The sequence below is a fragment of the Nicotiana tomentosiformis genome, chromosome 6, assembly GCF_000390325.3.
Source record: "Nicotiana tomentosiformis chromosome 6, ASM39032v3, whole genome shotgun sequence".
NCBI classification, from domain to species: Eukaryota; Viridiplantae; Streptophyta; class Magnoliopsida; order Solanales; family Solanaceae; genus Nicotiana; species Nicotiana tomentosiformis.
In genome coordinates, this window is record NC_090817.1 from 35,904,551 (window position 1) to 35,976,639 (window position 72,089).

Here is a 72,089-nt window from a genome sequence, read left to right on the forward strand (position 1 = left end):
CCCTCACGTTCGCGATGAAGAATTTGGGCATGGGGTTTTGTTCTTCGCGTTCACGATCAAGAGTTTGCATTTGTGAAGGTTTGAAGCCCGAGGTCTTCGCATTCGCGAAGACCCTCTCGCATTCGCATAGAAGAATGGGGCGTGGGAGGGGTCAACTGCTATTACCCTTCGCGTTCGCAAAGGGTTGATCACGTTCGCAAAGCTCAGGCATGGAAAGCCTTCATGATTGCGAGTCTGCATCTTTGCCTCGCGTTAGCAAAGAGGAAATTCTGGGCGATGGCATCTTTACCTTCGCAATCATAGTGAGCTTCCGTGATCACAAAGAAGGGTCAACTAGGCAGAATACATTTTAAAGTCGGGATTTAGGCTTATTTTTCCCATTTCTCATTGGGTTGGCCGAATTTGGAGACTCTTGGAGGGGAATTTTCATCAAGCACTATAATGTGAGTGATTTCTACCTAGTGTAAGTTAAACACACGGATTATGGGTAGATTTTAACATAGGAATTAGTAAAATTATGGGGTTATGTTGATAAACCTAGGATTTGGTAAAAATGGGATTAAATCACGAAAATGATTATGGAATTGAGTAGATATTATATATTTGTGTTCGTTAGGTTATGGGTAACATTTATTTTCGAAAATTTTCGAAATTCGGGTATGGGCCTGGGGTGAATTTTAGGAATCTTCCAAATCCAGTTGGGTAATTAATCTAATAGTTAAATTATGAAATTTTGAGCATATATTGATTAGTTTTCACGACCTTTGGCTAATTTCAGATTTCTTGGCACCGATTTGAGGCTCTTAGTGTGATTTGTGAATCGAAAAGAGGACTTGGAAGCGAGGTCAATCTCTTTCCCAATATTGTAAGAGAGAATTAACCCCATAGGTGTTTAAATTATTATTTGCTAATAATTTGTGGGTGCTACGTACGCACGAGGTGACGAGAGTCCGTACGTAGCTAACAATCATGTTATATCCGGTTAGACATAGGACTTTATTATGCAATACTTGTACTATTTGAACTTAACTTGTTAGTTTAATTACTTGTATTAATAAATAAAACATGATTAAAAATTAAGTTAGACCGAGCCTCATTACTTAGAGATTTGGCGGAATATTTAATTATTGATGGAAAAAATATGTTCCTTTATGGGTTTATCTTGGGGTTGTAAAATTATGTTCCCTAGTCCGAAGAGTTTTCCTTTTCCTGTGGATTGGGCTGAACGCCTAGGCAATATATATATATATATATGAGATGCATCCATGAATCGAGTCGTAAGACCTCGGTAGTGTATGTACATGATTGTTATGGATAGGTCCGTACGACCTCGGCATAACTCGTGTGTGATGTCGCTAGGAGTCCGATTATACTTGATATTTCCTTCATGACTTGAGAAATTATATTTACTTGCTGTCCCTTATTTGTTCAAATTAGCATGTGATATTTGGGGACTTTTAACTTGTTATTTTTGTTAAAGAATCACTTATTTATTGTCTCTTATTCCATTTTTACAGTTGTATCTCATGCCTTTTTTTTATAATTCTTGCACTTTATATATGTTAACTACTAGTAAGTGTCGATGTCGACCCCTCATCACTACTTCTTCGATGTTAGAATAGATACTTACTGGATACACGTTGTTTACGTACTCACGCTACACTTGTGCACAAATTGTGCAGGTTCTGAGGCATGAACATATGGTGTTCGTCCAGGCGTGCATCCTCATTACCCGGAGGCATAGTGGTGAGCTAATTCCCATGCTCTATTCTGCAGCACCCGAAGCCTCCTCTTGTTGTACTTATTATTTGTCTATTCTGTTACAGACAGTAGTTGTACATTTTTTTGTATATTCTACTAGATGCTTGTGCATTTGTGACACCAGATTTTGGGTATTTCTAATAGACGTTCATGGTTTTGTCTATTAATAATACTACTTCACCCTCATATTTTATTTCATGCTTTATATCACTATGTCTTTATACTTGGTTTTCCTTATTTAATACAAATTCATGATTTTAAAACTAATAAAGGGAACAATTAAATGGATAGTTCACCGTTGGCTTGGCTAACAACGACGTTGGGCGCCATCACGACCTATAGTGGGAATTGGGTTGTGACAACTTGGTATCAGAGCACCAGTTCACATAGGTCTCACAAGTCATGTGCAGGCCTAATAGAGTCTTGCTGATCGGTGCAGAGATGTCCGTACTTATCTTCGAGAGGCTATAGGATTTTAGGAAACTTCTTTTTCTTCATCTCCCATCATGTAGTTGATGTTGTGCTAAGTGTCTTTCTCTTATTCTCTCACAGATGGTGAGAACATGCACAACAGATGCGCCCTGGCAGAAGAGGAGTTGCACCCCCTATTGCTAGAGGCCGAGGGAGGGCTCCAGCCCCTATTAGAGGACGAGGGCATCCTAGAGTTTCCCCCGTTGTACCACCAGCGGATCAAATGGAGGATCCTTTCATTGAGGAGCAGGATGAGGCACCTTCAGCTGACCCAGCCCTGGCGGAATTCATGTCAACACCGGGATTTCGGGGAGTCATGGGTCGTATGCTACAGTTTATAGACTCTCTAATGTAGGCTCATTTGTTTTCAGCAGACCCAACCATATCTCAGGTGGGAGGGGTAGTACAGACCCCTATAGCTCAGGCTCCACGGCATGCTGTTGCCGTATATTAGAACCCAGGTGCACTACCTGCGGGCGAGGCTCAACAGTTGCAATGGTTATACTGGAGCCTAGACCAGTCGCGATCATCGAGCAGCAGAAGCGGTTGGATAGGTGGACCATGCTACATCCTTATATCTTAGGCGGTGAGAGACATGAGGACCCACATGACTTTATTGATCATTGAAAGAGACAGACTGCACAATATGGGAGTATTGGATTTCAATGGGTTGGACTTCACCACATTTTAGTTGGAGGGCAAGGCCCGTAGATGGTGGCAATCCTATCTTTATAGTAGGCTAGCAGGATCACCTTCCTTGACTTGGGACCAATTCACAAGCCTCTTATCGGGGAGGTATATTCCACCCTCTCAGAAGGAATAGCAATGATGTCAATTCGAGCGGCTCCAACAGGGTCAGATGATTGTGACTGATTATGAGGTAAGATTCTCTGAGTTGCCTTACCATGCATTTATAATACTCCCCACAGATGCGGAGAGAGTGCGTAGGTTTATTGCGGGCTTGCATTATGGTATTTAGGTTACTGTGGCGCGAGAGGTTGAGATGGGGACTCATTACGAGTAGGTTGTGGAGATATCTTGGAGGATCGAAGGTATCTGAAGCCATGGATGATTGTATACGATGGGAGAGAAGAGGCCTCCATAATTTGGAGGATTTCGCAGTGCCCCGTCTTGGGGCAGAGGTCAGTTCGTGTGGGGTCAGTCCAGCAGGCCCATTTATTGAGCACCACCGCCTGCTCGGGGTTCCCCGGCGCGGCCCTACTTCAGTGCCATTCCACAGACTACCTACTACCATCGGCAATTCAGGGTTCTTCTAGTGGGTGTGCAGGTCACCAGGGCCAGACCCAGGGTCAGTCATCTTCTACACCGAGAGGTTGATATAAGTGTAGGCAGCTTGGTCATATAAGTAGATTTCGCCTCAGGCTTCGGGGCAAGGCAGTACAGTAGGGCCACCAGCCCATGATCATCGCACCAGAAACCACACCGGCCAGCCAAAGGCAGAGGGTAGGTGGGTAGTGGTTGCCCTAGAGGTGGAGGCTATCCAGGTGGTGTTCTAGCTAGGTTCTATGCCTTTCTAGCAAGACCGGATGAAATAACCTTAGACATTATGATCACATGTATTATTTTCTCTGTGGTTCAGTACTATTTGATCCAGGGTCTAGATATTCATATGTGTCTTCTCTATATGTTCTTTATCTGGATGTCTCCCGTGAGTCCTTCAGTGCTCTTGTATATATGTCCATGCCAGTAGGTGATTTTTTTGTCGTGGATCGGGTTTACCGGTGATGTGTTGTGACTTTCTGTGGCTATAAGACTAGAGCAGATCTTTTATTTCTTGATATGACCGACTTTGAAGTCATCCTGTGCATGGACTAGTTTTATCCGTACCATGCCTTTCTTGATTGCCATGCCAAGATTGTTACCTTGGTGATGCCAGAGTTGCCTAGAATGGAGTGGAGTGGTTTATCTATCGATATATCTAGTCAGGTTATCTTTTTCTTGAAGGCTTGACATATGGTAGAGAAGGGTTGTTTGTCCTATATAGCTTATGTCGGGATACTATTGTGAAGACTCCAATGATTGATTCAGTGCCCGTGGTGCAGGAGTTGTCCGATGTATTTCCTTCAAATCTGCCAGGTATGCCACCGGATCCTGATATCGATTTCAGTACTGATTTGGCGCCAGGCACCCAACCTATCTCTATTCCACCATACCACATGGCTCCGAAGGAGTTTAAGTACAACTTGAGAAGTTTCTTGCAAAGGGGTTCATCAGGCCGAGTGTGTCGCCTTGGGGTGCACCGGTATTGCTTGTGTAGAAGAAGGATGGGATTATGCGGATGTGCATTAATTATTGCCAGTGGAACAAGGTTACCATTAAGAAAAGGTACCCATTGCCGTGCATTGATGATATATTTTATCAGTTATATGGTGCTAGGTATTCTCTAAGATCAACTTGAGGTCTGGGTATCATCAGCTAAAGATTCATGCTTCGAATGTTCCGAAGACGGCTTTCCGGACTAGATATAGGCATTATGAGTTCCTAGTGATGTCCTTCGTCTTGACTAACACCCCGACGACATTTATTGATTTGATGAATCAGGTGTTTAGGCCATATCTTGACTCATTTGTCATTGTCTTCATCGATGACATATTGATCTTCTCACGTTGTATGGAGGAACACGAGCAACATTTGAGAGTTGTGCTTCAGACCTTGTGGGAACAAAAGCTATATGCTAAATTCTCCAAGTGTGAGTTCTGGTTAGATTATGTGGCATTCTTGGGGCATGTTGTATCAGGTGAGGGTATTAAGGAAGATCTCAGGAAGATCGAGGCAGTTAAGAGTTGGCCTCGTCCTACCACTGCGACTAAGATCATGAGTTTCTTGGGGTTAGCAAGTTATTATCACCGATTTATGGAGGGATTCTCATCTATTGCAGCACCATCGGCTAGATTGACCTAGAAGGGAGCTCTGTTCAGATGGTCTATTGATTGCGAGGAAAGCTTTCATACTCTCAATACCACACTGAGTACATCACCGAGGTTAGTGTTGCCGTACGGTTCATGGACGTATACCGTGTATTGTGATGCATCACGCATTGTCCTAGGTTGTGTATTGATGTAGGAAGGGTGAGTTATTGCATATGCTTCACGTTAGCTGAAGCCCTACGAGAAGAATTACCCCGTACACTATTTGGAGTTGGTCGCGATAGTTCATGCTCTCACGATCTGGAGGCATTATCTTTATGGGGTGTCCTGTGAGGTTCACACCGATCATTGTAGCTTACGGTATTTTTTTAAGCAGAGGGATCTTAATTTGAGGCAGTGCAGGTGGATTAAGTTGCTAAAGGATCATGATATTACTATCCTATATCATTTGGGCAAGGCGAATGTGGTTGCGGATGCCTTGAATAGAAAGGATGAGAGTAGATGTCATTGGCTTTGGTCATTCAGTCCTTGGTAACATATTTGTGAGGTTAGATATTTCAGAGCCTAGTTGAGTTCTTGCATGTCTTGTGGCTCAGTCTTTATTATTTGAGCAGATCAAGGCTCGTCAGTATGATGATTTGCCCTTGCTGGTTTTTAGAGAGACGGTACTATAGGGTGGTGCCAAGGAGGTTACTATCGGTGAGGATGTTGTTCTGCGACTCCAGGGTAGCTTATGTGTTCCTAATGTTGATGGCCTAAGGTATACGTTTCTAGAGGAGGCACACAGTTCACGGTATTCTATTCTTCCAGGTGTTATGAAGATGTATCACGACCTGAAGCAGTACTAATGGTAGCGGTGGAGGAAGAAGGACATAGTTGAGTATGTGGCGAGATATCTAAATTGCCAGTATTTTAAGTATGAGAACCAAAGACAAGGTGGACTACTTCAGCAGATGGTTATACCGAAGTGGAAGTGGGAGCACATTACTATGGACTTCGTTGTTGGGTTGCCGCGGATGTCGAGGAAATTTCATGCTATTTGGATCATTGTCGACAAGATGACCAGGTCGGCACACTTTATTCCGGTTGTGACCACATACTCTTTAGAGAGGTTGACCCAGATTTATATTCAGGAGATTATCCGGTTGCATGATATGCCTATTTCCATTATTTCAGATAGGGGCCCTCAGTTCACTTAACATTTCTAGAGAGCAGTATAGAGTGAGTTGGGTACGCAGGTATAGCTCGGCACAGCCTTTCATTCATAGGTCGATGGGCAGTCGGAGCGGACAATTCAGATTCTGGAGGATATGCTCATATCATGTGTGATTGACTTCGGAGGGTAGTGGGATCGGTTCTTGCCTTTGGACGAGTTTTCTTATAACAACAGTTATCAATCCAGCATCTTGATGGCTTCATTTGAGGATTTATATGGTTAATAATGTCTTTCTCCCATCGGATGGTTTGAGCCCAACGAGGTTAGGGTGTACGGTACTGATTTGGTAAAAGATGCTTTGGATAAGGTAAAGTTGATTCCGAAGCGACTTCGCACAACACAGTCTAGACAGAAGAGTTACACGGATCAGAAAGCGCGTGATCTATCATTCATGGTGGGTTGTCAGGTAAAGAAAATGATGAGAGATTTTGTCTGAATGAGCAAGGATGAGGTGATTGTGAAAAAAGAGGGTCGAACCCTGGTTCCTCAGTTGCCTACATATCCCCGGTGTTACGAGAATCAGGCCGTGTGTAGTTTTGGATCCAATGGCGAACGAAATCGATGGAATTGTTATAAGAATGGTCATACGTTTCGAAGAAAGATCTTTCTTCTCTAGATAGGGTAGTGCCATAAGTAATGGATCATTTCAAGTGGGGCAATGAATGCACATTTGAACGTTATGGATGTACAAGACAAGTGTTTGAGCAGTTACAGGATAGAAACGATCATTGTTGGTTGTCAGTTACATTGGAGGTAATCAAAGGATGTGAATGTTGTGAATGGAAATCGGAGCGAGAATCGCTCATGTTGTAGAACGGTTACCTCCTGAGTTACCTGCAAAACTTAAAATACGATGCACGCGAATATATGTAGTTATTGCGGAAATTTAAACATGATGCAAATCCCCTTCGGACCATGAGAGTTATCTTCGGAGGATGAGGATGATGTCCTTAGACCATGACGTCCTGGGCCATGAAGCGTATGATAAGGGATTTGTAGGCCATGAAATGGTGTCCTCGGGCCATGAGGATGGTGCTTCTGGACGATGACACCTTTGAATAATGATATGCAGTTTCGAGAGATCCTCCGGCCATGGCATGATATCTTCGGGCTATGAGATGATGCCTTCAGAATATGACGCCTTCAGAAAATGTGGCGATGTTTCAGCCCATGAAATGCACAAATGCATTGATATTGATTGCTTGATAAAGGGAACAGATGATACTTAGTCATATGCGAGAATAAGACAAGGCGATGCTTGGCCTTAAGCAAATAATGGAGACAGTGCTTAGTCTCATACAATGTAATGAGGGTAGTGCTTAGCCCTATGCAAGGGGACGGTAGTGCTTAGCCTTATGCAATAATAGAGGAAGTGCTTAGCCTCATATGATGTAATAAGGTCAGTGTTTAGCCCTATGCAGAGGAAGGTAGCATTTTGCCTTATGCAATAGTGGAGCTAGTGGTTAGCCTCATGCAATGTAAAGGAGACAATGCTTAGTCTCATGCAAAGGAAGGCAGCGTTTAGCCATATGCAATAACAGATATAGTGCTTAGCCTCATGTGAAGACAGAGCCTAGTCTCATGCAAAGGAAGGCAGCGTTTAGCCTTATGCAATAATGGAGACCGTGCTTAGCCCCATGCAATGTAATGGAGACAGTGCTTAGTTTCATGCAATGTAATAGAGACGATGCTTAGTCTCGTGCAAAAGAAGTCAGCGTTTAGCCTTATGAAATGATAAGGGAAGTGCTTAGCCCTATGCAATGTAATAAGGGAAGTTCTTAGACCTATGCAGGAAAATCAACGATTAAATGTGAGAGAGAAAAGTGGTCCTTAGCTTGACATCTTTGTGCTTGGCGACCTATGTCGGTATAAAGGTAGTGATCTTGTTATATGTATATATTTGCGGAAGTTCTTGTTATTTCCATTGTGCCTGCATCCAAAGAAAAATCGTGAGTTGTGGGGAAAAAGGTCAGTTCGTTCTCTCGATTCCTCGTTTTGCCTTCGCTCATGTCTTAACACCTTGTTCGAGTCACCTTGGGTAACATCTGGCTACTATAGAAAATGTGGTTTTTTTAAAATAAGCATTTATGGTAAATCATTTGTACGTAATGCAATTACTTTAAAAATAATGAATAAAAAAGTAAATAGTTTGGTCGAATCATAGACTGTGACATGCTTTGAGACATTGCGACCTTCTTAAATCAAAATTTTGAGGACCCCCTCAAAATTCTACCCTAGTTTAATGCATATTCCTGGTGATGCACTTCTTGGTGATCCTTGACGTAATGAGATTGACGAAAACTCGAAATCTTGCCCCAGTTCCTAACCATGGAGGGGAATGAAGATTTTATTATGATGTGACCGAACCCACAGGGGTGCCTACGTATCCCCTCTTAAATGGGAATCAGTCAAGCATAGTTCATGTTACATCAAAAGAAAGTGCAAATACAATCTCAAACATAATATCTCTTGACGGCGTCCGAATTGATAGGCTTTGGTGATATTTCTCCTTCTATATATGCAAGTATGAGTGCTCTCCTGTCAGTACTCGGTGAACCATGTAAGGGCCTTGCCAGTTAGGTGATAATTTCCCTTTTGCTTCGTCCTAAAGCGGGAAGATCCACTTAAACACCAATAGCCCCGGTGTGAATTGCCCTGGTCTAACCTTCTTGTTAAAAGCCTTTGCCATTCTATTCTGGTATAGTTGACCGTGACACACCGCATTCATCTTATTACCGTCAATGAGAGCCAGTTGCTTATACCGGCTCTGTATCCATTCTGCATCGCTAAGCTCGACCTCCTGTATGATTTTTAAGGAAGAAATCTCCACATCGACGGGTATGAAAGCTTTAGTATCGTAGACCAGTAAATAGGGGGTTGCCCCAGTTGATGTGCGGACCGTGGTGCGGTACCCGAGCAGGGCAAACTATAGCTTCTCATTCCATTACTTGTAGTTATCCACCATCTTCCTTAATATATTCTTGATATTCTTGTTGGCGGCTTCCACAGCTCCATTCATTTGTGGCCTATATGTTGTAGAGTTCCGGTGCTTGATTTTGAAGGTTTCACACATAGTTTTCATCAGATCACTGTTGAGATTGGCAGCATTGTCGGTAATAATTGACTCGGGTACTCAAAATCGGCAAACAGCATGATCTCTGACGAAGTCTGCTATGACCTTCTTAGTCATAGTTTTATAGGAAGAGTCTTCGACCATTTTGTGAAGTAATCTATGGATACCAAGATGAATTCATGTTCGTTGGAAGCAGCGAGTTCAATTGGTCCGATGACATTCATGCCTTAGGTAGAGAAAGGTCAAGGTGAACTTGTTGCATTGAGTTCGTTGGGTTGTACCCATATCATATCAGCATGTACCTAACATTAGTGGCACTTATGTACATATTTGATGTAATCGGTCTCCATAATCATCCAGAAATAACTTGCCCTTAATATCTTCTTGGCTAGAACGAACTTGTTCATGTGACGTCCGCAGGTTCCGGCGTGTATCTCTTCGAGCAACCTAGATGCCTCCTTGGCGTTGACACATCGCAGCAGTCCCAAGTCAGGAGTCCTTCTATACAGAATTCCTCCACTCTGAAAGAAATGATTGGCCAATCTTTGAAGCGTACTTCCGAGTGTGCATAGCATTTTCTAGGTATTCTCCTTTCTCTAGGTATTCCTTGATATCGTGGAACCATGGGTTTCCATCGAACTCTTCTTCAACATGAGCAAAATAAGATGGCTGCTTACGGATCTCTATTGGAATAGGATCAATAAAGTTCTTGTCTAGATGTTGTATCATGGAAGACAAGGTAATCAGTATATCGACGAACGCATTCTGAGTTCTTGGAACATGTTTGAATTCTATCTTTGTAAATCTCTTGATCAAATCTTGCACACATTGCAGGTATGGAAATATCTTATTGTTCTTGGTGGCCCATTCTCTGAGTACTTGATGTACTAGCAGATTTGAATCTCCGATTACCAACAATTCCTGAATATTCATGTCAACAGCCAACTTGAGTCCCAAGATGCAAGCTTCATATTCTGCCATATTATTGGTACACGGGAATTTGAGCTTGGCGGATACCGGGTAATGTTGGCCGGCTTCTGATACCAAAACAGCTCTAATACCCACTCCTTTGAAGTTTTCGACTCCGTCAAAAAACATCCTCCAACCATCATATGCTTCAGCAATATCTTCCCTTATATATGACACTTCCTCATCGGGAAAATACTTCCTTAATGGTTTGTATTCTTCGTCTACGAGGTTCTTTGCTAGGTGATCGGCCAATGCTTGTCCCTTGATTGCCTTTTGAGTCACAAAGATGATGTCGAACTCACTCAGTAGTAGTATTTGCCACTTTGCTAGCTTACTCATAGGCATGGGTTTCTGAAAGATGTATTTTAGCGGATCCATCCTTGATATGAGATATGTAGCCCATGTGCAGAAGTAGTGTCTCAATTTCTGGGCTATTTATGTCAAGGCACAACAGGTACATTCCAACAAAGAGTATCGGGCTTCATAAGGTGTGAACTTCTTACTTAGATAGTATATCGTATGCTCCTTTCTCCTGGTTTCATCATGTTGTCCCAGGACGCACCCAAAGGCTCTGTCTAACACTATTAGGTATAGCAATAGAGGTCTCCCGGGCTCTGGTGGGACCAATACAGGCATCTTGGACAAATACTCCTTGATTTTATCGAAAGCCTTTTGACACTCTTCAGTCCAACTCATCGCAGCATCCTTCCTCGGTATTTTAAAGAATGGCTCACATATTACCATTGCTTGTGCTATAAAGCGGCTGATATAATTGAGGTGGCCTAGAAAACTCATCATATCCTTCTTGGTATTTGCCGGTGGAAGGTCCTGAATAGATTTGATCTTTGATGGGTCTAACTCAATGTCACGGCGACTGACGATTAAACCTGACAACTTTCCAACAAGGGATCTGAAAGCACATTTTGCAGGATTCAACTTCATATTGTACTTTCGTAGTCGGTCGAAAAATTTTCTCAAGTCTGTTATATGATTCGAACTCCTCTTAGACTTGATGATGATTTCATCCACGTATATCTCTACTTATTTGTGTATCATATCTTGTAAAAGAGTAATCATGGCCCTCATGTAGGTTTCCCCGGTGTTCTTTAAGCCAAACGGCAACATTTTGTAGCAGTATATTCCCCATGGCATGATGAAGGCTGTCGTTTTTGCATCCTCTTCATCCATCCAAATATGGTGATATCCTATGAAGAAATCCACAAAGGATTGGAGTGGATTCTTGGCACAGTTGTCGATCAGTATGTGTACGTTGGGCAAGAGGAAATCATCCTTAGGACTTGCTCTTTTCAGATCTCGATAGTTAACACACACCCTGACTTTCCCATCCTTCTTTGGAACCGGCACAATGTTGGCCAACCAGGTTGGTACTCGATCACCGGAAGGACCTTGGCTTTTATTTGATTGGTAACCTCTTCTTAGCTTCTGGTTTACCGGCGGACACATAGGGTTGGTAGGTAGCTTGTGAGCCACTATGGATGTGCTTAACCCAGTCATGTCGCCGTAGGACCATGCAAAAATATCCTCATATTCCTTTGAAAACCTGATGTACTCTTCCTTCTTTGATGGTGATAGATGAATGCTAATGCGAGTTTCTTTGACTATTTCAGAATCCCCTAAGTTAATCGCCCCAGTTTCTTCCAAATTGGATTTTGGTTTATTTTCAAAATTCTCTATTTCTTTGACAATTTCCTCAGGTATTACATCATCTTTCGAATCACTTTCCTTACGTTGTGTTGTCTCATTGCATGTCACAGTCGTAGGTTCATCAGGATATGTAATAATTATGTTGAAAACGAATGTAGAAAGATAATAATATAAATAAACGAAAAGTAGTGATGCATTAATTAAAACTTAAAACTGTCAAACAAGTACGACTCGATGTCTCGAGTAATTATTTCAAATCAAAACACTAAAAATGTCTTAAATTCCATGAACAATTATTTTTAAAAAGAATCATGCTAGTACTGCCAAGGCTACCCAGGTGCTCGGCGAGCCCGGGATAGTGCAGCAGTCCAGTTCCTGAGAACATCTCCATCTTCCACTATCTGTATGGTAAGATCGTACTCCTCCTCCTCCAAGACTGCACTGTAATCCATATTTTCCTTGTCCAGAAACAACTTCCTCATACCGGCCAAAACCTCACCTTCCTCAGATCCCCAAATCACATCAGTCTGGTAGAATGTCTGGTGCAACAGTGGTATTGTGGTCGTATTGATTATGTGATCCCTTGAAGCTTAGGACCAAGCCCCTTTCCTGGTTCATACTATAACCACATGAGTATGCTCTCTATCTTGTTGCTCTACCACCGCCCTTTCTCGATTGCGTTTATCCGCTCAATGTTGTGGAATATCTCTCCTCCCAATTTCCTTTTATTCTCGATAGCTAGCACAGTCTGGTTGGTGTAGATAGGGTTTCTTCCATCTCCGTGGATAATCACCTCTTGATGGTTCCACTCAAACTTCATAGCCTGGTGCAGAGTAAAAGCAACTGCCCCAACCACATTTATCCCTGGTCATCCCAGTAACAAGTTATAGGTAGCGGATATATCTAACACTTGGAATTCAACGTCGAACCAGGTCGGCCCATATTCAAATCCACGTTGATCTCTCCAATAGTGGCTCTCTGAGACCCATCAAATGCTTTCATGTTCATACATCCCATCCTCATCTCATGCAGACCTATACCAATCCTTTCAAAGTAGTTAGTGGGCATATGTTCGGACTTGAACCCCGGTCTATCAAAACCCTAGCAATGAACTTGTCTTCATATTTAACAGTGATGTGCAATGCTTTGTTATGACTTAATCCTTCCGGCAACAACTCATCTTCATGGAAGTAATCTTATGACTCTCCAATATCTACCCCACCATATTTTCCATCTCTCCATTAGTGATACCGGTAGGTACATAAGCTTCACTTAACACCTTCATCAAGGCATTCTTGTGCGCATATGAGTTTTGGAATAATGACAAGATAGATATTTGGGCAGGATTCTTGTTTAGATAATCAATAACAGATTATTCTCTTGCTTGTACCTTCCTCCAAAGATCATCAACACCTGTCTCCACAACAGGTGGTTTTGGTACGGTCTCTTTACTCGTTCCTATAAGATTTTCCACTATGTAAACCCGGCGGGTTCTAGTCATTCCCTATGTAGCACTTGTCTCTTCCATCTTGGCTTTTCATTTTCTCCTTGCCTCCACCACATAATCCCATGGAACAACATCAGACTTGTAAGACGGTGTTGGAGCAACCATCACAGTGAAGGGCATAGCTACCTCGACCTCGAATGGTGCTTGGGTTTGCACCACAATCAGCGAGAGGGTGACATGAGATGTTTTGGGAGTGTCCCCCTCTGGGATAAGCCCGATGGATCCTTCCTGATCCCATTCTTCATCGGTTTCTATCACATTCACTCCCTCGCCCGTGTGATCAGGAAGACAGTTATTGCGTACATTCGGCGCGGACTCCTTTGCCTGTATAACTTTGGTGTCAATCAGCATCTGGGTCTTATCATTCAACATGCAGAATTCCTCGATAGTATGACCCTTCATGCCTGAGTGGTAGGCATAATTCTTGTTGGGGCTAACCCACTAAGAAGGATTTTCAATAGCAACGGTAGGAATGGAAGTGACATAACCAGCAGCCTTCAGTGTCTCATATAGTTATTCTATGAGTTCGGCGATAGGGGTGTATTATCTGGGAGTTCTGCGGTCGAATTTTAGTCGTGGCTTTGGGTAGTTTTGGCCGGCGGGAGGAGGTGAATGGTAATATGTAGGTTGGGTATTATAGGTAAGATAGGTAGTGGTGAGGTATTGGTATTTTGGAGGTGAGGGTTGATATGTTGGTGGAGGTGTTTGATAGGTAAGGGGGGACTTAGGGCCTTGGGCTACCATCACGGCACCCACTTCCTTCTTCTTTGAAATACCTCCAAACTGTAAGGATTTATTGGTGGCTTGCGGCATCTCAAAATTGGTCACCATACCGCTTTTGATTCCTTCTTCTATCCTTTCTCCCAAATTGATGATGTCGGAGAACTTGTGATTCTCTATAACCATCAATCTTTCATAATATTGTGGATCCTGGGCTCTAACAAAGAACTTGTTCATTTTCTCTTCATCTAGTGGTGGCCTCACCTTGGCGGCCTCTGATCTCCAGTGAATAGCATACTCACGGAAGGTTTCTGTTGGCTTCTTCTTGAGGTTTAGGATATAGAAAATGTCTAGCGCATTTTTTGTGTTGAACCTGAATCTATCCATGAAATCGGATGCCATGCTTACCCAGTTTGCCCACTTTTTTGGATTCTAGCTAATGTACCAGGATAAAGCATCCCTTGTAAGGCTTCGCATGAACAGCTTCATACGGATTTGCTCATTCTTGCCCACTCCCACAAGCTTGTCATAATAGGTTCTTAAATGCACCTAAGGATCACCGATGCAATCGAATATTTCAAACTTAGGAGGTTTGTAACCCTCTGGAAATTCCACGTCTAGCTGGATACACAGGTCTTCATAATACAAACCTTCAACACCTTTCTCACCCTCAACACTCTAGACTCTTTCTGTCAGCTTCTTTATCTCTTCAGCTATGTTCCGGATGAGCAGGTCCTTCTCAATTGGTTCGGGTATATATAGGGTTTGTTGCAGGGTATGTGGTAAGGTTTCCATGTATATCGGGTTGCCTTGGTATGTCCCTAGGACTTGAGTATACGGGTGATCATTGATTGAGGTTTGAGGAGGATTGGGGGTAGGTTGTGGCACGTTTTGAGGGGTATGATAAGTAGTGGTTTGCGGATACTAGGTCAGGTGATGGTGGTGGTGTTGAGGGGTTTGTACTGGCGGAGGGTTAAGGTTTTAAGGGGGTGCCGGGTTGTGATATTGGTGCATTGCATGAGGATTTTGTGGAGCTATGGGTGGCAGATTTTGGGCTTGTGTGTTTTGGGGTGGTGTTTGATTCTGGGTGGCGGTATTCTGATGGTTGAGTCGGGGGAATTTAGAGTAAGGGAGAGGTTTGCGAGATTTTGGACTTGCTCAAGCTCACCTTGTAGCTCCAAGATTTTCTATTCCAACCATAGGACCAAATCATTTTATCCTAGCGTACTCTTTCCGTTTGAAGTTTCAACATTCTCTGCTATGGCAGCGTTGTCCTTTCGATTACCACTTAAATCATCCATCTTCTCTTTGCCTTTGCTTTTTCTTTTGGGGTCTCTAGGTGGAGGAGGAGGTGGAGGACCTCTGGATCTGATGTGGTATGTTGATGATGTCAAAATGCATGAAACAACATTTGGGAATGGGAATCATAAAAATAAAGAAAAACAAAAGGCAATCAAGTCAGTAAGATGAAATAAAATAGTGCTTGCAATATTTAAGCAAGTAACACGTAAGGTCATGCAATAATTCGCGTCCTAATTTGGGGACCTCATTGTGCTCGAGGCAGGCCTAAGCGACACATAGACTTGGAGAAAATTCATGCCAACGTTGCCTCATTCCATTAATGCAAAAAATAAATCAAATCAATCTTTACTAAATTGAAATAATAATGTGAAGTCACTAATGGTGTGAAGCCTTATTACATTGAAATCTGACGAAAACTAATCTAGAAAGTAATAAAGAACATCATCTCCTAGTCTATTTGGTCCCAGAAGGACCTTCTCCATGCTTGGCTCTTTTGACTCCATCAATCACACTTCCCAAGTCGCGCATGTCGAGTAGCAAGTAAGCCATCGCCAGCTTCCCTCCTTCATCATAGCCCATACCTTGACAATCCCAAAGCCTCTTTCTCATTTTCCCCTCTAACTCCATCAGCCCTTGCTCTAAGTGCTCCAACCTCTCTGTCGACTTGTTTTCAATCACCTTCCATTCTTTGAACGCTTCCATATCCACCTTATGTTGTTCCAGATGCTTAGCTTCTTATTCGAACACTCTTTTACCTAGCCTCTTGTACTTTACCAGAGCTTGAGCCTCATCCACCTCATCTATGATTCTATCTTTCAGATTGACCCCCGGTTTGACGTCCCCGGTTATGTCATCTTCCAACCATGAGAGGTAGTGATACATATGACCAACGCGATACCTGTCTGGTTCAATAGTTTCCCCATCCATGATGATCTTTTGGTTCCACATGTGTTGGGCCTCAAATTTGAATGCAATAACATATCCTTTGAATTATGTTTTATACTGAACCATGTTGGAAACCTGATGTATGACTTGCTTCCTCCCAGCTTGCCTCATTACCCTTATAGGAGCATAAGGGTAGATGCCTCGTAACCCAATAAGTACCAAGTGAGTGGTTCCTTTGGACCTGATGATGAACTCGCTACTAGGAAACTACTCGAACATCCAATGCACTTGCTCGTCTGTCAGATTACTAAAGAAACGCACCCAGACTATAACATTCCCAGGATTTGCAAACCTATCTGGAGCGGATGTCATCTTCTTTGGATGACTAGCTATGTAGTCATTTAGTGGCCTAGGCAAGAGCTCCTGGAAGTAATTTCCCCTCTGAAAGTATTATAGTAGCCAAACCTATAGTAGGAGATTTCAACCCTCGAAATGACCAAACCCATGATTGCACTTATCCAAGGCTCGGTACATCTTAGCTAGTATCATAGGGATGATGGTGTATTTCTGCCCCTCCATCACGATCCTGCCGACCATGGCTAAGCGAATTTGAATTCTCCCTCCTTGCATCGGAAAGATTAGCATACCCAAGAAACAGACTATGAAGACGTAAACTCGGCGGTGTACCCATCCCAAAGAGGTAATAGCCAACTCCTCGAAAGGGACGTAGGATTTCTTCAGGCAAACCACTATCCCATGGTAACTTGGAGAAACCTCTTATCTCTTCCAGAAGAGGAGTCATTTCTATATTGCCAAATCGGAAGACAACTCTCTTTTCATCCTAAAACACGGTGGCTTCCTCAATTAATTCCCTGTTGGGTCGAATATTCAGCAAATATGGCAAGTTACCCAGTACTCTCCTCACGTGATTTTTGTCATATGGTACGAAATCATTCCAACAGTCAATTAGCAAAGGCGGAATATTCTGGACTATACCAAACCTAGGGATTTCGTGCTTCATTTTCTGCAAACAAATAAAAGTTAGCCTTTTCCCTCTCTAGATTCGACTATTCACGCAGTAACGGTCAACATGTTGGCAATTTTTCTCCAAGTAATGCACATAATATGATGGTGTCCTTTGGTATTGTGAAAATCCCTTTGGACTTTGGACAAGGTTTATCTAAATGGATTAATGCGTCAATGACGTTTCAATCCATATTAGGTTTATCATGATGCATGTACATTTCAAGTCAGGGTGGGATTTCTAGAAAGGTCTAGATTGATACTCTCAAGTAGACAACTCGAGAAGGAAATGCAGAGACCGTCGATTGCACAGATGATCGACTAGTCTACCGCTAATAATCATTTCCGGTTTAAAAGGGGGTTTTAGGAAAGCGGAACACTCATCAAGTGTCGCTTTGTTGATACTGAGCACAAGTGGAGTATGATGTGGAAAGCATGATTTACGCAAAAAAGATAGTAATATATTGCCAGATATTTTGCATGATGAAAGCACATAAAAATAGTAAATAATGTGATAAAGATGAATAGGAGAAGGAAAAGAAAAAGAAAAGACAAAGGAGAGAAGTTAGCATAACTCATGAAAAAGTTTGAGAATGTAATTAAATGAAGCAAATAGGGGAGATAGGCACATGATATAGTAATTTTAAGCAAATAAGAGAAATGGGGAGGGGATGTACATGATATGGAAATTTTAAGAAAATAAAGGAAATAGGGAGGGGGTGTACAGGAAGTCAAATAATCCATTAATCCACATAAGCGAGAACTTCATTATGGTAGAGTCGCCACGCTGTCTCATCCCGTTTTCTCGCAAAAGCGAGTTTCGACATGTAACAACTCTTTTAAATGGGTATTAGGAGAAAGAGTCGCCACCTAATGACTTTAAGGTGCATTAGGGCACCTATTTTCAAATAACTATATTTTAACTAATCTGTGTGGACAAAGATCAGGTAAGGGCTCAAATTACCTTGAAGAGAAGGTGCTATGCACTCTTCGAGATCCACAATTGTGGTTCCCGGCCGAATTTACGCTATGTGGGATTATTGGATTATAATTATCCTATGTGATCATATAAATTAAAGGAAGATAAATATCCAACTATGATATGAAACAAATATAAAGAAGATTGCACATATGAAGGAAATAGACTATACATTAATAGGTGATTAGTACAAGTCTTTGGAGATTACAAGGTACAAACTAATTCGTTCTTAAGTCCGAATAAACAAAGATACAAGTAGTAAACATACATGGGGGGTCCTAAGTTTTTTAGCCTAAAGGATCACCCCGTGCAACATAAATAATACTTCGCAACTCCCTTAAGGTAGGGGTTGCTCATATTATTCAGCGGGTACAGACTATCATCTCCTGCTACCCAATTACTATCTTAAGATTGTTTACCTAAAGCGCTCTAGTTCAATTCTAAATCGCGTCCTATGCATGCGTTACCCATCCCATGCCTATGGTCCAGAAGGCTTTATACCTACTACTTGGGTGGTTCTAGACTTTATTTTGGGTGCTCAAAATGATAAAACAAGGCGCACATTCAAAACAGGTAGGACTGCACATTATAGCAATCAAGGGCTAAGTTAGCCTCCACACATAAGCACAAATGCACACAAACAGTCATGGATTTTATGCTAGCAAGGTTCCAGATTATGCAATAAACAGTCATAGGCAGTTTTGGAGTTAAAATGCAATAAAGTTGTTTAAACCTATAGACATAGTTTCTATGTGATTGAATGACTTAATAAGATCTTGTAGACAATACCTCTAGTCGGATTATCGAAGTTGCTGATTATAATCCTTATTAGAGGCATATAAGCATGATCTCTAAGTGATTGGCGCTTGGGCAGTGAAACCATTAAAACTCATAATTATTCATCTTTGATGTTATAGGCAAGCTTTCTAAGCAAGTAGCAAGACCTTATAGGCATGTTCTCTAAACAGTTGAAATTTGAACACGAATTCGTTTTGTTTATCCCCAAAGGCATGTTTTCTAGGCGGGCAGTGTGATAATAATAGCAACAACTGCAGTTTAATTAATCAATTGAGGTCCTATAGACATGGTATCTAGATGAGTATCAATGGAAGCAAGTCTTAACTATTTAACGTGATCCTATAGTCATGATATCTAACATTCTCATAGCAATAGAGCAAGCTGAATAAATAACCAATAATATTTAAATCCTATAGTCATGCTATCTAATAGCGTATAGTAGTGGAGCATGTGAACAAGTGAAACACTTAGATTCTTATAGGCGTGCTTTTTAACAGTATACAAGAATAAGACATGTCGAGCAAGTGAAGTGCTTAGGTTCCTATATGCATACTTTCTATCAGTGTATAGAAATAGAGCATGTCAAACAAGATAGCAAATAAAGAATTTAGACCCTACAGACATGTTTACTACCCCTTTTTGCAGAGACAGAATATACATGCTCCCCTTATTTCATTAACTCCCCAACTGTTGTTTACAAATTATTAGAGGCCCAGAAACAAAGAAAAATAAGCTCAAATATTACATCATTGAAATAACTACAGCGACCCCCCCCCTCCCCAAATAAGCAGGCCCAAGAGGAGATAACCTAGTACTGCATTGGTCTTCAACAAGCTCATTCTTCACACCAGTAGCATACTTAGACCCAAACTCGACTCAAGCATTGGAGTATGCCAATTACAAGGTTCAAACTCATACATGAACCCATACCAGGCAAATGGAGGATTCACTTACCCAGCAATGGTCCACACACTTAGTTCTTAAAGCTGTAACTAACAATAATTCTCACCGAGGCATATAGATAAGATCACATGAAGCATTCATAAGGTACGCACATGCTTATATTTTTAGAAAATAAAGTTAAAGTAATAGGAAAATTCTTCATGGTATAGCAGACTACTTCAAGTAAGATTTCAAAACAAAGCACCGTCTAGGATTAGCCATTTAACATGAGAGTCTAGCAGAGTCATAGATAGGAATAAAGGGGTAGCAGTCTTTACATGAAGATTTTTAATATGAGAGCCTAATGAGAATGTAGTCACTAACAACATGACAACAGGCTGGTATGCATAGTTTACAACAGTCAGCAAACATATCACTTAGTTGACCATGAGATTTAACACATTGAGTATTGATCATAGCACAATGGTTCAAAATAATACCAGAGTTCATGGTAGATGAAAATATTAACTCTAGGTTAAGATTATAGGTAATCGTCATGCCTAATACCAATTGATCATATGTAGGAAGAGTCTAAACATTAAAATTTACCCTAGAAAGTCTTAGGCAATACTTAAAAACACATAATTGAGCCGGTCAAAGAGCATACATTAGAGTTACGGATAACATGAAAACATGTCATAGTTATTTTAGAAGCTCAGGCAGTACTGACATTCAGAAATTACATGATCATTAAGTATGATAAGGTTAACATGCTACACATGAATGATCTAACAGAAGCAATGCATCCGAACATATTTTAGGCAATGAACTAGTTCCTCACAAGAGCCTTAAATAAGGTAGGGAGATTGGCTCATAGCAAGCAGTGGGTATAAGTACTCATAAACACATAGAACATTAAGCTAAACATGCTTAAGAGAAACCAAAATCTGAGTTAGAATTTGGGCAAGCTCAAGTGCTAGAAAAAGTTCAGAGCCACAAAATAACTTCAGAGCGAATAAGGCTATAAATATAGATGGCATGGTAACACATTGATTCACAAAAATTCTAGAGGCATGCGTACACAGAGCATGAACACAAACAAAAAGATGAAACTACGAAGGCCAAAGAACTTACCAGTTACCAAAGGTCAAATAAGTAAACAAAAAGAAAAATTTCAGCAGTATTTCAATCGTCAATAGCAAAAGAGAGCAGTAGAACCCAAAATCTCAGTGCGTTAGAGTTCCCAAGGGTTTCAGATGAACCCCGGGATGGTGCTCACACTAAGAAAGGTCAAATAATCGAATTCTGGTGGCCTAGGTTTTCATCCGGCCAAGAGCTCAAGTTTCATAATAGTATAGAATGAGTGAGAGTGAGAGAACAAGAGTGATTAAAGTTTGTTGGGGGAAACGGGAAAGGGGGTTTTTATAGTAGCAAAATTGAACGAACAAACAAGGGAACATACTCAATCAAACACAAATAAAGAAAGAAAAGCATGCAAAATCAATTTAGAATCAAAAATCGGGCAAACCCTAGTTCAAGACGGAGAACAAAAATATCAAAGATCTCACTAAATTGGACATATAGCCTGGTAGTGAATGTATCAAGTCGAGAACATGAAGATAATACAGAATCGGAGTCGAACCAACACCCACTGATTTAACTTCCATAAATAACTGAGTACCAAACACTGTAAAGTTGAGGAGATGGTAAGAATCGCCGTGTGTGCAAAAAAGGAAAGGAAACATGGAAGATTTTCTATGTGATATCAGATTAGGAGTGGGATTTGAGTGAGGCAGCTAGAGTTTCTCTCAGAGATGAGAGGAATGTTCGAGAGGAGTTGGAGGCGGCTGAAGTGGAGAATGTGTCTCTAGGGTTAGTGGGGAGGGATATAAATAAAGGGGTCGGCTTAATTTGGGATGTTGATCATTTGAGATCAATGGCCAAGATCGAAAGAGGAGCGGGCGGGTTAAGGTCGGGTCGCGACCGGGTTTTGAAGGGGGTTGTTTGGTCTTTGGTTGTTGAAGGGTGAACTGGGGATGGACCAAATATTTTGGTCCGAAATTAGCCCTTTATTGGGCTATAATTTAAATACACGAAATTCATAAAGAAATAAATTATAGAAAATGATTAATAAATAATAAAAATAATATCTATGCAGTAAAAATACTTGAAAATAATAGCTCAACATTATTAAAAATATAAAATGTTATTTTGGTATAAATAATATAATAAACGTAATTATTTATAGAATATAGGCCATTATTGTAATTAGTGTTGATAAAATGCAAATATAATTATGTAAAAATGAGATAAAATATTATAAAATGCATGTGGGTATAAAATTATAAATTTGGATGATTAAATTACCCTAAAAATAATTGAAAAGAATAATTAATAAATATTTGAACAAATTAAATTCAAGAAAATTAATTTTAAAGTTTTAACAATTATAAAAAAAATTATAGAAAATACTTATATGACCCTTGTAAATTGGGTAATAATGCAAAATAATATTTTAAAAATATATAAAATACTTTATAAAATATGAGGGCAAAATTAGGTATTAACACAGTATATAACAAAATGCATGATTTATAATATATTCTAACACATGCATATGATAGGTCTTTTAGTCTTTTAAACCTATTGCTCTGACTTGTAATGTATTCCCTCTGTTTCAATTTAGATGAGATAGTTTGACTCGGCACGGATTTTAAGAAAAAAAAGAATATTTTTGAAACTTGTGGTCTTAAAAGCTTATGTGGTAAAAACTTTCTGGGGTCAGGATATTTTGTGATTATAAAAGCTTCTCATTAAGAGTAAAATTGATAAAATAAAGAGTTTAAAGTTGAATTATTTTTAAATTTAAAAATGTGTCATTATTTTGAAACAGACTAAAAAGGAAAATAAATCATTTAATTTGAAACGGATTGAGTATTACCTTTGGTTTAGTCTATCATGCTTTTAACCAAAATTTAACAACAACAATAGCAATTATATCTCAGTAACAAATAAGTTGGAATCGGCTATCAACAACATTTACAACTACAAGTGAAATTGTGTGAATGATCAAGTTTTAAGTGGCAAATCAATTAGTTCTTCTGACATCAAATACGCATATTAGGCGTAGACTAATCGTTCTTTGCTTAATCACTCAACCAGCCAACGAGCGTAAAGAGTAGTTGTGTGGGGTTCACATGGTATGGTGTGGGGTCCCACAAAAGGCATCCCTGGAGCCCACCACTCTCTATCTCTCTATATTTCTCATTTTACCAATTCTTTTCATATTCCATTTCCATTATACACCTCATCCACCTATTCATATACACATACTATTATATACTCTTTCTCACAAATTCTCTCTCCTCTTAACTTTCTCTCTCTTGTTGCACAGCACCAGTCATATTCTCTGAAGAACACTTCTGACTTATTCCCGGATTCATGTCGGTATGTGTACAATCCAGCCCTAAATTTGGGTTTTTGTCCATATAATATTTCTTTTCTTTTTTCGGTTACTCGATTTTATTAATCCTTTCCAAATTACCTCATGAGTTAATTAGCTCTGTCATGTTATATGTTTTTTCAGTTTCTGAATTTTGATTCATCGCTTTGTTCTTATGAAATTTACTTTGACTAAGCTGAATTAGATCGTCAAAAAAAAAGTATTTTATTGTTGCATTTTGACTGCTCCTGAGGTACTTTACCGCTGTTTATTAGGGTGAACTTTAATTGTATGCTACAAATGATATCATAATTGTTACTAGGTGGTTTCTTCCCGTGGCTAAGCCAGGAAATTCGATAAAGGTGTTCAAATTTTGAATATCCTTTGTCAATGGGCTATGCCAAAGGTGTTAAAAGTCTATTTTTTAATCACTAACAGTAATATTTTACCATGTACATAGTATAATTTTTCAGCGAAGTGTGGTCAAGTACATAGCTTCGTCCTTGGTTTCTTCCCATCTGCCTAATGCTTGGTTGGGCAGAGTTACCCAGCAGCAGTGTTGGTGTGAGATACCAAGTACTTGGTGGAATAGTCGAGATGCACACAAGTTGCTAAGACACTGTCATTAAAAAAAAGCTGTTACTAGAGGCCTCCTTTAGTCTCTTTATAAAATTCATCATTTGATAATTATTTTTCTTTTCCCTTAATTTATTTTCAAATGCAGAGTTGGTAGTATGGTCTGATTAACCCCATAAGTTATATCCTATAGATTGTGCCTCTCCATTTTTTTCCTTGTTGGGTCACTGAAATTTTGTAAAGTATGCACTTACTCGACTATATTTAATTGCATATAAAGTTGGAGTTGATGTGTTCTATTGCTAAGAGCAGAAAAGGGAATTGATGTAGGACTTTATTGGATGCATTTGGTAGATGGACTGTGATGTGTCCTTATAACTGTACTGTAACTTTTGCGATTAATATGGAGATTCTATTGATTAATTCGACTTGGTAATTCTTTGTCGTTTGGCTTTCATAATTTAGCACTGGTATTGCCGTGTGTAGATTTCTAACTCCTAGTTAATGCAATAAGTTCTACGACATGCTTCTTATATTTAGTGCATAAATCCTCTATGCCGATGCATTTCTTGATGGTAAAATATATATCACCCCAGCTGGAGTTAATTTGAGATGTCTAAGAAGTTTATGGATAATATGAATGTTATGGCGTTTCGGCCTTAGAACTCTTTGAAGGTATCAAGGCCCTTTTACAGAGATTGAGGTCATAGTGGTTTATGAACTTCTTAACAGAGGATGGCTATGATGCCAGTTTCCAAATATTTGGCTGTTACCCTTCATCTATTTATGTGAAATAAATGCGGGGAGGCGGTAGGTGAAGGAAAATTTGAGAAGAGAAAATGGATTATGAGAGAGTGACTTTAGCTACTGACTGGCCCCTATAGATCTAAACCTGTTACTTGGGAATTCACAAATGTATATTGTTCCAATCACTGAGCGAGCCCTATGATCAGATCCTTGTCATGTATCAAAGAACAATCCTTTTATCACGTACCTCGATTTATGCAACTCAGATGTTCTGGATCAGCTTTGATATGAACTGCAGTTCATGCAAGAAAATAGAAGGGGAAATCTGGTGGTGTCTTTTTGTTTGGTTGCATATTGGGATTTGGAAGACATGGAGAATTTGACCATGCTTAGATTACTTAGTTTAACTTGTAGAATAAAATTTTAGGGAACTAGCTCCTTTTAAGCGCATAAGATCACGTGATTTCCATCAAATAAGGTTTTAAAGAAGTAAATAAGAAGGATCAAAAAGAATTTCCGAATAGTCTTACTTCAGGAACTCCAATGTGCATGCTTAACAATATACATACATTAATATATCAGGGAGTATTCTCATGTTTGTCCAATTATTTACGTTTTCTTGTTTCCCTTTTTATGTCTAACCATCAGCAGGAGAAGGGTCAACCATTGCCTAAGTTTGGTGAGTGGGATGTCAATGACCCAGCTTCAGCAGAGGGATTCACGGTGATCTTCAACAAGGCCCGAAATGAGAAAAAAACAGGTGGCAATCCAGAATCACCTTCAAAGGCTGATTCCAATACAAAGCAAGCAGCAGACCCGTTCAAACCTCAAGCTGTAAGTTGATCTTATAACTCAATGTGAACTTTTTTACCACTATGATCTTCTTTTTCCTCCTCTCTCTTTTACCACTTATTTTATTTTATGTATTCCTAACCAAATATCTTCACACAATTAAAACTGAGATAATTTTTGTTGTTATAGCATACATCTTCATATAAAGAGTTTTTGCGTATAAAACATAAGATTTCTATTATCAAAGAGGTGAAATACCATAGCCGCTCCATCATCCCCCACCCCTCCCCACCCCAACCGAAGAAAAAAATAAAGAATAAAGGAGAAGAAAGAATGGCCGGAGTGTTATCCAATGTCCAAGCTTAAGCCGCTTTTAGGCTATCTTTAGTAGCATCTGTCTATGATACTATTGTCCTGATTTGGTGTGTTCTTCATGAAACATTTTTCAAAATAAATTGTCAATCACATTGTAATCAAGTAGTCAATATTACTTGAAAGATCAGCGAAAGAGTTTGATCGCGAATGAGCTGAAATTAGGAGAAAATTGAGAGATTAAACTTCATAAAACAACAACCCAGTATAATCCCACTAGTGGGGTCTGGGGAGGGTAGTGTGTACGCAGACCTTACCCCTACCCTGGGGTAGAGAGGATGTTTCTGATAGACTATCGGCTCCCTCCATCCAAGAACTCCCCACCTTGCTCTTGGGGTGACTCGAACTCACAACCTCTTGGTTGGAAGTTAAGGGTGCTCACCACTAGAGCAACCCACTCTTGTCTAAAAATGATCCAAAATATTTTTAGTGTATATATAGGGTCAATAGGATAGTCGCATACTTCATATAGGGTGGAGGAACTGCATTGTTGCCCAAGCATAATCCATCGAAGCTGGCTAACCTTCATACAAAGCGCCTAATCAAATGTATAAAAACCTCAATGGAGTTGAGGGTCTAAACTGGGATGATCAACGATAAAATAAGCTTAAGCCAATGTAGGGACTCGACTCGGAAATCGTTCTAGGTCTAGGTAGTGAACTTCTCCAGCGAGAAATTCACTAGTTTGCATGAACGCCCCATGGCATGTTATTCTGATAACTGAGAAATCGTTGTTTTCTAGCTTCGAAACTCGGATAATGGGCCACAAAACATTTTCTCTTATGTGTTTAACTATAGTTTATGTAAAATGTTCTATAAATAATAATTGGTGATATAAAATATTCATAAAGAGATTACTCCATTTTTGTAAATATTTCTTGTGATTTCTTATACAATATTTCATATTTTAATATATTTGAAAACTTTATTTATGATATTTAAAGCTAAATACAATTTTGTGGTGCCTGTGTCCTGTCTTTTCTGTCTAACACTCCACTCATAGGTAAAACTCTTGCTCCTAATAAAATAGTCTTCATAAACACCACACTGTGTTGGCTTCTTAAATTTTGATAAATGGAGAAAGAATAAAGATTTCTTTCCTGTTAGACAAAGCATAAAATTTGTAATTTACTTATTGCATACTTTCGTCTAACTAAGTTGAATAGAAAATTAATTAGAAAAACTTTGTTTCTAAGTTGGGCATGGGTTCTTCTGGATGTGAGCATCTATAACAAGTGAAGGACTGTACATGGGATCTTATACCCTGGTGCTGAAAACGGGTCTTTTTACTCCTTTTGTTTTGACTTCTCTTGAATGGAACTTTCTATTTTAAGTTTGGAGTTAATTGTCAGGTAAGTTTGGTGTTTTAGCTTGTACTTGGGACAAATAACTAGAGAATTTGAAGAATTCCACCCGGTAGTAACTTCCATTTGGGTGGTTTTTTTTTTTTTTGGGTTTGGGGGGGGGTGAAGCAAGTGATATTACCCCTTTAATCCCAACATGTTCGGTAAGATCTGCTTACACACTACCCTCCCAAACTCCACTTATGACGCGTGGGATTCCACTGGGTTTGTTGTTGTTGTTATTGCAAGTCAAAGATTTTATAAATGCTTGAGCCAGTGTGACAAAAAACATGACTACAAATTGTGCAAATCCCCTATTCTGTTGAAGGTATTGGAAAAAAGGAGAAAGGTACACGCAATTTTATTTTAGAATATACTATCTTTTTATTTTCTTCCGTATCTTTTCTCCTGACATGCTGCATGATGGTGAAAGTTGGGAAGACTTGGTCGCCTGTTGTCATGTTGTTGCTGTTGTTATTTTTGTTTGTCCTCTCTTTGAAATTTATCTTTGTGGCTAGTTATGACTGTGGATCTTAATGTTAGGTTAACTTACCCAACAACTGGGTTGTTGTGATGTTTGAACGGACACTAACATTTCTCTGGTGAACCTCTGAAACATTCCTGTTATCTTTTAGGATCTCACGTTATGTTTTATTTTGCAGAAAAAATGGTTTTGCTGCATGCAAAGCCCCCATGCAGAATCCTGACAAGGTTATCTATCTGCCCACGTCGAATATTGGATTCATATTCATAACGAACTCCAGAACTCCCTTTGTGTTGGCGCTGGAGACAGAGGAACTGCTCAAGTCGTTTTTGTCTTGTAAACTTGTATTTTGTGTTGTACCTATATGATGTATTTTGTATTTTACATTTAGCAGACAAGTTTTCGATTGCTTTCATATACGTGTGGTTAGTAGAGCACATCTCAACTATTATTATTCTGAAAATTTCATCACAATCATATCTTGTTTGCATAGATTTTTCTGGTCCCAAGCTTACCAACTTATTGCGTATTCACGACTAACTTGCATTATGCAGCCATTTGGAGTTGTATGTGTAAAATTGCTATATAATTGCTGACATCTGTTAAACTACCAAATAACAGGATTTTAGAAAACTTTTAACAACCTAAGGATCTGTAATTTTGGAGTAAGATTAGAAACCGCACGCATGTTGTTAGGAAAATCTCACTAAATCCTGAAAGAATGTAGTACTGAAATAACATAATTTATGAATAAAACATCTGTGATTCTAGTTTCTGTGGGATCTGCCTTCAGAAAAAGGCACAAAAAATTAATACATCTAAAGTTTACAAGGTTTGGCAGAAGAATATCATCATCCCTGTGCCAAAAGCTAAACTCTGGACTGCCCCAGCTTTCTTTCGAACAAATTCTTGAGGAATACTTGCAGAAAACTAACACAAATAAGAGCTGAAGACTCGAACAGAGCTTTGTAGACGGCTCTTTTGCTCATTCCTTCATTCACTGCATTAGTAGGAATTACATCTGTGAGACCATGCACACTTTCATGACTGCAGCTAATCTGGGGAGACAACTTCATATGATGAAGTCTAAGTTTGAGATGCAAAAAGTAAAAACATACGTAGTATACTGGCGGACTCTAAGATAGATGTCTGGTCATACAAGATTAGATAATTAGAAATGATTTACATTTGGAAGAAAGTTAAAGTAGCACACGAGGATAAAGTGAGGGAACGTTGTTTGAGATGGTTTGATCATGTCCTGAGTCGACCTTCAGATGCACCCGTTTGTAGGTGTGTCACCATGGTTAGTGAAGGTATTCAAAGAGGATGAGGTAGATCTAAAATTATATGGAAGGCAGTTGTCTCGAAGGAGATACGATTTCTAGGGATCCCTGCAGATTAAGCAAAAGATAAAACACAACGAAAGAAAAATATCTATATAGACGATACATATTAGTAAGAAATATGTTTTAGTCATTAGCACTTTTACTATAGGTATTATGCTTTAAGGAGTGGTTTAGTCATTAGCACTTTTACTATAGGTATTAACCTTTCAGAGGTTTGTATGTTTGGAAGATATACTAAACTTCTAATACTCCCTCCATTTCAATTGATATGACGTAGTTTGACTCGACACAAAGTATAAGAAAAAATAAAACTTCTGAAACTTGTGGTCTTAAAAGCTTAAATAGTAAAAGCTTTTGTGTGGCTATAAAAAATTTTCATTAAGAGTAAAATGAAAAGGGCAACCCGGTTCAGTAAAATGAAAAGGGCAACCTGGACCACAAGTGTAAGGCCCCGTAAGATTTCGCAAAGGAAAAATAATGTTTCGTGGTGCTGAACTGGGCTTACGTGTTTGAGGATTGTATAAATTCTTCGCGGCGAGCTTGCGAGCCACGGCTCGGACTTTTTGGGTTGAACAATGCACTGAAAAGTAAAGGAAAAATTTGGGCAGAAGAAATGCACTTCTGCGGCCCACTATGCGGCCGCAGAATCACTCTGCGGACCGCATAATGGTCGCAGAGTGAGACAGTCTTTTGGGCCATTTTTGATGTCATTCGCGGCCCATTATGTGACCACAAAACCATTTCGCGGGCCGCACTCTGATCGCATATCCAGCTTTGAGATTTTTCGGAGGGAGGTTCTATGGCGCATTATGCGACCGCAGAACAGGTCTGCGGGCCGCATAATGACCGCAGACCGAGTCAGATTTGTCCAATTCTGGATAGGGCTGTGCATGGATCGGATCGGATTTAGCACATTTCGGATCGGATTTTCGGATTTCGGATTCTAGAAAATGCAATCCGAATCCGATCCGAATTAATATCGGATCGGATTTTCGGATTTCGGATCGGATTACTATGCCTCAAAGTTGCAAACTCATATGTATATTTTCTTTGTAAAAGAGGCAGTACAATAAGAAAGATTCATGTTTATACAATTATGAGAGTACTATGGTGCCAATAGAGCTAAATCCATCAATTGTAAAGGTAATAACTTGGAGGAAAATGTAAAGGAAGTATTAATTATCCGAATTAAAGTTTAGAATTTATACATGCCCTAATAATTTCGGATTTCGGATCGGATCGTATTAAAATTATACCGATCCGAATCCGATCCGAAATCCGAAATTTTAATAAACACAATTCGAAATCCGATCCAATCCGAAATCCAAAATTGAACGGATCGGTTCGGATTTCGGATATCCGATTCAAATGAACAGGCCTAGTTCTGGAGGGCAATTATGCGGCCTATTCTGCGGACCGCATACCCTGTTCCGGAGCTTTATTTTTGGGGTTTTTAAACCCGACCCTATTTTGTTAAAACATATGCCATAGTCCATTTTTGAGCATATTTCTGATATTTTTAGAGTGAGAAAGAGTTCTTAGAGTGGGGAAGTAACATTCAACCTAATATCCAACAATTCTTGCTCAATCATTGAGGATTAACAAAGAAAGTCCTCATCTTAAAGGTAAGAATCTATGCCCTAACTCTTAATTTCGAAAATCTACTAAAAAGGGAATAATTAGAAAGACAATTCTTGGGTATCGGAGTTGTTATATTGCATGCATGTGTTATCAAAGAATGTGGGAAGGTTGTGAGCTAAAAATGGTAGAGAATGGGTTGGGGAATGATGGAATCTTTCACAAAAGGGTCTTAAAAATATTAATGTACACCTAGTGTTTGATAATGTACTTAAATGAGCTAGAATCATGACCATCTTCCTAATTTTGGTCCAACTTGTTATATTTCTAAAATAGATCGAAGTTGCTAAGAATTCCGGAACGTTTTAGAGTTTAAAGGAAGCTCAATTGAGGTATGTTGGCTAAACCCCCTTCTTCTTAGAATCGAATCCCACGGTGTTCATGTAATTGGTGTAAGTCCCAAATTGATCATTATAGATTTGGTTAATCCTAATGTGTTTGTGTTGAAGGATGTATATTCAATATTTATTCTAAATGCTTCATCATGTTATCTTGCCATTTGAGGATGTGTTCAAAATGTGGAATATGTGTTAGAAATGTTAAGACTTCAAGTCAAAATCGAAATAAAGGTTGTTATGCCAAATTGTATGAAAAGCATCTATGTGCCTAAGACTCACAAATTGCTCATATGTGAATTTAATGTCTTGAATGGGAAGTCTTATTGTTGTTGATAATGATAATGATGTTTGAATATGGAAAGGGGAACGGGAATTATAAAATACGGCCAAGTGCCAAGAATGACGTTATAATTATGGCCACCGGTGCCAATGAATCGAAAGGATATGAAAGAAGTATGAGGTAAGATGATTGACTGAAAAAGGTAATGTCTTGGGTGAGACGACCTAGCCGATCGAGCTGTGATCGGACGCCATGATGCACACATGGTGGTGACTATGCTGAAAATTATAATGAAATTGTCATTATGGTTGATGTCTCAAATGAGACGACCAAGCCGATCGGGTCGTGATCGGGCTCCGTGTAAGAATATGGTGGTATTGTGAATCATGGTATATCGGCACTAAAGATCACCCAACCTAATAGCATGGAAATTGACTTGAAAACTTATGTGATCCTTAAACTGATGTTTTAGCATTATTTGAAACTCTTATTGAATACTTGATTGTTCCCCCTTGTATTATTATTCATTCTATTGAGATGGTGTTTAGTTTTACATACTAGTACTATTCGACAGTACTAACGTCCCTTTTACCGGGGGCGCTGCATCTTTAAATGGATGCAGGTGGTTCCATAGCAGGCAGTGTTGATCAGCGATAGTGGTACATCCTCTTCCCATCAGACTTGGTGAGCCCCACTTCATCTCGGGGTCACGTATTGTATCTTTTGTTCATATTATTATCATGTCTCGAGGTATAGTCGGGGTCTTGTTGCTGGCACTATCATAACACTCTTTTGTATCTTTTAGAGGCTCCGTAGATACTATGTTGGTTGTACATGGGTGCTAGAAAGGTCAAACAAGTTATGTTGTGTTTTAATCACATGTTCCACTCAAACTATAAGAATATGTGTATTTTGAGACTTAAAGGTGATGTAACCAATGAGACGATTTAGTATTGTATATATGATCTTCCTACTGTCTAATTAATGAAATCATGTCTTCTCTTGATCATGGGTGAGTTGGATAGAAAGTATTTAACAGGCTTGCTCGACCGGGTTCACTCGGTTGAGCGTCGGTCGCGCTTCCCGAGGTTGGGACGTGACAACAAGGGTCTATTGTATGCAGCCTTACCCTGCATTTCTGCAAGAGGCTGTTTCCACGGCTTGAACTCGTGACCTCCTGGTCACATGGCAGCAACTTAATCAATTACGCCAAGGCTCCCCTTCATTAAGAGTAAAATAGTTAAAATAAAAAGTCTAAAGTCCTTCATCAAAAAAAGAAAAAAAAGTTTAAAGTTAAATCCTTTTCAAATATGGAAATGTGTAATTCTTTTTGGGAACGAACTAATAAGAACACAAAAATTGAGACGGATGAAGTACTTTTTATTTGTATTTGCATAATATTGACATGAGATAATTTAAATTGAGTAAAAATTCATATAGCCGACCCTAACTTGTTTGGGATTAAGGAATATTATGTTGTTGTATAAAATATAAAGGAAGAAAAATTATTCTCCTGTTGTGTCTCATTGAGTCAATCCAATGAGAAATTTATACACGGAAAGGAACGATATTCTCATGTTGTGGCATTGTTCCTCATTGAGACAACACAATGAAAATCCAACTGCCGCTATGTCACAGCAAAGGTGAAATATTTAAACCACTAAATTCCAGATATATAATGTAAATCCCAAGAGAACGACTGCAAAAGTGAATTGAGTTAATAGGCTTAACTTTTACATCAACTTGATATTCAAACTATTATTGGATGCCCACGTTGATGAGCAGAAGTGAACAACTCTATGTAGCTCAGCTGATTACCATTTACTGCAAATTAATTCTAGGTGGGTGACAGGCATGAATCATGGATTTCCAAGACTAGTGTTTAATTTTGATATACTAAACTCTCAAAACAAGACAGACATCCCAAAGGAGGAAAATTGAAAGGGAAAAATTACCCCATTCTAAAGGCGTGCTAAAGGGAAAAGGTAACTGAATTCTATCACAAATTGGTACTGATGCAGTTGAAGTTGCTTCACGTAAGAAACCACAAGAAAAAAGAGTAAACATTACTATATAAATACCTATTGCCTGACGGTCTGTCTGGGCCTCTAGCCAGTGCTGCTCAAACTGAATGTTGTATAAAGCTTCTTCTAGCTTTCCGATGTGCTCAAACAAAGGCTTGAAATGCTCTGCAAGTCTCAAACAAATCAAGTAAAATATCTAATATAAGTATAAGAAGTCGAAACCAAGATAAAGCAAAGTAGCACGCGCACCATCTTTTGCATGCTCATCATGGTATACAAAGTGAGCAGCATGTAGATCAAAGTCAACGGTTTCATGATAGGGCGACTTGTTAGTGAAACAGAAACGGTAAATTCCTTCATGATGAGCTACAAACTCGGACTTCTCGCTTATTTTGTCACGAAGATCATGAATCTGTTCTCCAGAAGGCCCTTTCACCTAAAATCTCACCATCTTAGCAACATCAATACAATAATCCAGTATAAATAACTGACTAAATAATAGATAAAAGCAGAAAATGTATGACTTGACTATTTAAGATATCATCATCATGAAAGCATGAAGAAACGATCGCAGAACAAACTACACCGAATATTAAGAAAAACCTGAGTCTAGTATTCTTTGTGTCAATAAGTATCCATCTCTTTAATTTACAGTTCTGCAACTCAAAACTTCTTTGAATATGCACCGTCATAGACTCATTCCCATGGATGGGATTCAAGCAACACCCACCCCCCCCAAAGTCCCCCGGGTTTTTGCGATTCCTCCTCGAGGTTCTCATCTGAACCGAATCGAAATCGAAATGGACGGTGCAAATCATACTAGAGGGGGATGTCTCCCAAATTATACAAAAACAGCTTTTCGATGGACTGTTTTCTACTTGAGGTACATTTTTATTTTATTTAGGTCGATGCCAGTTAGCTTTCTAGAAAAGAAATAAAAAAGACACCTTTGCTAGATTCTGTACATTCTCTTCATGAAAACAAAATCAACAAAATATTCAAATAACATCACCAGGTTCTAAGTCCACTCCCATTATCTACAGGTTCAGTATAAGATGCACTTCTTACCAGGTTTAATCTTAATAAAATACCAGATATAATAAACTATTACTAATAATGTACATATTTATAAAACTCAATTAATTTATTGGGCTCACATAGGGAAAAAGAAAGACAGCAGAACAGAGGTTTAGTAAATCATACCACAAGATCAACACCCTCTTCTTCACTGTAATGCCAAGAGCCATCGGACTTGATGACAACAAACGAATAATGAACTGTTTCCCCCATTTCAACCTTATGTGAAAAGCATTCTTCTTTCTCAATTACGAATCTAATCCCAAATGCCCCATTGAAGCTCCATGCCACCACCAATACTGTCACCGCTATCCAAACTTCAGATCTCATCTGCGATATATAAATTCTCAGTTCGATTTTCCAAATCTAACAAAGATTAACAGAAAAACTGAATATTAGGCTTACCATTTTAGGGAAAGAAGTGGAACTTTGACCAAGTTAAGGTACAGCACATCAAGAAAAAGGGACGTGCGGTGTAATACCCAAAACTACTTTTCTCTAAGAGACAGTTTTATATTGCTTGACACAACCCGTTCTGGAGTTGGAAGTTGGCAACGTTGTATTAACCAAACCTTAATGTAATCTTAAGATAGTGAAGTGAATAAATTTTATTTTACTTTTTTATATCGAAAATAAGTTGGCATTCCCCACGAATTGGGTACTCCTTATTCCTTAATACCATTAATTTTATTTTACATATTTATATCCAAAGCGGGCTGACCCAACCCAATCTTACCAGGATAAAATTCAAAAAAATCACTTCTCAGCCCCTGTAATTTAAAATAGTCAAGGAGTTTCAAATTCCTAAGGTCAAACTCAAGATATTATTGAGAAAATGATCATCTCTAGTCCCTCAAAATTTTAATAGCCTATGTTTTTTTTCATTGATACGAAATGTGTCTTCGGCCCAAACATATTACATTTAATAATCTGAAATGTATATTTTATATATTTTTTGTATAGTGACAGTCTATTTTATATATTTTTTGTATAGTAACAGTCTATTTTGTATATATTTTGTATAGTGACAGTCTATTTTATATATATTTTGTATAGTGACAGTCTATTTTGTATATAAATTGTATAGCGAATATTTTGTATAGTGACAGTCTATTTTGTATATATTTTGTATAGTGACAGTCTATTGTATATATTTTGTATAGTGATAGTCTATTGTATATTTTTTGTATAGTGGCAATCTATTTTGTATATATTTTATATAGTGATAGTCTATTTTATTTCCTGAGCACTTTTATCTATCCAACGTATATAGACTTTTGTATGATGTATAAAAGTGTATATATATTATTCTTTTTACCTTAATCTTATCTATCCAACGTGTATAGACTATTTTGTATAAAAATTTATAATTAAGAAACTGCTGACATTTCTATTAAAATAAAAATCAAAGAACGGTAATGAACAAAACAATAGGTCCACCTCACAAAAAGATTAAAGTAATTCTATTGAATCGCAACTCACAAGACTCATGTTACTCTAATTAATTTTTTTATATTTAAATTGTTTGTTATTTTTTAGTTTCTATTAAACAAGCATAAATTTCTTTCTGCTAATTGTAAGTATTGGTAAATTTAAGGAACTCATTATTCGTAATATGAAAAACTGGGTATCTCTCTGACGAATATTTAAAAGGTATTTTACACCTTTTAATTTTCATCCATAAAATAGGAGATTGATTCAAAATGGTCCAACTTGACCTTAAAAAGCAAAATGTGACACTTATTTAGATTAGAGGAATATAAAGACGAAGCCTTTAGAAGAAAAAAGAAGAGAGAGAGAGAGAGAGAGAGAGAGAGAGAGAGAGAGAGAGAGAGAGAGAGAAAAATTAAAACTTGCTCATTTCACCGTAAGTTGGTGCTTTTGGTTTTAGTTATATGAAAATTTTATTTTATTTCTTCAATTATTAAAAAAAGAAGTGATATCGACTTTGAAATAGCTTTCAGTTGTCTACTAAAACCTGTAAATCAAATGGAGTTAAATAAGAAAATTGATTTATTTTTAAAAATTTAATAATTTATGGTAGAGAAATAATGAAGAGTAGTAGATCAGAATAGATTAAAAACTCTACTTTACAATTTGAAGAGTTGATCAAATGGTTGAGGTCAACGTATTTTTTTTTTTGTGTAGCCAATGTAATAAGTTTTTGGCTATAACTTGCAATCAAATTTAATAGGCTAGTGATTGTCTTAATTTAGTGCTGAACGGCCATAAATGAAGTTTTCTCGATATTATTTCACCCAATTTGAAACTTTATAATAGTGGCTATTTTTTAATTACAAGACTAAAAGTGGCTAGCCCACACTATTACTACACCCTAGCGGGTTGGAGAATTTAATGAGAAAATCTCACTTTATACCCATTAAGCCCAAACTATTTACCCTTTAATACCCAAGCCTAAAAGATTTACTTTTCCTACATATACGACCTAAACTATTTACCCCCTACCCAATCTCCTTTTCCTTTTTAATTTCTCTAAACAAACAGAGTCTTACACCAAGGGCGAAGCTATGTTGGCCTAAGGGTGGTCAACTGACCATCCTTCGCCAAAAATTATACTACGTATAAGGTAAAATATTACTTGTTATTGATTAAAAATAAACTTTGAACACCCTTGCATAGCCTACTGGCAAAGGGTGTTCAAAATTTGAGCACTCTTATTGAATTTTTTGGCTTCGTCACTGTCCTACAACCCAAACGTTCCTTTCCCCTTTCAAAAAACACCTCTAGCTTAGTCTTTTTAGTGGATGATAAAAATCCAGTATAAAACCATGCATTTACCCAATTTTGTTTTAGAATTTTCTATATAAATTTTAAAAGATAAGTTTTCATATTATTTTACACGAGTTTCACTCCAAAATACTCTTTTTATATTGGTATGTTCTTTTTTGTCTATTTATTTGTATTTCTGAACCCATGTTGTTATGGTTATATATTAAGCTTCCCAGATACAAAATTTTGTGTGTCTTTAAAGATCCACCATTGTTAATCTTGAAGCTCCTCAATTTAAGATTTTATTTTGAAGATTTGATGTTTAATTCAAAGTTGGTGCTGTAAATTATTTCTTACAGTACCTTCAAGAAGTTTATAGTGAAATTTAGTCACATTTGAAGCTGATTTGAGGTGATTGAGATAGAATTTTTCAACTGAAAATTGAAGAAGAACACAGTTATCCAAAAGTATACCGCTACGGTATATAATATAATGTAGGAGTATATAGCTATACTGCAATAATATAATATTATAGTATATAATATACTGCAATGGTATATTGTACTAATCGAAGAAGAATACAGTTACTTAATAGTATACCGTTACGGTATACAATATATTGTAGGAGTATATAGCTATATTGCAACAATATACTGTTATATTATACAATATACTATAATAATATACAATAATAGTATGCAATAGTATGTTGTAATAGTATACACCATAATATGATACTTCGGCTGCTATTTGTTGAATCATCTAGGTACTATTGTGCAAAGCTAAAGTAATAGTTATAGTAACATTATACTATTATAGTATACAATATAATATAACTGTATACCACAATAAATAAGTTATTTTTTATTTTTTTTAGTTTTCCAACTATGTCCTAGCAAAGATTTTCTTAAATGAATTTTATGATAGAGTTCCATGAAAATAATATTCATTGTATAAGAAGTAGATGTCGGAAGACATAAAATAATAATATAACTATTTGGTATATTTATATGCAGTTTTAATATACTACTGTGACAAGTATTTTACAATAACATTAAATACTAATATATCATTTTACTATACTAGTATACCATTTTATTATAATGATATATAATTTTGGATCCTATGTGCTAGAAATATTTATAGTAATACATATAATGTTTTTTAAAAAAAGAAAAAAAATGCAATGAAAAAAAAGAGAGAAGAGAAAACAAGTATAATGTATAAGTTGTTCTAATAATTGATTTAAAGAAGAAAAAAAGAGAAAAAGAATACAAATAGTATACTATCAGTTATATTAAAGAAAGTGAATAAATATTTATTATATAAGTTATCTTTTATTATTGTATAAAAAATATGAATAAAGAAAAGGAGCAAAAAAGTGAATGTAATTAGATTATGTAGAACAAAAAATGTAAAATAAAAAAAAGAGCTAAATTTATTTAGAAAAGGAAGAAGAAATAAAGAAAATGAACAAGAGGAAGGAAAAAAGAGAAAAAATAAAATAAAAGAAAGGATCCAAAATTGAGTATGGAATTAGATTATTTGAAAATAATAAAATAAAGAATAATATGATTTAAAAAAAGAATAGAAAAGGAGAAAAAGGAAAAAAAGAAAAGAAAAAGGAGAAAAAAGAAAAGGATAAAAAATAGCCAATTAGCCACAAAAACTACAATGGGTACGAAAGGTAATTAGTTTAATGAGTAAAAAAATAAATGGTAAACAAGGGTAATTAGTTTGGTTTTTATGGGTGAAGCTATAAAACTCCCGAATTTAATTGCCGAGCCCAGACCTTCATTTGAAAGGGCCTCCAGATGTTAGCCCAGCATGGTCCTAAGCGGGCCGCAGCTGGCCCGTGAGTAGGGATGGCAAACGGGCAGATCGGGTCGGGTCGGGTCGGATATGAGCGGGTCAAAACGGATAATTTTAAAAACAGATAAATTATTCGACCCGACCCATATCTGAGACGGATAAAAAACGGGTTATCTAACGGATAATATGGATATCCATATTATCCATGACTTCTTGAATATGATCACTTTTGGGAGAATTCCTAGTCTCCCAAACTTGAGGAACCCCCAATTTGAGACTTTACGAATGTAAAAGTTAAACACATTAATTATCCATTGGTTATCCATTTTGGTTAACCATGTTCTAAATGGATAATATGGTTCTTATCCATATTCGACCCGTTTTTAAAAAAATTTATTATCCAACCCATTTTTTAATAGATAATATGGATGGATAACTGTTTTCTTTTAACCATTTAGACACCTCTACCCGTGAGCTTGCTCTTCAAAATTTCTTTTATTTTCAATGTAATCTATGAGATAGTTAACCTTTTGTGCGGAGAAAATCTTTTAAATAGTAGATGTTTAAGATTAAAGAATCAACGTATAAAAGTTTATACGTACACTTCAGTGGTAATTTCATTCAAATAACTGAAAGCTGTCACATTTTGCCTAAAGATTTCCAGTTAAACTACACTATTGGAAACTCCAATGATGCACCAACTTCAATATTTTTTACTTCATAGAGCAAAGGAGCTTGAAGTAAGCACAAGAATTAATTATGTGCAAAGAAAAAATGTTGAATCTATTATTATTGTTTCTTGATTTCATCATATATATAATATTGACTAACGAATATAATTTTCTTGCAGCTCTATATCCCTGTTATGACCAAACATATACGCAGAGCTCCGTTAGTTGTAGGGGTGCAATTTGAGCCCAAACCCATCTAACCCGCCCAACTCGCTTAGAGATTAATGAGCTGGATTACAATATTTTAACTCATGTGTCTATTTGGACTAAGCCCAAGTTAACCCACTGTGATCCATTAAGTAGCCAAATACTTAGTTGCATGTATTTAGACTTCAATAAGAAGAGCGAGTGGGGTCAAATAATAACCCAAAAGTGAGAGTATAGGATAATTAAGGGTGTGAAGTTCCAAAATACAGAAATCTGATTCCAGAGCAACCTCGACCTCAAGAAACCTTTTTCAGTTTTCCTTCGTGTTTTTTTTATCCGCATGCTTTTGCTTTAATTAGTTAAGAGAGAGCTATAGAAATAAGCCTAAAATATATAATTAGCAATTAAGTCATGCTATAAAATATTGCCAAAAAAAGTTATCAATGATATATAACATTCAAAATACCCAGGCAAAAAAAGATTTTATTCAATGAGTATGATTGGAATTTGTTGAAAACACATAGATGAGGAAATACACAAAATTTGAGGAAGATTGAAGGTGATTTAAATTAATTTGGAGTCAAAATTATAGTTGAAATCGAGTTTAAAAATTCTCTACAATACATGTATCTCACACACAAGGGGATACACAAGCATATACATTTGATATATATGAGATACATAAATGATACACGGGAGATACACATGGGGATACACATCTCATCTTGTTCCATGTTCATATTCTATTTCGAATTTGGCTCAAATTTCAATTCAAACCACCTCAAATCTCCACCTAAAATCATCCCAAATTGATATTCAAACCCATTAAGATGTACTCAACATATATATTGTATACGGTCAAAACCGATTAGTCTGTCGTACGGACTGATCGGTATGATAATACTTTGATCGAAGGTCGGCTTCGTAATACCAGGTCGAGGTCTGAAGTCAGGTCATCAAGCTTCGAATTCTAGGACCGATCAATGACAAGCTCGGTATCATTATCGAGCTCGTATCCAAATCGAACTACGGGGCGAGGCAAAATTATCGAGCCTAAGATGCATAGACCGACTGATACCGACCCCGAATCGATACCAAACTCCGAGTCAGAATCGAGCTCGAGTCAAGATCGAGAGCTCGAGTCAATATCGAGCTCACAGACAAGAGCCGTTGCAACCACATTAGGAGAGAGAATCCTGACAGGAATTAGGGAAAAACTAGTTTCTCATGGGTTTCCCACTATGTATTTTTTATTATATCTAAAGTAGGATCCCTCCACTATAAAGGGGATGATTGTTGTTTTTGTGAAGAGGATATTCACACATTGTAACAAAAGATTATTCCTTATATTGAAAGATCAATCCTTTGAGCTCTCTTACTTCATTTATTTCCTCTTTTTAATAGTTTTTATCTTTCGTTCTTATAGTCAAGATTGGATATTTCTATTTCTCTTTATGATTTGTATCAAGCTATACCACATACCCTTAGAACTACGTACAAATTCAACTCTATCTGATTTTTCGGGTAAACAGTTTGGCGCCCACCGTGGAGCTAAGGATAATAATGGTTATTTGATACGAATCTGCAAAAATACGCCGTTTTGCACTTATTTCCGGAAGTGTCTTTGATTTCGGATTAGCAATGACTAAACTATCAATTAAATGGCCTTACCAATCGACAATGAAGTTGGTCTTCAAGATGAGAACAACAACTTGACACCCAGTACCGAAAGGCCGTTTGTCAATGCCGTTGGAGCTCGAATCAAAGTGCCGATAGACATTAATTCACATGTGGCTATTGAGGCGAACCTACATTCTGAACCTGAAAATAACATACATGGTGGCACTCGATCTGCAGCTCGAGATGCCCATAACGTCAAGGAAAACGGCGTCAGCTTGCGTATGATTTTCGAAATGTTGCAAGCTCAACATGCAGCGATAGCTCAGTTGCAGAGTCAAGCCCAGATATAGAGCAGGCCGGAGCCCAGTCAACCCCGAGAAACCGCCCATACAACGGAACCAACTATAGTAAAATCAAATGAGTAGGAGTCGGGGACTAATCCCGAAATTGCTAAGATGTTCGAAGAACTGACCAAACGAATAGAATCGGGAGAAAGGAGGATCGAAGCAAACGACAAAAAGGTGAAAACATACAACTCCATGGTTGATTAGATCCCCGGGGGCACCACCAATATTGAAGGGCTTAGATTCCAAAAAATTCATACAAAAGCCTTTCTCCCCAAGCGCGGCTCCTAAACTGATCCCAAAGAAATTCCGCATGCCTGAGATTCCTAAATATAACGGAACTACTGACCCCAACGAACATGTCACCTCATACACATGTGCCATCAAAGGGAACGACCTAGAGGATGATGAGGTCAAATCCGTATTATTGAAGATATTCGGTGAAACCCTATCAAAAGGAGCAATGATATGGTATCATAATTTACCATCTAACTCTATTGATTCTTTTGCTATGCTTGCAGATTGTTTCGTAAAAGCACATGTTGGGGTCATAAAAGTCGAGACCCGGAAGTTGGACCTATTCAAGGTAAGACGAAAGGATAACGAGATGCTAAGAAAATTTGTATCTCGGTTCCAAATGGAACGAATGGATCTACCACCAGTCACAGACGATTGGACCGTTCAAGCTTTCACTCAAGGTCTAAACGAACAAAGCTCGATGGCTTCACGGCGGCTGAAGTATAACCTGATCGAATACCCAACAATTACTTGGGCAGATATGCATAATCGATATCAATCCAAAATAAGAGTCGAAGATGACCAATGGGGCTCTGGGTCCGTTATTAAAAGGGCTGCCAACCGAGAACATGGGTTGATCAAAAATCGATACCGGCCGTATAATGAAAATCCTACAAGCTCGGTGTGATGAACGACTAAAACGATACTACTGCTAAGGTACGACCCTCCCACCCCTGTTCAATTATATTCCGAAACTAACCCTTGCAGGTGTTCGACCAAAGACGAGGATTAATGAATTCGATCAGGAACAAAGATGGATTATTCAACACGAAGCCTTAGGTCTAAAAGCACGCGTTGCACTCTTTTTCCCTTGAGACCGGTTTTGTCCTAAATGGATTTTTCGGCAAGTTTTTTAATGAGGCAACCATTGATCGTGCTAACCTGGAACAGTTCAATAGTATTCGAGACCTCCTTACAATCAACCTTGAATACTGGGGGACATATCAACAATGATTATCAAGTACGGTGCAAAGTAAGTTACTTTATTATTTCATGGCAACATAGTCTCGACAGAAAAAATTGTAAGGGCCAAAATGGTCAAACGAGCCATGCCCATGTAAGTTGGCCTGAGCCCTAACACAAAACATGAACACATGTACAATGACTTACAAAGAAAAATTTCTTCTTTACTGATATCTTATATCCAAGAAAAATTCCTCTTTTTTGAGATCTTTTACGCAAACAAGCTTAAGGGCCGACCATTACCCCATAAAATCGGGGACTGCCAACCGAAAAGTCGACAAGTTAGAGCAACACTCACTCGACTATAAAGCCCAAGGGCTACACCGACTCGATTTCGAGCAACCATTCTCACTCGGGGACTATCTACAAAGCCCAAGGGCTACCATACTTCGAGTTCGAGTAAGCACTCGCTCGACTATTAAGCCTACGGGCTACATTACTTCGAGTTCGAATCATTCACTCGACTACTAAGCCTATAGGCTACTTTTATTTCGAGTTCGAGCAAGAACTCACTCGACTACTAAGACTACGGGCTACATAACTTCGAGTTCGAAATCACTCACTCGACTACTAAGCCTACGAGCTACATTACTTTGAGTTCGAAATCACTCACTCGACTACTAAGCCTACGGGCTACATTACTTCGAGTTCGAATCACCCACTTGACTATTAAGCCTACGGGCTACTATTATTTCGAGTTCAAGCAAACATTCACTCGACCAATTAGCCTACGGGCTATATCATCTCGAGTTTGAGCTATTACTCACTCAACTAATAAGCCTACGGGCTGTATTACTTCAAGTTCAAAACAATCACTCAACTCGATTACTAAGCCTATGGGCTACCTTATTTCGAGTTTGAGTAAATGCTCACTCGAATATAAAGGCTACAAAGTCCGAATTCGATCAAACTGCCTAAAGCCTTATGAAAACATTCATAAGGCATGAATAAAACAAAATCTTCACAAGGCAGAAAATAAAACAGAGGCAAGACGGGAAAAAAAGATATTTGTATATATCTACAAGATTGTTTACATGATTGTTTGCAAAATCCGAAAGGGAAACTAAGGGTTAAGTTTCTTGGTTATCCCCGGGGGCGGTCTCTTCTCCATCGGGATCCTCCCCACTCTGAAACCCGCTCTTGCTCCCATCATCATCATCGTCATCATCGGAGGACAAGGCCCCAACATCGGCTTCAAGCTCTTTTGCCTTTATTATCTCTTCAGTAAGATCGAAGCCTCGAGCATGGATCTCCTCGAGGGTTTCCCTCCAAGATTGGCATTTGGAAAATTTTGCAATCCAATGTGCTCGAGTTCGAGAGATCTCGGCTACTTTTCTCACATGCGACTGAGCGGCCTCAACATCGGCCCGATAAACAGCCACAAATGCGTCTGCATCGACCTTTATCTTTTCAGCCTTGGCAAGTTCAAAAGCCAACCGATCCTCGAGCTCCTCTGTTTTCCTTGCTTGAACCAAGATTTTCTCTTTCAGACTTTGAAGTGGATTTCGGCCGATGATAATTGGGATCGAGCAACCTCTTTCTCTCTAGCAAAGCGGTTCATACTTTCTTTCCATTTCAAGGACTCCGCCTTTATCACATCGACCTCCTCACGGAGCTTGCCGATCATCTCAAGCTTATGCTGCAACTGTGAGACAGAAAGATTAGCCATCGTTCCAGTATTGAGTCCATAGGCTTTTAATAGTGTCATTACCTGCTCGAACAGATCGGTCTGATCTTGGTGAGCTTTGGCCAACTAAGCTCGGAGGTCCTTGATTTCTTTTTCCCTTTGCCCTAAGAGGAATTTAAGGGCCTTCCTCTCCTCCGTGGCCCGTTAGAGATCGGCCTCATATCGATGCAGCTCAGTTCGGGGTCGAGAATATGCTTCTAGATGAGCTACCACGGCCTACGAAGAAAGAAGAAACAAAGTAAGAAAAGAAAAACAGACATAAGAGATAATACCAACAAAATAATTTAAGGCTTACCTGATTCAAAGCCTGCTGCACTCTGTGAAAAATATCAGATGCATCACTAGTGCCGGCAGCGTCCTCGATACCAGTAAACAAGTCACAAAAAGGATCCTCCCCCTCATGAGGCCTATCTAGTTCGAGGGCCCCCAAAGCTTGGGCTTCCCGAATCGCCCATTTGGAAAAAGCAGGGAAGGTGGGCGAGTCTTCGATTGCTACTACCCCAAGTGAGTCACTTGGGGCATTCTCTTCGGTTCGAAGAAATTCTGGGAGAGCCCCTTCAGACATATCCCCCATCCGTTGGCTTCGATGGGAAGCATCCTCGATCTCCAACGACTCAGGGACTCTGCCCGAATCTTTCTCCGATATATCCTCAGTTTAAGGCAGATCCGTATAAACCACCATCAATCCAGCTGCTTGTGGAACATCGGTGGTCTTCTTCGATCGGGCCACCAGTACGAACCCATTGTCTTCCTCTTCCTCATCTTCATCCCTTAGACACTGAACCGATTCTAAGGTCAAAGGGATAGTATTCTTCCTCGACTTTCGAGTCGACCTTGCCTTCGGTTTTGGATTTTCGGAAGTAGAGACACTTTTTCTCTTATTTCCCTCCGCCAGTTTAGAAACCGGGTCCGAGGCTTCTTCCTCGCCGGGCAGGGGCCTCAAAACCGCATCTTTGCCCATGCCTACACACAATAAAATTGGTTGAATATGTGGAAATTATTTCGTTCGAACTCTCAAAACATGAGAAATAGGCTTACCATAATTTTTGGCCTCCCATCGGCCCTTTGACAAATCACGCCACGAACGTTCGGCGTATGTAGAAGTCGAAGCCAGGGCCCGTACCCAGCTCTTAAGATCGGGAACGACACCGGTCATCCAAGGAACTGCTGCATCACAAAAGAGATATCAGCAAGAAAGAAACAAAGAGACATGGCGATAGGGAATAAGCAGCAGAATTACACTTACGCTTCATATTCCATTCTTCGGGGAATGACATCTTTTCGGCTGGGATCAGGTCCGAAGCCTTCACTCGAACGAACCTGCCTATATAACCTTGATCCTTGTCCTCATCTATGCTCGAGAACAGTACCTTGGTAGCCCGGCGTTGAAGTATTATTAGTCCACCTCGAAAGAGGCGGGGACTATACAATCTAATACGATGATCGAGGGTGAAAGGCATCCCCTCGATCTTGCTTGCAAAGAAACGGATCAGGATAACGATCCACCAAAAGGAAGGATGAATCTGACCTAGAGTTATTCGGTATTGATGACAAAAATCGATGATAGCAGGGTCGAAAGGTCCTAACGTAAAAGGGTAAGTATACACACTAAGGAACCCTTCCACGTGTGTAGTAATATCTTCATCGGGAGCCGAAATTACCACTTCCTTGTTATCCCCAGTTGCAATCTGTCTTTAACTGTGCAAGTTGCTTTTTGGTTATCGAGCACAAATATCTCGATACCGGCTCACACCGACCGGGAACCAGCGAGTCCTTATCGACCTTAAAATCGGAGGTGAGAAGACACGTTCTGGGAACAAACTTCTCAGGTCGTAGCTCCATTGGTGTTTTATCGGCAACGGGCTGTGAAGAAGAAGCCTCTTCTTTTTGAGGGACGGTTTTTGATGTTTTCACCATTGTTTGAATTTAGAAGAAATAAATAAAGAAGATGTGGTGTTTCAAAGAAAGATTTTGCAGTAAAAACCACAGAAGGAAAATTTCGCACTTAATTCAGAAGGTATGAGAAAATGCTTAGGAAATTTTGAGATTAGAAGATGTAAAAGTAATTAATGGTGAAAGAAGGGGATATTTATAGGCTGAGCAATGGCGGTCCAATATAGGTAATGGCCGACCACCGTCTGACACGCATTAAATACCTCGGTAAACTAAATCGATGGGACAGCTATCGTGTACGTCACGATCGGATTCGATGTACACGTCAGTATATATCTAATCGTACCGTTGAAAAATCATATCATTTTTCGTTATATTCTTCCCAAGAAATGCAAGGACTATTTGTATACGGTCAAAACCGATTAGTCCGTCGTACGGACTGGTGAGTATGATAATACTTTGATCGAAGGGCGGCTTCGTAATACCAGTTCGAGGTCCGAAGTCAGGTCATCGAGCTTTGAGTTCTAGGACCGATCAATGACAAGCTCGGTATCATTACCGAGCTTGTATCCAAATCGAACTACGAGGTGAGGCGAAATTATCGAGCCTAAGATGCATAGACCGACCGACACCGACCCGAATCGATACCAGACTCCGAGTCAGAATCGAGCTCGAGTCAAGATCGAGTTCACAGACAAAAGCCGTTGCAACCACACTAGGAGAGAGAATCCTGACAGGAATTAGGGAAAAACTAGTTTCTCATGGGTTCTCCACTATGTATTTTTTATTATATCTAAAGTAGGATCCCTTGGATGATTGTTGTTTATGTGAAGAGGACATTCACACATTGTAACAAAAAAGTATTCCTTATATTGAAAGATCAATCTTTTGAGCTCTCTTACTTCATTTATTTCCTCTTTTCAACAGTTTTTATCTTTCGTTCTTATAGTCAAGATTGGATATTTCTATTTCTCTTTACGATTTATATCAAGCTATACTACATACCCTTAGAACTACGTACAAATTCAACTCTATCTGATTTTTCGGGTAAACATATATTCCAACAACTCCCAAATGATAAACATTTACAATTCCAATAATGCATGCACTTAACAAATAATACATAACTAAAGAAAAAGTTCCGCTAGAATGTGTTGTTAATTGTTACTCAAGCTATTATGCATTTTAAAGAGACAGAATAATTTTATGCCAATGTTACATTGTTTTGAGATGTCAATTGCACTAAAATAATTTCTAGGCTAAATAGAGTCATGTACTTCAGAGTGCTGTATTGAAACTTCCTAAGAACATTTCTGGTTCTGGATTACTTACTCGAAATTTGATCTCAGCTTTTGTGATACTTTTCAGAAATTAACCAACTATTGAGAATAAAAGGAGGATATATGAACTACTTATTCTGTGTTTTAATGTGAGAGAGAGGCTTAAAAATAGCCAATTGAACTAATATTAAATTTTATGAGTAATTAGTTAATAATGGTACTCTATGAATTGACTAATATTAATTATGCTTTTACTTTGAAAAGCCAAGCCGATCGAATAGTTTGCTCATTAGTTAATCTTTCTAAAGTGTGATCTCACTGGCCAGCCTATCGCCTGGTTTAAAATGGGCAAAAATTAAAATGTTACCGAACCCCACCCAACTAGCGGGTAGAATTGGGCAAAGTGGTTCCTTCTCCACCGGGGATTTTCATCTATACTCGATTTCTGAGTCACTTTTTAACCTATACCTGTTTTGCAAAAAGAATTACAAGTGTACCTACTTTTCGGGTAACTTCAGACATACGGGCCTAAAGTAGCAAAGATTTATGTATGAAATTTGAACTTTAGAATGTTTTGTCTGAAGTGTAGTCTTATCAAAGCAAAACTTTAGATATTTTTGCCTAAAGTTTGGCCTGACTTGCAAAGGCAATCACGCAAATTTCAGTTCATAGTGCAATGGAAAACTTCAGTTCAATATTGCTGAACTTCAGCAATTTTGGCAGAAATTTTTGTTTTGTAATTGCTGAACTTTAGCATTCTAAGAGCTGAAATTTGTTTAGTATCTGCTGAACTTCAGCATTTTAGGAGCTAAATTTTGTTTAGTATTTGCTGAACTTCAGCTCCTAGAGGATGCACTTCAGTTCAATAATTGCTGAATTTCAGCAATTTTGGCTGAAATTTTTGTTTTGTAATTGCTGAACTTCAGCATTCTAGGAGTTGAAGTTTGTTTAGTATCTGCCGAACTTCAGCTCCTAGAGGATGCACTTCAGTTCAATAATTGCTGAACTTCAGCAATTTTGGCTGAAGTTTTTGTTTTGTAATTGCTGAACTTCAGCATTTTAGGAGCTGAAGTTTGTTTAGAATATGCTAAACTTCAGCATTTTAGGAGCTGAAGTTTATTTAGTATTTGCTGAACTTCAACTCCTAGAGGATGCACTTCAGTTCAATAATTACTGAACTTAAGCAATTTTGGCTGAAGTTTTTGTTTTGTAATTGCTGAACTTCAGCATTCTAAGAGCTGAAGTTTGTTTAGTATCTGCTGAACTTCAACATTTTAAGAGTTGAAGTTTGTTTAGTATTTGCTGAACTTCAACTCCTAGAGGATGCACTTCAGTACTTGGGTCCTTTTGGGTAATATTCCAAGCAGTCAACTTGAACTTCCCGTCGTCCATCCTCATACCATGAAGGAAGGTATCCGTGGGTTCATCAAAACTTTGCCATAGTGGCTACCCTGACAAATCATCAATTAAACCAAGTTTCCTGAATCCAAGAGTTTCGCTTTATGTGAAGAAGATGCACTTGTGCCTACTTGTGTTGAGAAATATGAGTTCCTTGAAATTGTTTAATATCACCCGCCGAAGAAAAAGATGAAGAAGGATGAGAAGAAGAAGAAAACGAAGGAAGAGAAGGAGGAGGAGAAAGAGGCTTGAAGTTGTTTAAAAAGTGGGTACAAGTTAAAACTTTTTTAAAAAGTAGGTATAGGTTAAATGTGGGCGACCAAATAGGGCGCTCCGTACAATTTTTACCTTCTCCACGACAATTATTTTTGTGTAACTAATAATTTTAGTCATTTTTGTGTACATGTAAATATTATGTATATAATAATAATAATAATAATAATAATAATAATAATAATAATAATAATAATTCTTTGTACTTGTTACATATTATCAAGAAATATACTTTGCAACATACATCGGAATATCAACTTACCAAATTCTAAATAACAGAATAGATTTAACATTAATTAAAGAGGAAGAATCAAGAATGTCTCCGTGCATATATATGGTTAATACCCCCAAGAATTGGGTGAGCATGGGGCAGTACTCCTGGTCCACATAGTCTTCTTAAAATATTGGGATTTTGGTTGGCACAGGGGTAGAGATATATACGTTAGCAAGTCGCTAAAATACATTGAAAAGATCGTATAACAAAAAGACTATATAATGGGATATTGCCTTTAAAAACATCGAATAGCACAATACAAATGGTAGACGAGTTGCTGAAAACGATACGTATAGCAGACATGCTTTTGATAGATATAATAGGGAAAATGCCTAAATATGTCATTGTAGTTAGCGAAATGGCTTATTCATGCCACTCGTTAATAGTTGAGCCTGTTAGTGCCATTGCTGTTATATTACTGGCCTATATATGCCACTATTCATTAACAGACAACTCATCCCATATTAAAAAAAAATAAAAATACTAAATCTGATTTTTTAACGCCAAGTTTGACACGTGTTAGCTACCCAAACCACTACATAACTCTATCCCACTTCTCACTCTAACCCTAGTTACCCCAACTATTTCAATTATATTTATGTGGTAGATGCGGATTCAATTGAACCTATAATTTTTGACGCAGAGTAAAAATTTATGTGTAAAAATTTATTAAAATTACAAAAATAATAGATATGAATCCATAACTTTAAAAATATAATGAGTTCAATATTAAAATCTTTAAAGTTGAACCCATATAGTCTAAATTGTGGATTCGCCTCTGTTTACGTTATAGTTTAGTTATATTGTAAGGGATGGTTGTGTTTTAAGTATGTTCTGAATATATATATATATATATATATATATATATATATATATATATATATATTCTGAACAAGACAATATGGAAAAAAGTTATTTGGACAGCTTATTGTTTCACTTGTATCTAGAGAATTTTTATCCACTGTTGCAATGAGCTTTACTTTGGCAACAGTTGTTGCAATGAGCTTTACGTTGACGAGCTTATTTTGTACAATGGGCTTTACTCTGGCAATTTTTATCCACTGTTGCGTGTTTGGTGGAGAGCATTTTGTTGATGATATGAAGTGGGGCTTTGGGATTTTGGGGGAATAAATATCTGGTAAGAAAATAAATGAGGTTGGGTTAGTTGGGGTAACTAGGGTTAGAGTGGGAAGTGGGGTAGAGTTATGTAGTGGTTTGGGTAGCTGACACGTGTCAAACTTGGTGTTAAAAAATCAGATTTAGTATTTTTTTTATTTTTTAATATGGGATGAGTTGTCTATTAATGAATAGTGGCATATATAGGCCAGTGGTGTAATGACAATGACACTAATAAGCCCAACTATTAACGAGTGGCATGGATAAGCCATATCGTTAAGTAAAATGACATATTTAGGCCTTTACCCGATATAATATTTGAGTCACAATTATTTAGCCCCTCTTTCATGATCTAGTATGTAATACTCCATTGTTTTAGCTTTGTTTCACACTATTGTCTTATTTGTCCGTAATGATCCATTTCTATATTTTCTTAATAAGATTTTTTATAACCACACAAATATTATAACATATTTAAGAAAATATGTTTCAAAAGTATTTATTTCTTTCTTTAATTTTGTGTCAAGCCAAACTACGACAAAAAAGTAAAACAGAGGGAGTACCTATATCTATATCTATATCTTATATTAAAATCATGAAGCCCCTTAGCGAAATGTCGTTCGCCTTTTTTACCCTTTTAAAATTGATTTTACATTGAACAGATTAGGAACATACATTTAATTATTTTTTTAATATTTAGGAATAGTCATTTAATTATTTTTCTAATATTTAGGACTTTGATTTCAACTAAATTTTTGGTTAATAGTTTTTTATTTTAACTAGGTAAGAAGGCCTAATATTTAGAAATTCAAAATAAGTATATTTCAACTTATAAATGTGGTAATAAGTAAGTCCGGATGTTGATTTGGAGGTCCGTAGGTTGATTTGGCGCTTTTTGGCGAAAGTTAAAAAGTTGAAGGTTTGGAAGGTTGATAGGTTTGATCTAGGGTTGACTTCATTGATATCGGGCTCAGATTGTGATCCAGGAGTTGGTATAGGTCCGTTGTGTCATTTGGGACTTGTATGCAAAATTTGAGCTCATTCGGAGTTGGTTCGACATGATTCGACATTAGTTTTGTGTGATGACCTGATGGATCATTTTGAGTTTTAGCCTTTATTTTCTTGTTTTGATACCTTGATTAGATCCGTTTAGTATTCCTCTATTTGTGTGCGCAGTCCATGTCTTGTTCCGGAAAAGTCTTTATGTGAAAAATCGAAGAAAATATGAATTGTTTCCTTAAAAATAATTTGAGTAGACTACAGTCAATATGTGAATTTGAAATGTGATTTTTTTTGTAAATGGATGCAGATCAATATTTTGATATCCCGGTAGATCCGTATCGTGATTTGGGACTTGGGCGTATGCACGGAATTGAATTCGGAAGTCCCTAACTTGATTTAGCGTGATTTGTTGAAAACTAGTAATTTGAAGGTTTAAAAAATTCCGAAATTTGACCGTAGGTTGACTTTATAGCTATCAGGCTCGGATTTCAGTTCTGGGATTTGGTATAGGTTCATTTTACTATTATTGACTTGTTTGCAAAATTTGGTTCAAAACGGAGTTGATTTGACATGATTCGGACTCTTGGTGGTGAATTTGAAAGTTCTTAAGTTTCATTGAAAATTTCATATATTGATGTCTGATTCGTAGTTCTAGGTATTATTTTGGCATTTTGATCGCGCGAGCAAGTTCATATGATGTTATTACACTTGTGTGCATGTTTGGTTTGGAGCCCGAGGGGCTCAGATGATTTTGGATAGGCTATGGATCGATTTTAGACTTAGAAGGTTGTTGGTTTTCACTGTTGCTGATGTCTGGTGTGCTGTTCTTCGCGATCGCGAAGGGTAACTTGGGACTAGGGAAGTTTTCTTCTACGCGAATGCGAAACATCAGAGGGATTAACCTTCGTGAACGCGACCCTTCACTTGCAAACACAATAGGTAATGGATTTTGGGGGGAGGTAGGGGTTTATTCTACGCGAATGCGAGCCCAAGCTCGCGAACGCGATGGCCGGGGGTGGGGGTGGGGGGAATACACCATCGTGAACGCGTGCAACCCCTCACGAAGGTGAAGGCGAAGGCGATTTGGGCCGCTGCTCTTTGCGATCGTGTCAGGCCCTTCGGGATCGCGAAGAAGGCCTGACGCCCAGTGACTTAAATATTCCAAAGTCGAGATTCAACCCATTTTCACCATTTCCAAGTTTGAGCTCAACCTAGAGGCGATTTTGAAGAGAAATTTCATCCCAACTTCATAGGTTAGTAGATTTTAACTTGTTTTCTTCCATTTCCATAAACACTCATTGATTTCTAACCTTTAATCTATACTTTTTCATGGTAGAAATTAGGGATTTATGTAAAAATTAAAAATTTTGAGAATTTGAGATTTAGACCTCAAATTGAGGTCAAATTTCAAAACTAATCATATAATCGGGCTCGGAGGTGAATGGATTTTGTTCTGAATCTCGGGTTTTGATCAAATGGGCCTGAGGTTGATTTTTGTTGACTTTTTTCAAAATCATTAAAGATTGAATATTTTTCACTCGTGAGTAGTTTCTAAAGCTTATTTTGAATTGTTTGAACTATATTTTGTTAGATTCGATTGGTTTGGAGGCGAATTTTAGGGGAAAGGCCTTGGTTGAGTTTTGATTTGATTGCAGAGTGAGGTAAATATTGGATCTAACCTTGACTTGAGGGAATTAGAAATTTTTGAACTATATGTTGTGTGGATTATGTGAGAAAACAACATATATGCGAGGTAACGAGTGTATATACGTCATCAAGATATTTGTTTCCATGTTTCTCGTTATTTCGTGAATTATCTTATTCCATGCCTTAATTGTTACATGCTTTATTTGACTTCTATGCCGTAATTGTTAATTGTAATTTATTTATTCTTGTATTATATTGTCCGTCCCTTCCATGAATCTATGCTTAATTGCTACTTGCTTTTAATTATTTTATTTGCACTCTTTGACTGTCACATGCTTTACTTGTCCCATTATTTTTATAACATTTGTTGCATTCTAAGATGTAGTTTCATTTGCGTGAGTTGTTGAGTTTGTTAGATACCGATAAACTTGTAAAGTAGAGACTTCGAATTTTAAAGATTCTTTGATTATTATGTGGTCCTTTATTGCCTTGTACTTTTACTCTTTGATGTAGAAATTCTTGTAAATTGAGTTATTGGATTGTTTATGTTAATTGAAAGTGTTTGGGGATCGGGTTGCACGCCGCAATAGAAATTGAAAGATATTGAATTGAAATGGTAGAATAAGGGCGGATACTTGATGTTGATAAATGATGAAATGGTGGGATCGGATTGCGCGCCACAACGGATTGTATATGTGGTACTTGATATCGATAAAGGATGATATGGTAGGATCGGGTTGCGCGCCGTAATAGATTGTATACGTGGTACTTGATATTGATAAAGTATGATATGGTGAGATCGGGTTGCACGCCGCAACGGACTGTGTGTGTTGTACTTATTGTTATTATTGTGTTAATTTAAGCATTTCTATATGAGATTACAAGACTTGTTATTCTGGGCTTTCTGATAATGAGGTTCGGGTTCATTTTTGCAAATTAATTGCTTTACTTCCATTTCCTATTTTTTCTTCCCTGTTATTATTATTATTACTGCATACATATTATTGTAAGTGGCCTGCTTTAGCCTTGTCACTACTTCGTTGAGATTAGGTTCGGAACTTACAGAGTACATGGGGTCGGTTGTACTCATACTACAATCTGCACTTCTTGTGCAGATACCAGAGTTGGTCCTAACGGTGTTCAATAGCTTTTACTCGGATCCAGTCACTGACAGAGACTTGAGGTACAGTTGCACGACGTTTGCAACCCTGAAGTCCCCTTCCTCCCTTTCTTTAATGTTTTATTAAGTTTCAAAACAATGTAATTTGTTAATACCATATTTGTAGCACTCTAGATGTTTATGTACTCGTGACACCAATTTCTGTGTTATGTTTAGACTTCGTTGTTCAGTATTATTTTACTATACTTCAGACCTATATCGTTTTCATTGTTAATATCTTGTTATAAATTGTAAAAATCAATTAATTTTTTGTTTCACGTCGACTTGCCTAGCAAGTACATGTTAGGCAGCATCATGAGCCCGAGGTTGGGATTTCGGATCGTGACAAGTTGGTATCAGAGTACTAGGTTGCCTAGGGCTCACAAATCATGAGCCAACTTAGTAGAGTCTGGAGGATCGATACAGAGACGTCTGTTAGGGACAAATTTATAGGTAAATACACGGGGCACGTGAATCCATGGTCTTTCAGTCAAACTAAGTATTTTATGTACATATTTTTTAGAATTAGTCTAATATTAACTGGTGGTACCCATGCTCCAAAGAGGCTAAATGGTACACTTGGTTGAGTATTGAGTTATTGACCTGAGGACCAGGGATCAAATCCCACTTAATACTTTCTTTTTTCTCCTTTTTTTTAGTAATGCACCCATATTATAAGAATCCTAAATCCGCCTCTGATGTCTGTACTTATCTTCTAGAGGCTATGGAGTTTTAGGGACATTAGTAAAGGCAACAAAAGAATGAAAGAACTTTTTGATTGCACCAATGAGTAAAGAGAGTTACCAACTAAACAAGGTGAATCGTTAAAGATGAAATAAAAACTGGAGCAAACGACTCCAATGAGAATGAAACAAAGGTCACCAACTAATTGTGTTTGATTATTCTTTCTATAAATAAACATATTACAACTTATTTTTTTCAAAAACTTTGTTATGTGGTATTATGACTGAGGGGCAAGTCTTAACATAAATATCATATGTTCTTTTAGGTTAGATGACTACCACTTTCTTTTCGTCTTACAATATCCTGTGACTAAATTTATTGTCTTGTTTGTGAAAATATTTGCAGGTAAAGCAAGTCCCTGCTGCATCTCACCCTCGACTTTTTGGCCTGTATATATTGCTGAGCTATAACTTAAGGTAAACATTTTGTTGATCTGCTCGTGTCTCTTTTCAATTTTAGTACATAATCACTATTCCATCCTTTTTATAGTTGGGAAGATTATGAATAGTAAAGATATGCAATTTTATCCTTGATATAGGATGTTAAGACGGTAAAAAACTAAAGAGGTTGGACATAACTGTATAAGTCGAAATCTGTATTAGTTCTTGGGACTAAGTAACATCGAGAAAAGAGTCAGCTGAGGTCGATCAGGAGATGGCAATGCCTATGGTCGAGATGCAAAAGATGGTCGATGTCGAGCATTGCAAAAAGAGCTGTAACAGCTAGTTTATTAGGGCATGATATTAAAGAGAATATTCCATTGGATATTCTTTATACTTGTACTATTAGGGTTTATTGGGGGTATATCCCAGATAAATAGGAAAAAAGATAAGGAAAATGGGCAGGTGATATTTATGGTGATAAGAACAAACTTGGCTAAAAGTTTCTATCTCTCTTGTAAAGATACAAAGACTACCTTTTTATCAAGATTCTTTTTTCATCAGATCTGAGAATATCTTGAATATTCTAAGATCTACCTGTCACTCATCATTGTCACGAATGTTGAATTTTTCCCTAAGCTCAGCTAGATCGACATCTTTCATCGCTGACTCCGAGACCTCAGGCTCTCCTTCAGGCACCTTCGAAAAGTCGGACCTAACTTTCTCACTACGAGGAATCATTTCCTCCACCGTAGAAAAATTCTCATCTTCAACGGCGATAGAGACACCATCAACGCGAGAGGGCATAAGCACCGCCAAAAGAGACATGGTCAGTTCCCACACTGAAACCAGAGGATACATTAGCCATATTGTTGATAGAGGATATTCAGGCAAGGAAGTATTAGAAGCAACAAGAATCGCTAAGACCAGTAAAGAGGATACGCAACAATGAAGTAGGGAGAAGAAAACAAAGGGATTCGGTATGAAGAATATGCAAAACACGAACAAATATCCTCAACTCCCTATTTATAAGAATTAAAGCGTCAAAACAGTGAAATCGGGCCATCATTACCCAGCGCTGGTATAGAAATGGAAGGTGCACGGAAAACGACGTAAAATATCGAAAAAATACGCCATAATGACGTATGATGTCATGACATCATTCTGGAGTAGAAACGATATGACCTCGAAAGTCGCAGCTCACGAAAGGTCATGTTGTCATCCCGTCTAAAACGTCACTACTCGACCCGCTCGCCTAATTTTTCCAACGACGATAAACATAATCCGCTCATCAAGGTCGTCTGGGGTCAGCCTTAATAAACGGAGGGACTAACTGTATAAGTCAAAATTTGTCTCAGTACATGGGACTAAGTAACATCGAGAAAAGAGTCAGACGAGGTTGACCAGGAGATGGCAAAGCCCGTGGTCGAGATGCAAAAGATGGTCGATGTCGAGCATTGCAAAAAGAGCTGTAACGGCTAGTTTATTAGGGTAGGATATTAAAGAGAATATTCCATTAGATATTCTTTATACTTGTACTATTAGAGTTTATTGGGGGTATGTTTTAGATAAATAGGAAAAAATATAAGGAATATGGGCAGGTGATATTCATGGTGATAAGAATAGATTTGGCTAAAAGATTCTCTCTCTCTTGTCAAGATACAAAGATTACCTTTTTATCAAGATTCTTGCTCATATTATTTCACACTTTTCTATGAGATCCGAGAATATCTTGAATGTTCTAAGATCTGTCTGTCACTTATCATTGCCAGGAGGAATAATCACCTAGCTCATTGTTTATTGGGTGAACCACCTCTCCTATTTACTTAAATATCATTTATTGTTATTTATTGCTAGTCACATTTCTATTAATACAGATATCTTTCGAAAGACACATTAAATGTTACTGTCGATTCTCTACTAAATCTGTCTAAACATTAATCATTTTGTTAGAATCCAATTTTAGAGATATTATCCTTAATCAGGTTTAACTCATCACTGTATAAATAAAATCGTTTTAATCGGGAGTTAATTTTTTTGGTCAAATAATTTGGCGGCGTCTGTGGGGATTATCTGGTTAAATTTTTAGTTTATCCTAGATCTATAACTGACACTGTCCACTAACGTAAAAACAAAAAGAGGGCAAGAACAAGATCCCTTTTCTTTGCATGCACAGATCTAATATGGTAGGTAATAGAGAAGAACGAATGGGAATAATGAGTGACCTCCCAACCAACCTCATAAACGTCATCAATGAGAGCTCTGAAGCAGTGGACGAGGATACAATGCCCAATGCCTCCCCTAGGCAAGGGAGGTCACCCCTCCCCCACTGTAGCGTCACAAAATCTCTTGGTAAGGGAGCCTCTACATCCGTGGTGGAGGAGGCGTCACCAGCAGTAAAAAAGTTCCTTCAAGCCTGGCTAACTGATACGCTAACCAGTGACCTCTACAAGACCGCTCGGTACACGGCTACAGAAAATGCAAGGACTTGCGTTATACCACCAACGGACGAGCAGCATGATCAATTCCCTCCTCCTTCAACGATACATGTTACTCACAATGTCATTAATAGTGCAGGTGACGACACTCTCGCAGCTATTTTGAAAAGGATGGAGGAAATGGAAAATGAGAACAAAGCACTTCGGGACCAAATAAGAGAACACCAGTAAAGGGTCGATAAGATACCGGGCGCCCCTAAACTCTTACCAAAGAGAGATGCCGGTCGGTTCGTCGAGCAGCCGTACAGTGATGATTCCGCCCCACATGCCATACCGAAGACCTTTTAAGTGCCGCCCTATCTAAAAATATGTGATGGCACGACCGATCCCGAAGACCATGTGACTCACTACGTCACCGCCGTGAAAGGCAATGACCTCGCCAAGGAACAAGTATCCTCCATTTTGTTAAAAATATTCGGCGAGACCCTCACGGGAGGAGCATTAACCTGGTATTCATAACTGCCCGAGTGTTCTATTGAAACCTTCGAAGAAATGGCAGATAAGTTCGTAACGGCCCATGCTGGGGCCAAAAAGGCAGAGGCGTGAATAAATGACATATTCGCTATTAAACCGTCTCAGGGAGAGGGATTGAGGGATTTTCTCGCCCGGTTCAACCGAGTAAGAATGAACTTGCCGAGTGTATCGGAAGGAATGGCGATCGCAGCTTTTCAAAACAGGCTGAGCATAAATGGTTCGAGGGTAACAAGAAAGTTATTAAGTCGGCTTATGAAGTACCCCAACTACTCGGGATGAAATACACAACACATATTGCGTCAAAGTCCGAGCAAACGAGGACGACCTCAATGGGCCGACCCATCGACTGACCTCGGTGCAAGCCGATTTCAGAAAAGATCAAAGAAATGATATCAGAAGAGATCTCGCAGCCTCGCAACCCAATCGGGAACGACATCTACCATATGTTTTGCGTCCTCCTCCCGCCATGAAGAGGGCCCGCCCCGATCGAGAACAGGGACTAACCGGAATGAAAGAGGTATGCCCCCTTTACTATCCACTCACAATTTTTCTGTGTCACGTACAAAAATAATCTACGCCTTGGAGAAGCTCGGACCGAAGGTGAAGTGGCCACAAAAGATGAGGTCAGACCCGAATGCCAGAAAATCAGACGCCCTTTGCGAGTTCCATCAAGAGCGAGGACACAAAACCGAGGATTATATCTCCCTAAGACAAGAGGTCATAAATATGCTATGACAGGGACACCTCAAAGAGTTGCTGAGCGACCGGGGAAGGTCAAACTTTGCCAGAGGACGTGAACAACATCAAGGACCGCCGAAACTGCTCTCGCCAACCTGCACTATTCACATGATCATTGGTGGCGGCGACAATGCTTCTATCAACAGTTTGAAGTTCACCACAACCAAAAGCTCAAACGGTCAATCACCTATGAATGGTATGACGAACTTAAAGAAAGTATCATCTTCAATAAGTCAGATACCAACGGTTTGGCTTTCCCTCACTATGATGCCCTTGTTATCACTTTACGAATTTTAGATACCGATGTGAGACACATTATGGTAGACGATGGAAGCAGCGCGTGCGTTATCCACCCTCGAGTACTTGCACAAATGAAACTCGAGGATAAGATAATACTGCACTGCATCACACTAACGGGTTTTAATAATGCAGTTGAGCGAACATCTGGCGAGATCACGCTCCCTGTCCTAGCCGGTGGCGTCACTCTGGAAACCACATTCCATGTCATGGACCAAGACACAACATACAATGCCATAATAGGGCGACCATGGATATACACCATGAGAGCCATCCCCTCCAGCCTGTACCAAGTCATCAAATTCCCAACTCCATGGGGAATATTCGGTATACGATGGGAACAACGCACATCCTAGGGATGCTACCGCATCGCTCTAGGCTGTACAACCACTCAACAAGCAAAGAGCAAAGAAACAGAGGTATAACAATCAACAGGGTCGAGGTCGATATGTGATAACTGCGAGGACGTCATCAGAGACCCCGATACGGTCGAAGCTACAGGATCGATCGTAGATGACCTCGACCCCATTCAATTAGACAACAACGACCACAACAAGAAAGCTTACATCGCCTGTAAACTTCAGGAACCAGGTAAGTTTCATCAATTCTTAACTGCTAATGCAGACTTGTTTGCTTTTAGCCATGCAGATATGCCAGGTATCTCAAAGAAAATTTCCACGCACAAATTGAACGTCGATCTATTCCACCCCCGATGAGGCAGGTTAGGCGTAAGTTCAACTCCACAATCAATGATGCAGTACGCGAAGAGGTGGAAATATTTTTGGAAAATAACTTCGTTAGGGAGTCGAAATACCCCAAATGGGTTACCAACGTGGTCATGGTGAAAATGAATAATGGGAAATGGAGGATGTGTGTAGATTTCACGTATCTGAACAAAGCATGCCCCAAGGACTCATTCTCATTACCCCATATCGACCAACTCATCGATGCAATGACCGAGCATAAACTACTGAGCTTCTTGGACGCCTACTCGGGCTATAATCAGATCCTAGAAGATAATCAGGAGAAAACCATCTTCATCACCCATCAGGGGACGTACTGCTACAAGGTCATGCTCTTCGGGCTGAAAAATGTGGGGGCGACTCACCAAAGGTTAGTGATGAGGATTTTCAAAGACCAACTTGGTAAAATGATAGAAGTCTATATAGATGACATGCTGGTCAAATCCAAAAGGAAAGAAGATCACATCGACCACTTAAGAGAAGCCTTCGACATACTCAGGCAGTACATAATGAAACTAAACCCCAACAAATGTGCACTCGGCATGACCTCAGGAAAATTCTTAGGTTTCGTAGTGTCATATCGAGGTATCGAGTTCAATCCTGACCAAATCAAAGCTATCAAAGGGATACCAGAGCACTTGACCACCAAAAAACAGGTTTAGAGGTTGACTGACCATATCGCTGCCCTTTCAAGGTTCATTTCGCGATCATATGATAGGTGCCATAAATTCTTCGGCATACTAAAAAAGGATAACGACCTCTAATGGACCTCTGAGTGAACCCAAGCCCTGAAGAAGTTAAACGTGTACTTGTCATCGCCACCATTACTTTCAAAACCAGAATCGGGGGAGCGCCTCCTCGTCTACCTTGCTGTATCCGAAGTAGATGTAAGCGTAGTCCTAGTCCGAGAAGATAAATGGATGCAATCCCCCATCTATTACATCAACAAAACACTAGTTGACGCCGAGACGAGATACCCCCACCTCGATAAACTGGCTCTGGCCTTAGTCATAGCTTCACGAAAGCTTAGACCATATTTCCAATTCCACCCTATCTTGGTCGTCATGACTTTCCTGCTAAGAAGCATTTTGCATAAACCCGAGCTATCGGGCAGGTTGGCTAAATGGCCCATCGAATTAAGCGAGCACGATATCACATATTGGCCATGAACAATGATAAAATCACAAGTCCTTGCATACTTCGTCGTCGACTTCAGTGCAAAAATAATGCCCGAAGTCAAAAAAATTTGTCTACGCTTCTCCCCTAACGCAAAACCTCTGGGTCCTGTACACTGACGGCGCGTCTAACGCATCAGGATCCGGACTGGGATTCGTACTCTAAGTCCCAACGGGCAAAGTGATTCGCCAGTCCATAAGATGCCCGGATATGACTAACAACGAGGTCGAGTATGAGGCCGTAATTACAGGATTAAGACTAGCACTCAAATATGGGGCGAAGCGGCTGAGACTGCGGTGTGATTCTCAACTCGTAGTCAACCAAGTCACAGGGGCTTTCCAGGTCAAGGATCAAAGGTTGCAAAAGTACTAGACCGAAATCTACAAGCTGCTACCCAAGTTCGACGAATGTCAGCTCGAACAGATCCCCCGAGCACAGAATACCGAGGTGGACGTCCTCGCCAAATTAGCTGCAACCACCAAAAACATTGCAACCAGAGACAGAAGTGTGGTCCACCTTCTCAATTCATTGATAAACCTAATCGAGGTGAGAACCATAAACCTGACTTGGGACTGGCGCTACCGTATTTTTACATACTTGCAAGACGGAATACTCCCAGTTGATAAAAAAGAAGCCAAGAAATTGCGAATGCAAGCAGCCAAGTACAACATCATTCACAACGACCTATATAAGAGGACGTAAGGTGGCCCTATGGCGAAATGCCTGGGCCCAAATTAGATACAGCGCATCCTTGAGGAGGTCCACGAAGTCCACTGTAGAGCTCATTCTGGCAATCGGACTTTGGTCAGATGCCTCATACGGGCAGGGTATTACTGGCCCACCATGAAAAATAAAGCCGCAGATTTCGTAAAAAAGTGCGAGCAATGCCAGAAGTATGCCCCAATGATTCACCAAGCAGGTGAACACCTACACTCAGTGACTTCCCCTTGGCCATTCATCAAATAGGGAATGTATATCGTAGGCCCCCTCCCGGTAGGACGAGGTAACGTACGATTTCTTTTGGTTTTAACTGACTATTTCTCTAAGTGGGTAGAAGTAGGAGCATTCTCCCAAATACGCGAACAAGAAGTGATCGCTTTCATATGGAAAAACATCATATGCCATTTCGGTCTCCCCAAAGAGATCAGCTGCGACAACGGACCCTAATTTGCGGGAAAAAGGGTCGCTGGATTTTTTGAAAAATGGCACATCAAAAGAATACTTTCAATTCCATACCGCCCCGCGGGCAACGGACATGCGGAATCCTCTAACAAGTTTATACTAAACATCATGAAGAAGAAACTCGAAGACGCCAAAGGATTGTGGCCGGAAATATTACCAAAAGTACTCTAGGCCTACCGAACAACGTAAGACAAGCAAATCAGAGACGCCCTACTCATTGGTCTATGGGACTGATGCAGCCGGTCAAAGTCGAGGAGCCCAGCCTAAGTTACTCCTACGAAAGCAGACCCTGTAACGATAAAAATAGAAGGCAGGAGCTCAACGAAGTGGAAGAACGAAGATATATGGCCTACGTAAGGATGATCGCCCAAAAGCATCAAGCAGAACGCTATTATAACAAAAAGGCAAAGATCAGGCCACTCAAAGTTAGGGACTACGTTCTTAAAGCTAAAACACAAGCGAGAAAAGACCCACGGGAAGGTAAACTCTGGACAAATTGGGACAACCCGTACAAAATTATGGCAACAACGAACAAAGTGTCATTCCAACTAGAAACAATGGAAGGAAAGCTACTTCCAAACAATTGGAACATTGCACACCTCAAGTACTTCAACTTTTAAGAGATAAAGCATCCTTAAAGTCCTACTCTTTTTTCCTCACTTGAATTTTGTCCCAATTGGGCTTTCTTAAGGAGGTTTTTAATGAGGTGACGGAGGGGGCACTTCAAGTTGAAGTGCACACAGGCCGGCTAGTTCATTGCTCGACCTCTCAATGAAGGGACTGGACAGACTAGGACTGGAACTGGGACTAAAATGGCAGCCAATGCCCGAAAAATATGTAAATTTCTCCAAGTATATAAACAAAGCATAAATGCATGAAGTTTATTTCTATTTCTTCAAATGTACAACCAAGGCAATGTTGCCTTAAAGATCACAACACTGACAAATGCCACACCTAGAGGCATACATAACCGGCCCTCGGCCATAACTAAGTATAGGTTATATTCGACCTCATTCGAATCAACACCTAACCGGCCCTCGGCCATAACTAAACATACGATATGTTCGACCTCTTTCGAACTAACATCTACTGCCCCAAACCATAATCAAACTTAGGTTTTGTTTCGACCTCGATAGAACTAACACCTGTTGGCCCGCGGCCGTAATTAAACTAAGGATATGTTCAACCCTACTCGAGCTAAGTGATTACGACTAAGAAAACCAAGGCAACCAAGCAACAATATTAAAAAGCATACAAGCTCGAACCAAAGAAAAAGAATCAGGTACAAATAACAAATTTGGTATTTCATACTTAGAATATTTTTTACAAAGGCTCGGAAAGACGCACACAAAAAGCGCACAAGTTTGCGGCAAAACAAAAAGAAGGAACAGAAAAACTACTAATCGCCGCCAAGCCCAGCAGCGCCATAGGCTTGATTACCTAGGCCATCCCCATCTGCCCCTTCACCATCACCATCGCCATCGCCCTCAGGATACTCATCCTCATACCAGGTGTCCTCTTCAATCCGATCCACGCCCGCATATCCCTCATCGTCACCGACCTCCGATGTAGAAGGATCGTAGCCACAAGCGACCCGAGCTCCACGTGCCTTAACACGAGCATCCTCGAGGACGTCTTCTAAAATGGTTCCTGCCCTCATCAGATCTCTAAATATATCCAGCTGGGCCTCGATGTGAATCCACTCCTAGTGCAAATCTCGAGGAATATCAGGAAAACTAGAAGTGCGGGAAGGGGATGGTCGATCCAGTAATTGTGCCTTCTCAGCCTCAAGAGCGTCGACCCGATCACAAAGGCCAGAAGCCTCTTTCTCCAATTCTCCAATCCGTTCATCAAGCCACTCTTCTTTGAGTCTGGCCATCTCCAAGGCAGTCTCTCGCTCGGAACGGAGAATACAGATCACGATCTCCAAAGCCTCCGCCTTCCTCGTAGCTCCCGACTGAGCTAACTCTGTTTTTTTGAGATCCGCTGCCTTCTCGGTGACCTCGCCACTTAAAGCATCTGCTTTGAATTGACACTCCTCGAGCTCGGCGCGCAGTGAGACCACCTGGGCTTGGAGATTGCCACACTGGGCTTCGACCCCCCTACTAACCTCAAGTTCCTCTTCTTTATCTTTTAGCGCCCCCTCAAGAACGCTGCATTTTTCGATGACCCTTACCAGCTCATCATCTTTTTCCTTCAGTTCATCTCGAAGAGCCTGGAAATTGTTGCTCTCACCAAACCGCCTACAAATCTCGCGGTACTTGCCACGATACTCACGGTATTTACGCCTCTCCTCTCTTCAGGCGTTTTCAATTTCCAAAATCACAGTCTGGAAAAGAAAGAAAAAGAAAACGGAGAATAAGAATGATGCCTACATATTGAACTTGACAAACAAAAACGAAAGAAGTCAAAAAGCTTACCCTAAGAGCGAGGCCGGCTACACTCCTTGATAAGGTAGCGTCGTCCAACTTTTCAAGGGTTTTGCCCTCCACGTCGGAAAAGAGACGACCAAGGGAAGGAACCACGTTCTCCGTATTTACCTATAAATCTCGATCCATAAGGATCGCAATGGTCCGCGTGGACCCCTCCAGTCTCACTTCGAGTCGGGTAAATCCTTGCCCCGTCATCCTCACCTCATCGGCATCAAAATCAGATCCCGTCTCATAGCCATCCTCGACAACACCTTTACCTCTTCCACCGACTGGCGAAGAAGGACTATTAGCCATTCGCGAGGCCGATGGCTCATCTCCTCGTAAAGTATCAGAAACCTTCGCAGATGACCCTTCATCTTCCATCATGGCATCGGTAAAGGACACGCCCTCTGCGGCCTCATCCGATGGCGGAATCTCAGATGATAACTCGACGTCATCTTCAAGAACTATTGTCGCCATCTCACTGATGACAAAATTGCCCCTTACTGAATCCACAGCTCGGGCGACCCCATCACCAACGTCCGCTGATCTTCTCTTATGGGGAACCAAATTCCTGCCGCTCGGCGACTCCTCCTCGTCCACCAAATGATACAAAGGGGAAGCCGGAAGCTCTTCTGCCGATATATCCGCAGGCGGAGAAGAAACCAATGCTGAGGTAATAATAGGTGGGGCTGACGACCGACCAGACCTGGCCGCGGTGGAAGAAGGAACAGAAGCAGACGACCGAGCAGGCGTAGCCCTCACAATGGGAACAGACGTCGAAGAAGAGGTAGTCTTCCTTTTACGAAATGCAGGAGGAGGAGCCATCGGCCTCCTCAAAGATCCTCGAGCATAAAAACAAAGACCAAAGGTTATCACCACCGAGAATAAATTGCAGTGAGCAAGTGACCATAAGATCAAAACAACAAAAATATATATAGGTGAACTCACCGACCAAGGAAGAAGTAGGCCCGAACTTCTTGAGAAAGCCTGGCCACTTACGATTCCCTACAATGTGTGGCAGAACCCGGTCAACCCAGTAGGAAATGTCCCCGACCAAAGGAGGGGGCATAATCTTGGATGTACAAAGAAGTGGCAAAATTTCAGAGCCTGCGACTAAAACGGGAAAATCAAATGCTTTTGACAAAAAATAGATACTTACGAGCGTGATTCCAAGTCTCAGGGAAGTCGTTCGTGTTAGCCACCACATCTTCGGTTCTAACAAAAAAGTAGTTGTGCCAGAACTGACGATTCGCCTTGTCATCTATCTTCACCACGAGGCATTTACCTCCTCGGTGGCGAAGGTGCAACATCGTCCCCCTGTAGAAACTAGGGGCAAATAGATGCATCAGATGGTGGAGTGTGACCTCGACCCCGCCCAACTCCGCAAATTTTGTAAGCATCCTAATAAGCTTGTAGATGTATGGAGAGAGTTGGGCCGGGCAAAACGCCATAGTAGCGGCAAAATTCCTCTGCCAACGGGAGAAGGGGAAGAGTATAGCCAACATGGAAAGGATCTGCATAAAACGCGCAATACCCGGGGCGGTGGATTTGTACAATATCACGCCCCGCTTGGACCAGATTGATGTGGGCACGAATGTTGAATTTTGCCCTAAGCTTAGCTAGATCGACCTCTTTCATCACTGACTCCGAGACCTCGGGCTCGCCTTCATGCACCTTTGAAAAGTCGGACCTAACTTTCTCACTACGAGAAATCATTTCCTCCACCGTAGAAAAATTCTCATCTTTAATGGCGATAGAGACGCCATCCGCGCGAGAGGGCATAAGCACCGCCAAAGAGACAAGGTCAGTTCCCACACTGGAACCAAAGGATACGTTAGCCATATTTTTGATAGAGGGTATTCGGGCAAAGAAGTATTACAAGCAACAAGAATCGCTAAGACCAGTAAAGAGGATACGCAACAATGAAGTAAGGAGAAGAAGACAAAGGGATTCGATATGAAGAATATGCAAAACACGAACGAATGTCCTCAACTCCCTATTTATAAGAATTAAAGCATCAAAACCGTGAGATCCAGCCATCATTACGCAGCGCTAGTATCGAAACGGCAGGTGCATGGGAAACGACGCAAAACATTGGAAAAATACATCATAATGATGCATGACGCCATTCTGGAGTAGAAATGATGTGACCTCGAAAGTCGCAGCCAACGAAAGGTCATGTCATCATCCCGTCTAAAACGTCACTACTCGACCTGCTTGCCTAATGTTTCCAATGACAGAATCCGCTTATCAAGGTCATCTGGGGTCGGCTTTAATAAGCGAAAGGACTAACTGTATAGGTCGAAATCTGTCTCAGTACTTGGGACTAAGTAACATCGAGAAACAAGTCAGTCGAGGTCGACCAGGAGATGGTTAAGCCCGTGGTCGAGATTCAAAAGATGGTCGATGTCGAACATTGCAAAAAGAACTGTAACGGTTAGTTTATTAGGGCAGAATATTAAAAAAAATATTCCATTGGATATTCTTTATACTTGTACTATTAGAGTTTATTGGGGGTATGTCTCAGATAAATAGGAAAAAAGATAAGGAATAAGGACAGGTGATATTCATGGTGATAAGAACAGACTTGGCTAAAAGATTCTCTCTCTTATAAAGATACAAAGACTACCTTTTTATCAAGATTCTTGCTCATATTATTTCACACTTTTTCATTAGATCCGAGAATATCTTGATTGTTCTAAGATCTGTCCGTCACTCATCATTGTTAGGAGGAATAATCACCTAACTCATTGTTTATTGGGTGAACCACTTCTCTTATTTACTTAAATGTCATTTATTGTTATTTATTGCTATTCACTTCCATTAATACAAATATCTTTTGAAACACACATTAAATATTACTGTCGATTCGCTATTAAATTTGTCTAAACGTTAATCATTTTGTTAGAATCCACATCTAGAGATATTATCCTTAATCAGGTTTAACCCGTCATTGTATAAATATAAACATTTTAACCGAGAGTTAATTTTTTTGGTCAAACAATAACAACTTGATATCACATGAAACTATATATTTTAAGAAGAATTTTATTAGTAATAAGAGATTTTTAAGGATTAACATTGATTGCACTGGGCTTACACTAGCGTTTTAAATCGTTGCAATAGAATTTGCAGCTCATTTTGATTTGTTGTGTTGGAATGATTGTGTTAGTTACAAATATTTCTGATATTCAATAAAGCCCGTTAATTATTTCAAGATTTTGACCCCTCTCTCTGTGAACAATGAATATAGTTTTTAGTACATCATTTTTGTAGTTTAGAATAGAGAAGTTGTCACCAATTAATTCATTTTCTCTGTCAATCTTTTTAGCTGATACAAAATTACTGATAGTTTACTGTTCCATTATCTCAAAAAATCAAAAATGTTAAATTACACATTAAAATTGTCACTCTACAATGCCTCAAGTATGTATTTCTTTTTTTATTATTTCTTAATATTTTGAAGAATCAGAATTATGTGTATTGCTTGAACTGTGAATTATGGTTCGTCTAATAGAAACGTTCTGCATTTGCTTCTTCAGTGTTGCTTAAGCTCTCAAACTGCAGGTTCTAATCCTTTTGTTGAATACTACTGCAAAAGAAGTTTATAACAACATTGGTTTGTGGAATAATCGACGTTCAAGAAGGATACAAAGTATGAAAGAATTTACTATGTTGCAAGCACATATTTCATAATTTTTTAATGATCTTATACAAATATTTTGTTCCTCAATAGATGCTTATAGTATGAAGCAGCAACTATTCTCGAGCTACTAGCACTAAGATAAAGGTCTAAAATTGGCTGTCAGACTTCTCCCAATGAAAGTGGAGACTGATTTAACGGAGGTAATATTATTATTAGAAAATCCAACACTTACTTACGCCTCTATCGTTGATGATTGCAGATTGTTAATGCAAATCGCGGGAGCCTGATGTACCCCAAGTTCCCTCCGTAGGATGTTGTGACGGCACCTAATCTCTAAGACTAAGTAAGCCTAACAACATGCAAAATAATTGAAATAACAACTTAAAATTTCAAAACTTCAGCGATTACATAAATAAAATAGCGATTACATAAATAAAATCTGTAACTCAATATGTACAACTCCCAAAACTTATTGAAATATAAGGCACAAGCTCTAGTAAAAGAGCTGAATGATCCTATGTGCATTGTCTATAATAGTGTAATGAAATAAGGAAAAACACGGTAGAAGGGGACTCTGTGGCCTGCGGACGCGGGTAGATGTACCTTGAAGTCTCCAAATCAAACTCCACTCACTAATGCCGGGACTGATAGGAAGTACCTGGATCTGCACAAAATGATGTGCTGAAGCATAGTATGAGTACACCACAACAGTACCCAATAAGTGGCAAACCTAACCTCGGTAGAGTAGTGACGAGGTCTAGTCAAGGCCCTACTGGAGATAATAAGAAACAAGACGAAAGATATAATGATATAATGATAATGACAATGGAAATGAAACAATAAAGAATTTACGGAAAGTTAATAACACAGAATCAAGACAGTTAATACAACACGGAAGGAAACAAGGACTTACATATTAAGGAAACAACCAACCAAGACAAATACAACAAATAGAGAGATCAACAAGGACCACTACCGAGGTACCGCCTCGTAGTCCTAAATCATAAAAATAACTCACAGTCTTTCCTTATATCACCGCGGGAGCATTTATATTTAGTTTAAAAATCATTTGTCCCGAAATAGCATCCCACGTTTTAGCCCACCTTATCACACCGTATGACTTCTAGTAGTTCCCCTACTAACCACACGTATCAAGCCCACCTTATCTCACCGTATGTGTTTCAACACCCATACCTTATACCACCACATGCGTATCAATATCACAACGTATCATAATTCGAACCTCAAGTGCCCAATATCACAACTTGCCAGAAAAGCCAACAATAACAGAATTTCACAATAAGGAGCCCATGGCTCAACCACAATGTACACAAAGTCTCAACAATAACAACTAGAAAGTAACTCAATAAAATGATATTTCACAAATTACACTTTGCCTCAATAGAAACCACCACCTTTGCAACTCAATACCAAACTCAACAACAAGATATTCCAAGAATAGCAATTTCAAGTAAAGAATTCACAGTTAAATAATGAGTATAGAATTAAAGGAAGCAAGTAATTCAACTAAACATGTAGGACAAGTTGCAAATAAGAGATAAAATAAGTAGACATGTGAAATTAGACTAAATATGGTAATTATAACATGTTAAAGCAACTCAATTAAGCATGAAAGGAAACTACATAGCTAAAAGCCAGAATTTCAATATTTAGCCCGTGTACACACTCGTGACCTTGCGTACACGGCCTTCACATATTACAATTATCACAACAATACCAAATTCTAAGAGGGATTTCCCCCACACAAGGTTAGAACAAGTTACTTACCTCAAACCATGCTAAATCAATCAACCAGAAGGCATTTCCCTTGATTTTTCGACTCCGAACCGCTCGAATCTAGCCAAAACAATTTCATACTATAAATATAACTATAGGAAACTAATTTAAACAATGAAATTACGATCTTTGTAAAGAATTGAAAAATCGATACAAAAAGTCACTCCGAGCCCGTGTCTCGGAACCCGACCAAAACTACAAAAACCGAACACGCATTCGATATTGAGTCCAACCATTCAAGAATTATTCAAATCCGACCTTATTTCGCCTTTCAAAACTCAAGAATTTAGCCTAAGGAGTTTCTACCAATTGTTTTCAATTTACAACTCCAAAGCACCAATTAAATGATGAAATTATCAATAGATTCATGGGAATTAATAAAAAAGGAGTTAGAATTCCATACCCCAAGGTTCTCTCTAAAAATCCCTCGAAATGTCGCCTCAAATCGAGCTCTCTAAGTCCCAAAATGAATTATGGATCAAACCCTCGAATTTTCCCTTTTTCTGCTAGTTAAATTGCACCTGCGACCTTACTGCCGCATCTGCGGAATTTCTATCGCAGGTGCGATCATGACTTATTCCTCCCTCTTCGCTTCTGCGAGCAAAAGGCCGCACCTGCGCGCGTGCGCCTGCAACGAAAAGTGTCGCCTTCCATAAGTTAATTGCCTTATTTTTCCTTCGTTTCTTTCATGTTATTATTATTATATTGCGTACAAGTTATTGTAAGTGGCCCGCCTTACCCTCGTCACTACTTCGTCGAGGTTAGGCTCGGCACTTAGAGAGTACATGGGGTCGGTTGTACTCATACTACACTATGCATTTTTTGTACAAATTTTGGAGTCGGTCCTAGCAGCGGTCAGTAGATTGCTCGGATTGATTACCTGACAGAGACTTGAGGTACAACTGCTCGGCATTCGCAGCCCTGCAGTCTCCTTCTACCTTATCCTAGTTGTTTGTTTCATTTCAGACAGTTTTACTTTCATTCAGACCATTATCTGTATTATTCTAGTTGCTCGTGCACTTGTGATAC

At 39.1% G+C, this 72,089-nt stretch overlaps 3 protein-coding genes across 6 annotated transcripts; 1 reads left to right on the top strand and 2 right to left on the bottom strand.

The window, feature by feature from the left end:
• Window positions 1–9,910: 9,910 nt before the first annotated feature.
• On the bottom strand, window positions 9,911–10,756 carry LOC138893793 (uncharacterized). Its single transcript, XM_070178456.1, has one exon. It carries the CDS (start codon window positions 10,754–10,756, stop codon window positions 9,911–9,913), a length of 846 nt encoding a protein of 281 aa, XP_070034557.1.
• Window positions 10,757–23,423: 12,667 nt separating this feature from the next.
• LOC104115148 (protein NOI4-like) lies at window positions 23,424–28,387 on the top strand. 2 transcript variants are annotated; one of them, XM_009625732.4, is made up of 3 exons: window positions 23,424–23,586; window positions 25,556–25,738; window positions 28,074–28,387. In XM_009625732.4, exons 1-3 carry the CDS (start codon window positions 23,581–23,583, stop codon window positions 28,116–28,118), a joined length of 234 nt encoding a protein of 77 aa, XP_009624027.1. In that variant the 5' UTR covers window positions 23,424–23,580; the 3' UTR covers window positions 28,119–28,387. The 2 variants fall into 2 exon arrangements, with proteins under 2 accessions (XP_009624027.1, XP_009624026.1); XM_009625731.4 differs by having other exon boundaries at window positions 23,427–23,586; window positions 25,553–25,738.
• Window positions 28,388–28,584: 197 nt separating this feature from the next.
• LOC104115149 (transmembrane emp24 domain-containing protein p24beta2-like) lies at window positions 28,585–35,189 on the bottom strand. 3 transcript variants are annotated; one of them, XM_009625733.4, is made up of 5 exons: window positions 35,004–35,189; window positions 34,725–34,928; window positions 33,771–33,957; window positions 33,579–33,686; window positions 28,585–28,895 (listed from the first exon to the last, which is right to left on the bottom strand). In XM_009625733.4, the coding sequence occupies exons 1-5, from the start codon at window positions 35,004–35,006 to the stop codon at window positions 28,765–28,767; spliced, it is 633 nt and encodes a 210-aa protein (XP_009624028.1). In that variant the 5' UTR covers window positions 35,007–35,189; the 3' UTR covers window positions 28,585–28,764. The 3 variants fall into 3 exon arrangements, with proteins under 3 accessions (XP_009624028.1, XP_070033374.1, XP_070033375.1); XM_070177273.1 differs by having other exon boundaries at window positions 28,585–29,286; window positions 35,004–35,144; XM_070177274.1 differs by lacking the exon at window positions 28,585–28,895 and adding an exon at window positions 32,586–32,717 and having other exon boundaries at window positions 35,004–35,144.
• Between the last annotated feature and the right edge of the window lie 36,900 nt (window positions 35,190–72,089).

What these genes read in the sequence shown, in the direction of transcription:
- LOC138893793 (XM_070178456.1), bottom strand. Translation starts at nt 10,756, where the DNA reads ATGGATCCGCTAAAATACATCTTTCAGAAACCCATGCCTATGAGTAAG.
- LOC104115148 (XM_009625731.4), top strand. An exon ending in ACCCGTTCAAACCTCAAGCT is followed by an intron (nt 25,739 to 28,073) that starts GTAAGTTGATCT and finishes TTTATTTTGCAG; the next exon opens with AAAAAATGGTTTTGCTGCAT.
- LOC104115149 (XM_009625733.4), bottom strand. An exon ending in TGATGAGCATGCAAAAGATG is followed by an intron (nt 33,687 to 33,770) that starts GTGCGCGTGCTA and finishes TGAGACTTGCAG; the next exon opens with AGCATTTCAAGCCTTTGTTT. An exon ending in GACAGACCGTCAGGCAATAG is followed by an intron (nt 28,896 to 33,578) that starts GTATTTATATAG and finishes CTACTAATGCAG; the next exon opens with TGAATGAAGGAATGAGCAAA.